The following is a 72,089-nucleotide window of genomic DNA, read 5'->3' as shown; positions in this document are numbered from 1 at the left end:
CGTTGCTGCGTAATGATTCCTGCACATGCACCGTCCTTCTTAGTTATAAAATAGAGAATTGAAGCAGTAGGAGGGGGAACGTGAGGCGTGAAGCAGCAGGAGGCGGCTGGACATGAGCACAGTTGGGCTTAAACGTGAAGACAGGGAGAAAAAGGGAATGCTTTTTTTTCTTATTTTCTTGGCTATTGTTTTTTTTCTTTTCTTTCTTTCTCTTATGACTTCTAAGGTTATTAGCCTAATCATGTCCGGCTAAACCTCTTAGCTAGGGCTAAGAGGTGAAGCTTGTAGTGTGATGGGGGACTTTTAGCTGGTGTTTTTTATTGAATTGAATTTGATAATAGTTTGATTTCATGGAATGCTTTCAATTTTTAATGGTTTGTTGTGACTGAAATTGCAATAGATCTGCGATTGCTTTGAGTATTTCTTTCTCCTTTTTATGTTTATGACGTCAGGAAGCCCTGTTGTTTGCCATCGTCTCATGGGCATGGTCGGATGACGGTACCCTTCCTAACCTTTATACATTATTGATTGGTTGGTAATTAGTTTAATTCCGTTGTTTGCTTTGTCTTCTAGGCATGGTTTGGTGATGGAATCCATTCTAATTCATATACCTTTCATCTCGTGAAAACTAGATCAAGTAAGTTCAGCTTAATTTCCATAATGTTTGATGCAGCCATAAGATCTCCCTGATCTCTACAAGTGGATCCTCTGAATCCTTAGTTTCCCTTCCCTAAATTGTTTAAGTTTTAGATAATTATTCCACAATTATTCATTAAATTCTATTTAATTTAGATTACATCTTAGTCTAGTTCTCGTTCTACTTAGTTTCAGATAACGTACAGGTATCAGTCCCTTGGGATTCGACCTCGGTCTTACCGAGATTATTACTACATCACAACCCTATACTTGGGGAGTGAACAGTTGGGTGGCAGGGGATTTGGCAGAGGTCTAGGTTGGAGTGGTGTGAGAAATTATTTTTGCACTAGCTTGCCATGATTTGGCTATACGTTTGTGCTAGTGGAGTAAACTTCCTGGCCAACATTACTTGTTTCTTTTGGTACAAGTATTATGCATTCCCCCTTAACTGTTGTTGCTGCTACTGGGGTGGCCGTGGATGATATCCTTGTTGGGGTTGTTGTGGATAGTATTGCTAGTTTTGTTGATGCTCTTGTTGGGGAGCATCTTAGTTGCCTTGGGTAAATGCTACGATATTTTTTACCCCTATTGTATGTTGTACGAGAGCATTACCATTCCCATTCCCATATCCAATGGGTTTCCCTTCAACTTTGTTTCATTTATTTGTGTGGCTTAATAAGGCCACGGGGAGATGGTCCCAGTCCTTGTCCCGGCTTTTACCTGTTCTCCAGCACGGAGAAGCCGGGAAAAATTCATGTATGGATATGAGATCAGGTATCTAGAGATATTTGGATTTGCCGAATGGACGATTAGGAAAATTTTCTCTTCATCATTAATGGGGTTTCTCATCCTAGCGGCCATGGCCCGCTAACGCCCACCATATGCAGACAATGATTCGTCATTTTTCTGCCTTAAGGCTGTCAAATCTGCTCTTCTCGGAGCCATATTCAGATTATAGGAAAATCAATCAATGAAGGCATGAGAAAGTCGTTCACAAGTTCAAATCTAACGGCCATCAAGTGATGTATACCAGTTCAAAGCATCACCCTTCAAGGATTTCTAAAAGAGTCTTATCAGTGCTCTATAATTCCCTACAATCGCATTAAGTTCCGCACAAAATGCTTTTAAATGTGTTGTGGGGCACCCACTATCATCGTATCTTTTCAATTTTGGTACCTCAAAGTTCTGAGATACCTTGGCATTTGGAAAGGGACATAAATCCCTAAATTTAGTGGATGGATGATCCACTCCTTGCTATCTTTATAGCTGATTTTGCATCAATTAGAGCTGTTCACATAGCTTCTCAATATCTGACCGGTTTGTTTGAGGGTATCTTACCCCTTACTGCATATCTTGGGCCGCTTCTTCATCATAAGGGCCCATCTCATCAACCCTATGGCTCCCATGAGGGAGAGGTTCTTGGAAAGAGGCTAGGCTCCCAGTTGTAGGAGGTAGCTGGAATTGAACGTCGCTCCCTTTCGAGGGAGGATGTGAGATTCGAAAATGGCTCCCACCTGGGGTATCTGTAAGGTCCTGATTGTGACTCCCGTTAAGGGGAGTATGTTGGACTCGAAATTGGCCCCCTTCATGGGCATCCACCAATTCTTGCCAGTGGCTTCTGTTAGGGGGAGCCTGTTTTGTGATTTGGTTATGGTTCTCGTTTCCAAGGAGATGTGTTGGAAGATGTGCTGAAAGGTTGTTCCCGTTTGTGGGAAGATGCTGGAGATCTTATGCAGATTTAGAAAGGAAAGGTAGAATTGGATTTATTGCTGAAGGAAGAGAAAAAGCTAGAGGAAGTTGTGGGATTAAGCTGTTCTGAGCACTAGGCTATGGTGTCTTCATGCTTGGTATGATTCCTGGCACAAGGCAAAGTAGTAACTCTTGCATTACCTTGAGATTTTGGGCCATCTCATTCATGATTACAGTAGTTAGAAAATCCATGGGATTTGCTAGAGGTGCCAGATTTGGTACTTTGGGAGTTGGTAGGGCTATCAGTTCTTCTTCTTGACTTGTCATTGCTGCACGAGATCGGGTAGTCATAGCGTAAGTAGATGCCTAAAAAAGTGTGAGCCAAAGATAGATGCTCTTTTTTTTGTGAGGAAGAATGCAAATGTTTTTGAAGAATGTCCCTTAAGATTGGATTACCACACTCTTTCGAGTTGGGCCTCAGCTAGTGTGATCTAGTAACTCCCCAGTGGAGTCGTCATTCTGTGAATGCTGGAAATCGGCACCCACACTGATTTATGGTTGTAGTGGGGATGATTGGGCTGATTTGGATTGTTGATGCAATATACTTTGAGTTGTCACTAGCCACTTAACTCAAAATCTTGTAGTTGGCTAGAACCTGTAGAATATATGAAACTAAAGAATCAGGAGACTCTCTTACTTTAAGTTGACTCCTGATCTGCGATTTGGGATTCTGAGTAAGGGACCTCAATTACAAAGAGGGAAGGTGTTAGGCACCCTCTCTGCCATACGGATGTACGGTCTCTACTTTGTGTGGTAAAATTGTCTTAAGGGATAGAATGATGAGATTGAAATGAGACTAGACAAACTCAGATTTATGATGAGACAAGGTCGGAAATTCTGGCAAGCCACAGAGTAGACGTCCAAAGAACATCTAGAGGAGTTTTGAACAAAGGTGATGATATTGAATATCATTTTAAAATGGACTAGGATACCATTATTTTCTGATGCGACAGGATCCAGAGTTCTGGTAAGTCATAGAGCATACATTCAATGACAAACTAGAGGAGAAGGGAGGTTGAGAAGAGAAGTAATGATGTGATATGAGTATTAATGTCGAATGTGTGATCTTTGGCTTTCACTTGGAAAGGCTTAGATGTTTTGATACACTATGGTTAGAAAGTTTAGTTCAAGTGGATATGAGAAAGCTAGGAGATGGCTGAGGAGGCTTAGAAGGATAGAGGCTTGAAAACTCGAACACTCCTCTCTCTCTCTCTCTCTCTCTTGGTGGGATGGAAGTTGTATGGTTTTTTGTTGGTTGTTGGTTGATTACAAATGAAGAGAAGTGAAGGGTATTTATATCCTTTTGGGATGGTCTTTTGGTAATTCTAAGGACTTTGGAGGGTGAATGATGATGTGGCAGCTTGTGATTGGTTAAGGGAAGGGTAATGTCACATGGTGTTCCCTTATAGGTTCTTGGACTTGGTAGGATGGTAAATAGGGTAAATTTTTTTGTCGAATGGGTGAGAGAGTTGACTTTGGGAGGGAGAAACATCTGTACCTCAGAGGGGAACATTTGTCGGCGGTAATCCCATTACCGCCCGCTCACTGTTGATTCTGAATTCTAACTGGTGGACTCTATTCGGGCCATGGGTGTGGCCCAAAGCCTGTTTCAATTTTTCAGCTTAAAAATGGCTCAAAAATGGCTTGGTTATGGGTAATGGGACGATTTAGATTTGACTAGGGTTTAGTTGCGGTTTTAGGTAGGGTGTAAGGTTTAGGTTCAATTCCTAAGGATCATCCATCTCTTATCAAATTGCTAGCCTGGGTGGGGTGTCTACAATGGGGAATATCACTAATCTTATATTCTCGTAAGGGATAATTCTATGTGGCCTATTATGCTTTCACTGCGTACTCTGATTATCTGGTACTTTACTCGAAATTACTTCTATCATGCTCACTGATTCATTATGCGTAAGTTTTCAATGTATTACTTGTAAAGTGTATATATATATAGGTGCATGTATAATTGGCTACATGAATCAAGACGCTACAGCCTACCCCCCTTAAACAAAAATCTCGACCCCAACATTTAGTAATTTGATTAACCCGTTTATGCTTTACCAGATTATGGTTCCAGAAGCCTATGGTCCGGATCATTCTAAATTTTTGGGGAATACCAAGAAATTTTTCGTTTCACTATAAGAGCATCATAGCCGGACTAGACGACAATGGAGATGAAATTTTAGAGGAAAGTTGATGGAGACCTAAGTGATCTATTGGAAAAAATTTCAAAATTTCCTTACATATCTTCTTTCTACAACTAGTGGAGGTTTCACGACATGTCAGAATTTCGTTGAAATAGTCGAAGATTCTGGAAAAATTAGGAAATCTCTATTCCCATAAAGGGAACTTATTTCTTCTTGATTGTGAACTTATTTAAGGATGACTTTAGTTCAAAACAAGTTTATTTGGAATTTTGGAGATTTATTCCCAGGTACTTAGATTTGTAGTTTCTAGATTCCACGTCCAACTTTAATATTTTCAATGGGGAACCTAAATATGGGTTTGTAATTCCTCCGCTCCCTAGTTCCTTTGGAGATTCAATTGAGTGTACGTCTCTACTTCATCATATGTCCTAATCGCGTAAAGTTTATGGTGGTCCATTCCATCAGGCTCAGGTAATCTCATTCTCATGCTCTCATACCAACTGTAACATCTCAAAATTTCATAGCTAGAGTTTATACTCGTGCCCGAAAAAATCAGGTGTTAATATTGTATGAATTGGATGCTTTAAAAATTACACCTTATTTTTTTCCTTATTTTTTTCATTTGGATCACATCCAAATACATTCATGAAGGTAACATTCATAAGAATAAAATCGAATGTATTGATTATTTCATCAGAGTAAAAAAATTCAGTAAATAATTCAATGCTCTCTTAATGGGAGCTTATTACATTTATCGAGTTCGTAGCGAAAGTATAAAACTAAATCATAAAACTATTTTCTTGTTCTTTCAGCATAATCTTCCATAGGGAGATGATCATCTAGGTCTTCATTGTATACGCCACCTACATCATCCATACGGTTGGAGAAGGTTAACATTGTACTCATAGTGATGGTTATCCTTTAAGATTAACAATAATTCAAGATATTCATAAAAGTAATTTATGGGTTCTGATACATCCCATACTCCACTAATATGAGGGTATCAGCATGTGCAAACAACCTAGATGAGATGCATGCTTAGCAAAGCGTGTGCGGCTCATCATACATAGTAATCATTACAATGTGGAATATGATTCATAGAAAACCTGAATCGCCCTGCATTTTCACACTACGGAGATTCACCGGCATGTCCGACGTTACCGTGGATTTACATGAATACCTCAAGGCACACAACACATGAGTCGAATAAATTACATGATGCGATTTGTTCATATAGTGACTATTTACAACATCCAATCCCGGAAGTGATGTAACATGCATTGCGAATTACTTACATCAATTTGTGCACTACTATCCAAAAACCCATGGAATTACGTGACGACCAAGAGGGTCTCTGCCCAAAGCGCATTACGTCCATGATATAATAATTGAATCACTAGTTGTGATACCTCTTAACACATCACTTGCACTTATAGAGAACATAAGTCGAATCATGAGAGTTCTAAAATATCAAGACACATGCTCAAGCCTTAAAGATAAATAACACAATGCTAGTAAAGTAAGGAAGAGAGTAGCAATGGCTAACTCATAAAGAGGAGAGTGACAATGGTCAACTCAATAAAAGGAGAGTAGCAATAGCTAACTCAACAAATGGAAGAGTGGCAATGGCCAACTCAATAAAAAGAAGAGTAGCAAGGGCTAACTCAACAAATTGATAAAAGCAAGGGCAAGGCCTATATCCATCGCTCCACATAAATTCATAAGGATCACTTGTAATTAACATCATATCATAATTCCCAAAAAGGTAGATAATTGTTGATGATAAATTAAATAATTACATGAAAGAAATCATAGCAATATGAAAACATAGTATGTAACAAGTAAGATAAAGCATATCAACTTAAAGTACCATAAGCTTAAAGGATAAAACCCTCACCTTTAATGTCTTTTCTCCCTCAATTGTGAGCATACGCTGTAGGGTTTGAATTCTAATCTAGTTTTTAAAACAATTCAAGTGGTTAGATCACTTCATTAACTGTTTCACACGGTTAGGATTGAAGACTAGAATTCGGCTTAAGATCTATGTTTAGGATCTGCCTTACAAAGGTAACCTATTAGATGTGAATAGATGAGGAGATTACCATGGTTAGTAATCCAACTTACCTGACCCACCTAAACCCTTAGCAGGATTTTCTAACCGAGTTGACTTAGTTCGACTCAATCCTAAACAATCCATATATAGTTGTTGGAAACCTAAAGATTTACAAGAAAACTGATCTTGAGGGTTACCTATGATTATCAAGGGAATCTACTCCAGATTTGGACTCAACTCGGAAGCTTAGTGAGTTGCCACTGAGCACTCTCTCTCTCTCTCTCTCTCTCTCTCTCTCTCTCTCTCTCTCTCTCTCTCTCTCTCTCTCTTCTTTTCTTTCTCTTTCTTTTTCTTTTCTTTCTCTTTTCTTTCTCTCTTTCTCCTTCTCTTTCTTTTTGCTGGTGCGTTTCTTGCTACCGCTGGCTAGAGCTCTCTTTCTCTCTCACGTTTCTTTCCCTTTCTTTTCTTTTCTTTTCTTTCCTTTCTTTCTTATTATATGTGTCCATCAGTAGTTGTGTGTGTGTGTGTGGGAGGGGGGGTGTTTATACATGGCTAGATATCTGAAATCTTCCTATGCAAGTCCGACCACATAGTTCGTACGTAATTCCTACGCAGATGGAGTGCAGATGAGTGGTGTAACTCATGTAGTGCAAAGTGGCGATGACCTATTATCAATCATGTTTTTCGTTTCTTCTTTCATGGTTTTCTTTCTTTTTCTTTTGTAGTTTATGTGGCCCATCTGTGGTGGTTTCTAATCATCAAGATCAACGTCTATCGATAAATATCCAACCTGCAGATAGGTCCTATTTTAATGGCAATTTTCGCTGGGACTAATCTTTTTTTAATCAGCTCATGTAGATGGCCTAGATTGCATTGTATAGTGATCCCTGCCCCCCCCCCCCCCCCAAATCGATGATAAGGATAGCTTCATCGAAACATTTTTGGTAGACGTTGTTTCATGCGAATTCATTTTTCGGAGCATTATTTGTAAGACCCGTATCCTAGCCTGTACTATTCCGTAGGCTTCTGCGGTCCTCTCGGTCGAATTCCAATGACCCGCAATCTATTATCGGTAGTTGCGCGCAACCTTGAGTCGTGTCCCGTATTTCAGAGTTGGCTTAACACGAGACTTGTACCCTAGCGACCGCGCCATCGCCGTGGTTCTGATGCAGCGCATTACGCGCCGAGGCGATACCCAGGCCAAGAGATGTGGGCCCGCGTTCAGTTTGAGGAAAACACCGCGCGTCGCAATCTCCAAGAGAATCTCTACCCTAAACATCACATCAATCCATCAATGAAAGTCAAGTATACAACCTTACCTATTCATCCCTTTTTCACCAACAAGGAATGGCACGCATTCCTCTTTCCACCCAAAAGTCAACAAAAACCATCACCCATCACACTCATTCCTCTCCTTTACAATCTCTCTCTATCTCTCTCTTCTCTACCCACCTTTTCAAAGCACTAAAGAGCCTTTGGACGTCCAAGCTTGAAGACCTAACACCCCATCAAAATAGCCCCTTCATTGCAAGATCCCACTCAATTCGACCGTTGAATCACCATCTCCACCATTGAAGGAGCCTCATTGGAGCTTTGGAGTGCTAGGGAAGAAGGAAAGTGGGTGCTTCTCTCTCTCTCTTTCTCATTTTTGTGTGATGTGTGGCCCACTCGGATGGACCCCACCTTGGTGAGATGTGGGCCATGTCCATATGGTACCTACCTTGATGAGATGTGGGCCACGTCCATGTGGGACCCACCATGATGCCTGTGTCATTCCACACCGTCCAGCATCCAAAGACGCTGGACGTGGCTCTACAGAGAAGTTCGACGTTGGGGTGTACTAAGCTTGGGGTGGGCCACTCATGCAGGCCCTACCTTGATGTATGTATATAATCCACACCGTCTATCTCGTTCCCCAACTCATTTTATGCATTGAGCCAAAAAATGAGGCCAATCCAATAATCAAGCGGGCCATACCATAGAAAATTAAAATTTCTACCATACAAGGCTGTTAGGACCCACATTGACGTTTCGATTCACCAAAACACGATTGAATATTGGACTCATTTAGACTGTCTCAAGCCATAGAATCCAATGGCTGGCTTTGATTTTCTGGATGTGGACCCCACCTATGAAAAACCTCAAAAAAACAACAAAAATAAAAAATAAAATAAACTAAGCAAGAGAGGGAGCCACGTGCTGTCAGTGTCCAGAGGACGCTACAGTAAGCAGTGTCCCGCTGCTTATAAAAATGGGCAGGGACCATGGCCCCACTACAGGTGCCACCTTGATGTATTTCGAACATCTTCACCATGTATTTGGTGAGACCCCTTTAAAAGGATGGGTCGTCCCAAAAATAAATCGTGCACGGGGCTCAGGTGATCCACACTACAGAAAATAGTGGTGAGTTGGACGCCACCATTAAAACCCTTTTTGGGTCACAGGAGTTTTGGATCTACATGAAATTTGTTTTTCATCTTAATCTAGGTCTTTGTGACCTTATCAACAGATGGGATGGAAAGTAAACATTATGGTGGGCCCCACGTGGGACCCACCTACTGTAAATGGATTGGCAAGTGTACCGCACATAGCCATATAGCTGCTAGGGGACGTCAACAACGTCCGTAGGCCTGATCTGAGGTATGGTTATACCATAAACGCCCATCCATCGGGCAGAGGGGCCCACCATAGTATGTGTTTCATATCCACCCGTGTGGACCCACTGTCATGTGGGGGCCCTCTGTGATGTATGTGCAACCTGCACCGTCCATCTGGACGGTGCTGTACAGACCCATGTGATGTGTGTGTTGTCTGTACCATCCATCTAACAGTGCTATGCGGATCACTATGATGTATGTGTTTCATTCATACCATCCACCGTCCAGACCCCTGGACGGTGGAGCCCACCTTAATGTATATAAATCTATACCGTCCAGTCCATGGACGGTGGTACCACTTGACACATGTGTTGTATCCTAACTGTCCATTCATCTGGACGTGGTTGGCTGGTGCAAACCAGCTATTTAGCTGTTGGGACATCACCAGTTTTGTGGTCCCCATGGAGTATGTATTATACCACACCGTCCATTCATCTGGGGACATGGCCCACCCCTGCACGTGTGGGTGGGACCCACCATGATGCATTTATTCTATATCCACTTCGTCCTTACATCCAGGACGGCGGACCCCATGGTGATGTATGTGTTTCACACATGCCATCTATCTATCTTTAGCTTGTGTGGGGCCATTCCACACGTGGTGCACAAGTGGAATGGGACCACCTTGGTGTATGGATTGTATATCCACTCCGCCATCTATCTAGATGGTGTGGCCCACACCATAATGTATATGTTATGTCTAGACCATCCATCAGACGGACAAGCAGCAATGTGCTGTTGTGCATGGGTGTCGTCAGGCCCGTGGGACCACTATGATATATGTTTTGATCCACACCATTCAGTCCAATGTGGACAGTGGACCCTATTATAATGCATGCGTCGTATATTCATGTCGTTTGTCCAGCTGGGCCTTGATGTATGTATTCTAGCCACGCCCTCCATCTATATGTGGGACTGGCCATGATGTAAGTGTTCCATCCACGTCGTCCCGTCCATGTGTTGGGCGTGGACCCTATACACTAGCCCACCTTGATGTATGATTTAATCCACACCGTCCATGAGGTTGGGACGGTGGGGATTCCACCATGATATGTGTTATATCCTAACCATCTAGATCATATAGGGCCTGCCTCAATGTATGTTTTATCCACACTGTTCGTGGGACGTGCGACCCACCTGATGTATGCATTCTATATCCACCCCGACCATCTGGTGGGGGCCCATTCGCTGTGTATGCAGAGCCCACCTGTTATATATATATATATATATATATATATATATATATATTAGGCCCATGTGATGGGGCCCACCTTGATGTACGTATTCTATATTCGCACCGTCCAAGGGCCTACCATTGATGCATGTATTGTATATCTATGTCGTCTATTGGTGCGACCCATATGATGTGGCCCATTTGATGCATGTTGGCCCACTAGTGCGGCCCATTTATGTGGCCCACTTGTTGTATATGAGGCCCATTGGTGCGGCCCAATGATACAACCCATTGTGATACGTATGTTTTCCAGGCCGTTCTTTGGCTAGACCACTGGTAGGCCCAGCTGTGATGTGTAGGCCCACTTGCTGCATATGTAAGGCCCACCTCTGATGAATATTCGAGGTTCACCTGTTGGCTATTTAAGGCCCACCTGTTAGATATTTGAGGCCCACCTGCTACGTATTTCTGACCCATATGGCATGGTCATTGTGATATTTTGTAACCCATTTAACAAGGCCCATTATGATGTGCATTAGGCCCATGGGTTGTGGCCATGCGATGTAGCTGAGGCCCATGTACAGGGCCCACTTGTTGTGTATATATATCCCTTGTATGAGGCACAATGCGATGTACATTAGGCCTTTGTGCGAGGCTATGGGCCCACCTTATGTTTGACTCTATATGGGCCACTGCTTGTGAGCGATGTTGGTAGAATGTCCACATGGATGGGCAATGATGGTTAGATGTCCTCATTGTGACCTTCCCTTGGGCCTTGTTAGGCCCATTCTCTTCATGGATTAACCCAAATAAGTGGGTCCCATTCGTCATAGACGGATGGCTCCGTGCTATCAGATTTGATATAACCACGGTCGTGAGTCGATTTTTACGTTATGGTTTATTGGTTGTCTATCTATGGACCCCGCCTTGTTTATATATGCTGATTGTCAGTGCCGATTATCGATGCTGATCTCGATGCTGATTATAGATGTTGATTATCGGTACCGATTATCGAGGCCGATTTCGATTGCCGATGCCGATTGTCGAGACCTATATGATGCATATGCGACCCGTAGTTAAGGCCCATTATGATGTATTTGAGCCCTATGGGAAAGGCCCATTGTGATGTATTTGAGGCCTATGGGCAAGGACCATTGTGATTTATTTGAGGCCCATCAGCAAGGCCCATTATGATGTATTCATGGCTTATGGGCAAGACCCATTGTGATATGTATTAGGCCCATGATGCATGACCCATTTAATGTATTCGAGACCCATGTGTAGGGCCCACATGTCATGTATTTGAGGCCCATGAACAAGGCCCACCTGTTGTGTATATGTGGCCCTTGAGTAAGGCCCATTATGTTGTATATTAGGCCTTTAAGTGGGGTCGTGGGCCCATTAAATGTTTGGCTCTATGTGAGTCATTCCTTGGGGGCAATGTTGGTTAAATGTCCACATTGTCGAGGCCGATCGTTAATACCGATTATGAGTATGTGACAGTATGGCATCATGATTCATGCCCATACGCATCATCTGCATGTTTGTTATGAAATGTAGTTGATCATTGCACATGTCATTAAGCATGTTATTATGAGACTCCCTGATAGGCGGATCTTATCTCATATGAGTGCACGGTATACGTAGGATTGATGCATGACTGGATTGAATGACTCATGCATCTTGCATTATGATTACTGTACGCCCTAGCAACATCAGGGCTGTAGCCTCCACAAGCATATCGTGGATGGCCAGACGAAACACCGAAAATTTGTTCTAGCATCGGGCTGTCATAGATGGCCCTAGGTGAAAATTCCTAAACCCTCTTGGTACCAGAGGACGCCCCAATGTCGAGACCGAGTGGATACATGAGCGCCCGAGTGCTGAATACCAGGAGGCCGCGTCTCCCACTGTGTCATGATCGGTTGGGAGGGGGTGTGGCCTTACCCGTCTGAGCATAGGGGGCAATACTAGGCTGAGTTTGACCAGCTCATGAATGAGTCTACTATCGACGTGTCGGATAGGTATTAGCAGACTATTGACCAGGTGGATAGTGAGGTTTCTTACGCTCACTTGGACTGTACGGCTAGGAGAGCGGCAGTGCCATTTAGAGTGTACTAAACCCCGGTGATGATCCCAGAGATGAACAGTACTGATATGTGGACTTATTGAACAGGAGTTACATATTCATTCATTCATTCACTATCCACTCGGGCTGATGGTGCGCAACTATTTGTTATGTGTACCTTCGCAATGGCTAGGATTTCGGTTGGGGCGCACGACTAACCTGAGATCAGGAGTTTACCACAATGAGTCTAACTATCCAAATTAGGTATGGGACTAGTTTGGATAGAAGTCTATTATGATGGACCCCATAGCCTGCGATACTACGTACTACCATCCCGACTTCACACTCCAGCATGGTCATTCCATTTGCACCACATGTTGCATTACATCCACGGCATATGGCAATTTGGGTTATTGTATTTCTGCATTTATATGGTCTAGGTACGGCTGACGATATTTGTGTTACTCATTAGGAATGTATATTGCATTGCATCCTCTGCATCTGATATTTGGCTCTCTATGACTCCTCATTTGCATAGTTGATTCGTATTGTGTATTCTAATATGTATGACTTATGGACTTGTCAGTATTTCCGCTTACTCTGTTATCATATAATTTATAACCTTGTCAGTATATCTGTTTACTCTGATAATTCTTGATCTTGTCAGTATTTCTGCTTACTCTGATAATTCATGATCTTGTCAGTATTTCTTCTTATTTCTGACATTGTATGATTTATGGATTACTAGTATTTTTGGTATTGCACGACTATGGCATTGTATTGAATACTTGGCACTTACCTTGTACACACACTTACCCCACCCTTTAAGCTTTCTGAAAGCCTATGCACGATAGATGCGTGCAGGTGATATTAGGTTGCAGCAGTGTTGAACCTGGAGCGTGCAGCGGTCTTCTGGAGCTTGATTTTTTATTTATGTATTTCCCTTTTAGTATTATACTCAATGACAATATTAGTGGATATGTGATGATGATGTTGCCTTTGTGAATTGGGTAATTTTGTGGTTATGCTTATTACTAGTTAAATGTACATTTTAATAAAAAAAATCCTCCTTGTAGGATCCTAGGATCGGAATCTGGCGTATGGACACTAGGAGCCAAGAATGGGGTACTACGGAGGTTGTCGACGCCGGATTCAGCGATCGGAATTTCTGTGAATCCGATTTTCAGGTTTGGGGCGTGACATTTAGGTTGCGATGGAATACCACGTACCCTGTTTACTTGCTTGGTCTTCGAAAATCTTGGGCAGGATTGGAATCTCAATCCTCAGGGTTTGGACAGCCCAGATCAGCAGGATGGCTGATGTCGGGAGGATGGATGGTCTCTCATTTTCTTTGTTGTTAATCTTGTGCAAATCTTCGCTCGGATGGCATAGCCATTGCGATCGGGAATCCTAAGTTTTCTGGTCATGGAACTGGGCTATGTCCGATGGATGGTTTGGATCATCCATTTGGATGATGATGATGACCCACTGTTCATCACAGCGGTTGATTAGCTGACCATGGCGAAAACAAGAGAAGGATTTGCAAACAGAAGCCTCCTTGGCCATTTGATCAAATGTGGTATGGAAGGCCAGGGTTTAGTCGAATTCATCTCCCAAACAAGAAGGACAATTCAGATCTTCCAACAAGATTGTGATGAAGGCCACGATGACCACGGATGGACGGTGCCCATGTGAACTGCGCTCGGGTGAGAAATCACGTAAAAAGAGGGGATTTCCTCTTTCGGGCCGCTCAAACCTAGTTTGACCCAATTTTCAGTTCAATGCATCGCCGGTGCATGTGTACTGTGCACACTCGGGCGTGATTGTGGGGCCTGTAGTGATTTTTTGAGAAATCTACTCCATCCATTCATTTTTTAGCCCATATTAAGGTCTAAATGGGGCCCCTAGTCAGAGATAAGGCAAGTCTAAAGTTCAAGTGGGTCGCCCTCAGGTGAATATCTGTTTTAACCATTGATCTTGCTAATCCTATGGTTGAAATTTGGCATGTACAGTTAATTGATGATATATAGGCATGGTGTAAAGTTTCTCATTGAACAAATCGTGAGAACCTTGTGATTTAGAATTCAGGGATATAGGTTAATGACATTTTTGTAATTATTGTTGATCTAAGAGTTTTATGAAATCTAATATTTTACATGGTTGTAGGCATATTTTTAAGTAATTCGTATAAAAGAATGTATATCTAAATCATTATGGATAAGAAGTTATTCACCAAATTAATCAAGGGAATGTACATGTATTAAACCACATGATGGAAGGTTAGATGACATGTTCAAAATAGGAATGCTTGATGGTTAGTAATCTAGTCATGTACGTTGGTGGGAGTAAGGTCGGTTTTGTAAGCAGGTGATCGTAGTAGGTTTATTTGGACATATGATGATCTTATCCCAAAATCAACGGTCGGATGGCTTGATTTATGGATGAAGATTATTCTCAAGGGTTAGATTCGTGTCAGGAAAATATATGTAAGTTTTGGATAGATAGATTTGTATCGTACACCCATACATATTATGTTACTTTCCATGGTAACACTTAAGAACTTTCAATACTCGGGTATTGAAATGTTCGGGGTGTTATATTACGTTCACATATCCTAATCTACTATGCTATAATGAAAAAGATTCAACAATATAAGAATAAATGGATGACATTATTATTATCATAAGAAACATTTACAACGAATAATCCATCTTCATAGTAACCATTTCTAAGGAAGGTTTGATTCTTGGTCATTAGAAGCCTATCAAAATCAAATACTAGTTTAACTCCAGCCTTATTAAGGAGTGAACCAGATGCTAAGTTGCGACGAACGTTAGGCACATGTAGTATATTTTTTAGCATTAAAGTCTTTCCCGATGTGAGCTTTAGAACAACATTTCATTTTTCAACAACTGGAGAGGATCGAATATTTCCCATGAACAATTGTTCCTCATTTCCTGTCACTTAAGAGGATGTAAACATGTTATAATCCTTACATACATATCAACTTGTCCCGATGTCTAATATCCATTCCATGTTGTTTACTAGGAATACTTTGAACACTACAATGACAAACATGTCCGGATTTTCTTCAGCTTCAATGAGATTGATTTGAAATTTTGTATTTTTTTTTAAGCCTATATCCATTCTCATAATGTTCAGGCTTCTTATAGTAATTACAGGGCCTCTTTTTCTTGAATTTGCCGTTTGTTTTATTTTTTAACCTACACTCCTTAGAGTGATTTTTAGGATTTTCATAGTTATAACAATTCTCTTTCTTTTTACCATTTTGTGCCTAACTTGTTTCTACTAGGTTAGCTTTTTAAACTCACCCATTTACATTTTAAATTTGATCTTTATTTCTATTAACCTCCTCTATTCTTATATGTATGATTATATTTTCTAAAATAAATGTCATTTTTCTTATGTTTCATTCTAATTTTGTATTCTTTTCAAGAATGAGGTAGCTTTTCAATCAATGCTCTTGATAAGAATAGTTCATCCATTTTTCATTCCCCCAATCATCAACTCATGTACCAAATTCTGATAATTATGAATTGAGTTCGTGACAGGTTTATCATTTGTCATTTCATAATGAAGGAAGTTTGTGATAGCATGTTTCTTAGATCCTGCATCTTCAAGGACATATTTCTTTTCTGGTGTTGTCCAAATGTCCTTAGTAGATTCATAAGAAACATAGATGTCGTATAATTCACTGGACAATGTGTTCGGGATGTAATGTTTACAGTTATTAACATCTCTAAATTCATTTTTATTGGTTGGATCAACTATAAATGAATCGGAAAGAATGTAAAATAATAATAATAATATATAAATAAATAAATAAATTTTTAAAAAAAAAACCTTTAATATTTCCAGTGCAAAACTGATTTATTTGTTTCAATCTTTTAAAATTCTATCCAAAGAACGATTTGATTTTAGATAGTTTAGTTGTAGGTTTGACCATGATGATGGCCACGGAATACAATAGAGTTCTAGTTGTAACTCAGTTTTCAACCAATTAGAGAAATTGTCAAATACTGGTTACTAAAAATAAAGAAGAAGAAAACTTTTCTCTTTCTAAATATCGAATAAGATATCTACTGTTTCCAACAATTGAATATTTAGTTTTAAGATGATTGGATATAATGTGTTGAAAATAGTAGATAATATGTAGAAAAAGAAAATTAAAAATATATATATAAAGTAATTTTTTTTTAAAAAGATGACTTATTTGTTTCAGTCGAGGCATGGTTGGGTCACTCGGCTTGAAACGAAATCTGCCCTCCTTGGACTACATCCCAAGTGCAATAAGAATCTTGAATAGTTGACTTCCAAGCCACAACGACTATGACCCGGTCCCAATAGTGCACTCGTTATATATGGGCTTGAACGAGCGTGCAAAACTTCAACCCGAAGTAAGTTGACATGGCGGCGATTTCAGTTAGAAAAATATCGAACTATAGACTTCTTTGAAAGAGCCAGAGAGAAATTGTTGGTTTTTAATGAACTTTTCAAAAAAAAAAAAAGTAGGTCTATATATTAACCACGATTAGGTGCTTAAAGCGCCATTTCAAATGGGCTAGGTCTGTTGGGTTCGAACCTAACTGGTGCGATCACCCGAGCATAGGTGTCCTTGGTTTGAAATTCACGCAAAACCGACAAGTGCGATTATACTTGAGGAGTGTGGAACAAAAACCGTTGGCGCAAGTGTACTCTCAGTCCACACATAGACCAAGATACAGACACGGGCACGGCCCGGTGCATGCGCATGCACACGTCACACGGAAATGGCCACGGCTCGGCTTGGCACGCTCTTTGTAGAGAGATGGTCCAACCCAAATGACTATTCCTCCCTAGTGGGTCAAGCCTTATGCAAACCACATCTCTTTTATACATGAGATTTCCTTGGTTCTTTCCCATGTGGGACAAGAGAGCTACACTAAAAACAAAAACACTTTCAAAAAAGAAACACGGAGGGAAAACTTCAAATTTTAAAATAAAATTATTTTTAAAATACAACAGAGATCACCACATAGGAGAATCTACCATTAGAGCAGTTGTCTTCCTCGCCATGAAAAGAGTAGCCATATGATTTTAAGAACCTCTTAAAATCCATATCCGAATCAATAATCTAATGGACCATTTGATCACATCTTATCAGTATTGTTTAATCCAAAACCCCTCTAGCAAACGAAAGTAGCAAACTGAATCAACAAGCATAAAAAACATGTTGTTAGAACCGACACTAGGTTTCGTGTACAACCTTAGACCAGAATGCTCTTAGAGAGTTCTTTAAACCCCTTAACTAAGAGGAAGGCATCGCAAATCCCAACAATAAAAGACCTGAACTAGAGAGAAATCGAAATTGAAGAGAGAGAGAGAGAGAGAGAGAGAGAGAGAGAGAGAGTTGTCGAGTCAGCTCAGTGACTTGAACTGAGTTAACTTGATTCCAGGCCTTGCTAATGTTTTGAAAGATTAACAACTGAAGAAAAGAAAAAAGAAAAGAAAGAGAAGCATGAGGAAAGAAGAAAAGAAGAAGGAAGAATAAAGAGAAAAGAGACTCGTCCAAGTTGACTAACCAAATCAACCTACTAATATGACCATCTGAGTTGATTCCAGGCTTAAGTCAAATTCTGAAAACCCTAGAGTGATAGATGTATAATTAGGACATGCATTTCCATGTAGAGGACCCCACTATTTTGATTGAAAACTAACCAAGTGACACTGAGTTGCATTGTGTTGACCTGAGTTGAACTATCTGTTAGAGGAATCAACCCGAATCTAGTGCACATGCTTTCAATGTTATACTCAAACCCTTGCAATCATACCAGGTGGGTGATATTCCCGCCTTCCGAATAATTATGATATTTAATGTTTTATAGTTTCAATTATCTTTACAAGCTTAGATTTGTTTTACGTTATGATTTATATGTTACATTATGGATTATTTGAATATGATGTAGCATAGCTTATTTGGTCATATCTTGAGAAACTGCATTCATTATATGTGCATACAAGCATTTGATTTGATTTTGACATTGAGATTGGGCACACAACCTTGGTTTTCCTAAAATGGTCTTGGTCAGTGCACTGTCATGGAATCCCTGGAAGATGTGCTACCCTGGGGGCTATAAAAATATTTTGGTCAGTGCACTGCCTTGGGTTTCCATTGATGTGATTGTTGTGTGGAGTCCCTAATATTGTCTTAGTTCGGTGCACTACCATGAGATCTCTTTGTTGTGTTGTTCGGATTCCTTAAAACTGTCTTGATCGGTGCGCCATGGGATATCCTTGTTGAATGTATTGCAGCTACTAAAACTGTCTTGGTCAATGCATTGTCATGGATGCTTTGGAATCGTCCTAAAATGTCTTGGTCAGTGCACTGCCTTGGACGTTTCTCCAATAGTATGTATGGACATGAGATTTATAAGTGATTTCAAAAGTAGTGATTTGGAAAAACACTACATGCATTGCATCTCTTTCATTAAAATTAATGATATTTTCTCATTTGCTTCACTTCCTACTTTATTAACTGTATGCAGTTAACATTTTCAGAAGTTGGTTGGATATGATCCCATGAGCTATTGTGCCCACCCCACCCCCACTTGGATAGTTTTGCAGGTGCAGAATTGAGGGATTTTGAGCCAACTGGATGTTACTGTTGGTTTTTATTTCTATTATTATTAGGTTTATTTCAAATTTCAATTTTATTTTTAGTTAGTTTGAATTTGAATTTAAATGTAATAGGGAGAATTAGTGAAAATTTGATAATAGAATAATGGACATTGTATTATTGAGAATAATTTTAATATTGTTTTTCCTTATAGTTGTCTCCGAACATCTTTTAGAATGGATGAAATTTATGAATTGTAATGTATATTAAATTAAATAAATCTCATGGGCTTAGGATTCGGGTCTTGAGTAACCGTACTCGAGTATCCGAATTTTGAAGAGTGATGCTTGCAAGCCTAATGCACTATAACGTGGGAGATTCATAAAGTTGCAAAAAGTGCATGCGATATTCATCACAACAATTAATCTTACAAGTGATCCTAAGGAATCGTTCAGTATCGATAACTACCTTTTCATATTCAAGTGTGTTATCCTTATAAGGTCGTAAATTGCACAAGGATTCTAACCATTCAAAATCTGGACTTGCAAATACTCTCGATGCACACATGCCAATCACAATGCGAAATGGTTATGATTTGATTTCGTGTAAGGCCTAAAAAAAACATAGGAACATATCGCAACATTTTCTCCAACCCTCATGAGGCGTCTAAGTTATTTTTTTAACCAGGTGAACCTTTTGATAATGACACTTCGGTTGGAATAGACCAAACCACATCAAAATCTAACTAGGAAGGTGGGGTGTCCACTTGTTTTGGCATTCGGTTGCCTGAAACTTCTATTAAAGAGGGGCATCTATAGATAGCCCACCCAAAATGAGACTAAACTACTCTTCAAACTTCGACTAGGTTTTGATAAAGTTATCCACAGGTGATTTTAGGACTTTTAATAATCTACTTGATCAAAGGCGCCAAATGTTCTGCATTTTACGAGAGCAATCAACGAACTTGATCAACACATCCAAAACCTAACCAATCAAATCTTGATCAATCGTCCAGACAATCCCAAGAAACCATGTTTACTTCTTATTTCAATAAAAGTTATCTCTATCCGACTCGTAAAGTTTTGCAAATCCAAACGAGTCATATATTAAGGGTTCCTAGCATCTCTCAGAAGCAAACAACAGACTCGATTGATGAAATGAAATGGTAGGATCGCAGCGAGCTGAGGTGGCACCATCAACCCTACTTTCATTCTTCAATCCAATAGGTGTCAAGGAACCCACTTTGCTAAACAAAATGGTGGCAAGTGGACCATCGGCTTGCCGCAAGCCAATGATCACCTATCATGTTTTTCACTTAACCGATATTTCTATTCGGACCCTCCAGATGCTATGCTGAAATCTCAAAATAGGACAGATGTCACATCATCAGTCCATCATGAGTTAATGGTCTCATTCTATAAATCTAGTGCCACTGTTGCCATTTCGGGGGATATATATATATATATATATATATATATATATATATATATAGAGAGAGAGAGAGAGAGAGAGAGAGAGAGAGAGAGAGAGAGAGAGAGACGCGGGGTGGGTCCTCTTCTCTGAAGACCTCAGAAACCCCTAATCAACATCGAGGCCCTAACCAAATTAAGAGGCGAGCTCTAATGAAAACAGTCTACTAAAGAAGGCAGTAAAGTCAAGAGTAGAGTTGGATTTGGGAATGTCCAATCATCCCTTTTGAGCAAAAAGAGTGTTTCATCTCCTCTTTTCTTTCTCACATCTCAATTAAGCTTATATTGCATTTTACTCCATATATTTCTAATATATATGTATTTTCAACTAGTATTTCAATTTATTTTATTTCTTTTTATGTTATCAACTCACACTTTTATTTTCTTTCTTTTCCATTTCTTTTTCTTTATTATATTTTCTACCCAAAGTCATTTGGCTCTACGAAGTAAGGTTAGGATATTTTTATTTTTGCTTGCTCGATCCCTTGTGGGTTATCGGAAGCATGGCTAGATACATAATGCTGAAATTTTAATAAATCCCTCTAAAAATTATAAAACCCCATGGAGTAGAAATTACAAGTTGTGCAAGTAGAAAATGCTGCATAACCTCTTCCTCTTCTGTCACCGAGACCCTAACTTAAAATCTATGGTCGCAAATCGGCCATAGGAGTTACTTGAGTAGATGAATTTGGCAATTCCCCAACCCATAAGTGATTTTACTGTTTCTTGCTAGCTGTAGATCTGGAGCTTTATTTGGCTAATGGCAACACTAATAAAAAAAAAAATTGCATTTTTTTACATTTGAGTCAATCCTACTCCCCATCTCAACAATTGAAAGCAGAAGTGAAAGAAACGGGTTGTAATTAGAGCATTCACATATGACAAATAAATATCACCATAATCTTCAATGGTGACATCATTATCACCACAGCTTCTAGTGATGTGGCTCACGTGAGCCTTGGATCGGCCTCCTTTCGGGGCTCATGTCTTAAATGATACATTAAAATGGATGGACGCTGATGAGCCCTACAAAGCCCCTGTTAGGACACATCTACTTCCATTGTGATAATGATCACTTAGTGGCCGTGAATGTCATCTTTAGGTCATAGAAAACAATTTTTATCCATATGTATTGACACGTTTCTTCTGGCGACAGCCTGAAGCTTCACGATATTCTCTTGCCAATATCGCATAGATTGGATCTTGTCTTGATCTTCCATACGGTGGTGCTGCCACGAGTCGGCTTACTAGCAGTTGGATCTGACACAGGCAAATAGGTGTAAATACAATGATCTCTAGAACTAAATTCAAATTACTAGGAATGTTCTCTGGAGATTATCCTCAGGGCATGGTCCATTTATGGTGTGACCACGATACCAATTGTCTGGATCACTGAAATATAGGCCATGCTTTTCCAACTAAAAATACCTGAACGTGAACGGACATCTTTGCACCCAGGGTAAAGAACTCTTCTTCAACAAAAGGATATAGATAGTCACAGGACAAAAGAGAAAGACAAGCTACACAAACCTCCACATGAATTTCAAATCAAAGAAAATCAAAACACATCTACTTATCTACTTTTTACTGCATATAAGGATGAACAGCTCGTGGACATTTTCTCCCTGCAATTGACTACGCAGAGAGAACTTTCCATATTTTACGGGCATGGGATGGCATTTCAAACGAAATCAAGGTAATTGGGAATTATAAATTATTGCTATGATGTACCTTTGACAATTCACTCCACCGGCAAAAACAAGGGCTGTCAATGGGCTGCGTTGGCCACGGGCTTCGAGGCCTAGCCCATCTTGGGCTGGGCTTGGGCTGGAGTACAGGCCTTAGGGTCAGGCTTGAATTAGATTTTAAAAAGCCCACCAACCTGGCCATCAGGGTTTGCAAACTCCTCTCTCTGCCAACCCAGCCGTTAGGGTTTACAAACTTCTCAAGCGGCTATGCAATCTCTCCCTCTTCAAGCCCTTAACCCTAGAAAAACATTTCTTCTCCTCATTTCTTGATCTCAACTTTATAAATTGCTTATCTTTCCATCCTCTCTACACCCCCTGCAAAATCTCTACGAACCCCGAGCCCCGCATGGACCTAATCAGATCTCTCCCCTCAGACCACCGACCTAAAGGAGATCCTTCATTCATCAGACACCCCTTGGGCTTGAGATGGACCCCTGCATAAAGATCCCAGGATAGGCTTGGGCTGGACTTTTTTGGCAGATGCCCAGGCTGGCTTTGGGCGTAGGTTAAACAATGTGGGCCACCTTGGACAGCTTGGCCTGGCCCCAACCCGTTGACACCCCTAGAAAAAACCGAGTGGTAAATGACAATTTTACATCCAGCAGTTATTTTTAGCTGTTAAAATTACAGGATGTGGGAGGGATTTTTACCAAAAGAAAAGGCATTTATGTAATTTAACATGAAATCCTTGTAGGTAACCCCCACTCTTCTCCTCCATGTTGCCTATTTGTAACTCATGCATCCAAGGCTCATATGGGACCATGATGCGTGTGTAACATCCAATCTGCACATCTGTTGCATCAGCTCACGTTCCAACACGAGACCAAAAAACTTCGGAAATCCAAATCTAGAATGGGCCACAAAATAGGAAAAAGTAACGGTGGGTCATCCACTGCCAAACCCTTCATCCTCTACATGCATGCATACACTGTGCGTGTCGCCTCACCCTTTCCTCTCCGTTTCGCTCTCCTTTTTTGAAATCGGATTGCGTACTGAGTTACTCTGTTGGGCCCACCGTGAATTTATGTGGTTTATCAACGCCGTCCATCCGTTTCCCAGCTCATTTAAAGGGTTGAGACCAAAATCGAAGCATATCCAAAGCTAAAGTTGACCTGACTACACGAAAAAGTGGGAACAATGATTTCCACCGTTGAAACCTTGCTAGGCTCCACAGTGATGTTTATTTGTCATCCAACCTGTTCATAAGATTTAAAATTTATATATATATATATATATATATATATATATATATATATATATATATATTAAAATTAATAATAATAATAATAATAATAATAATAATAATAATAATAATAAACAGAGGATGAAAGAGAAAGCACAAATATAACCTTGATCCAAAACTTCAGTGGCCCTCAAGAATTTTTCAACAGTAGACGTTCAATTCGCACTGTTTCACGTGGTGTGGTCCATTTGAGCTTTGGATATGCTTTAATTTTGGGCTCAGGCCCTAAAATTATCTATTGAAATGGAGAGGAGTGAATAATATATATAAATCATGGTGGACCCCACAGAGGTTTGCTCAGTACGCTGAGCTAAGCGTACTGAGTTACTCACTACCCAATCGGCGGCCTTTTTCCTCTTACCTACCGTCTCTCTCCATTTTCCTATCTCTACGTGCCACACCTCTCTCTATAAAACTCCATGAAGCCCAAGAATCCGAATGCTTCCATTGCCCTGACCCATCTGAAAATGATATTCAAAACAGAAGGTACAAAATCTCAAAGATAAGAATCGTAGATAAATGATTGAAAGAGAAGTAGATGACCATTTAGACAATTTGCTAAGAGTTACTTAGCCACTTCCTTTCCATTTTCTTTCTTTTGTTTCTTGCATACATTTGCATGGTTGGATTGCATTGCATGGAACATTTGGACGCAAACCCCCCTACTTGCACTTTTACAGACAAATTGAGTACGTATAGTTATACAAATGAAAATAAGACAGCAGTAAATGTGGACTAATGGGATTTTGATCAAAGGTGATTGATTGTGAGCCCCGGAAGGTCATCAGGGATCGCTGTGTCCCGCAATGTCATCATCACTTGACGCTATGCTTTGGCTGTCGCTAATGTCTTCATCACTACTGTCTTCTGCAGGAGCATTGCCGATGTTCGCCCTCTTCGCATAACGCTCACAGTACTCTGTTGTTTCCATTAGGACAATTACATAAAATGCATTAAAATTTATCAAATTCCCAAGCATTTGCGCCCTGCATGCAAGTAAAAGGTCCCAACATGCACTCAGCTTGGTTCAGATAGATACAATACGTGGACCACACTTGGATGTCTGTCCTACCATTTATGTGAACCAATCAAAGGGATTGCTAGCATATTTTCATCAAAGGCACATGTAAGATTAGCAATAGATTCCAATAGATCAACATATGAAAAAAAAGGCAAGCCCTTCTTCGTTTGTAGACCATTTGATGTGACCCAAGTAATAGGCCTCCCAAAGAAAACAATAGTGACTGATGCCAGAATATTGGAGGGTCTAAAGGTAAAAAATCAAGAGCAAAAATGGAAATTCCAACAAACTGGTATGAGGCATAGAGATCCAAAATCTTCAAATCATTAAGACACCCAAGAAAAATACCTTCCAAGAGGCATAATGTTGGCCTCATGTCTGCTTCGAATGACCTTTAGCTTTGAGATATATATGATAACCATTTCTACAAGTTTTGCGGAAATGTGGAAATCACGAGAAATCAATTCCATTTCTACAGATATGGTGTTTTTCACTATTTGTCATTGTTGTCAAATGCGATTGCATATGCGCATACTGTGGATCGAATCGCATATGCCATGATGGCATATGCAATCCTGGCAAGTATGCTGTGGCATACTTTTATATGTGACCAATATGCGATCGTATATTGCATACGTGATTGCATATTTCCCAATGGCCAGAGTGGAAGCAATTTTTTTATTTTTTATTTTTTTCAATTTGGAAAACTTTTGCCCATAAATAGGCACTCATATCCCCTCCATTTTCACTATTCTCTACTCCAAAGCTCTAAATCTCTTACTCTCTCTCTCTTACATCTTTCTCTCTTACTCTAATCTCTCTACAATTATTTCAAGTATGTTTATTTTTTGTATTTTATAAGTTGTGCTTACTTTTTGTAAATTAAATTGTAAGTTATAACTTGTAAGTTGTTTCAAGTTATCAATTTATTAGTAAAATTTCTTTGTTCAAAGTTTTTTAATAATTAATTCTCTTTTAATGTAGCTTGTTGATTGTTTTGTTAAATTTTATATAATATAATATAAGTAATTAAATATATAACTTAATGAAACACTAAAACTATAATAAAATAAGTTAAATAACCCAATCCAATCATGTGTACTAATTAGGCAAGTTTTTCCCTTTTTTTTAGAATTTTTTCAATTTTTTTTATTTTTTTCCTTTTTTCAATTTTTTATTATTACAAAAAATATATATGCCATGGCATATGCGATTGTGCGATCGCATATGCAAACAGCATATGCTGATCACATGCGATTACATATGTGATTTGACAACATTGCTATTTGTATTGTAAAAAGTTGTAGAAATTGACTGTCATTATTACACTTTTCCATGGAAATGAGTAAATCAATTTCGCACTGTTGAATATTGACCTTTCAGCATTTCCATGATAATGTGAGATGCCTCTCACTGTTGAATATTGACCTTTCAGTATTTCCATAGGGAAAAAAAAAACACCTACACAATTTCTCGACCACTGACCTTTCAGCATTTCCACCATCCTTGACCATCTCGGAAAATATCGAACGAACGGATAAATCATAAACCCTTTTTTTTTAATGTATTCATACATAGTGGGGCTTAATCCAACAAATCATTCTTGATTTGTGTTCGATTAGGATTCTATTGGTTGACTTTCAGTAGGTCAAGTTGGCAAACAACATTCTCATCAAAGTATGGTCTGATAAACCACTGAACGCATGTTACACACACACACACAAAAGCAAACAAAAGATTATGATGCTATACAATTTCTCTTATTGTGGCAGTAGGAATATTAACATGTATAAGTATGGGCTTAGTGGATACAATGAAATGAAGGAGAGTTAACATAGCTTGCCTACAAGAGATTAAGTTGAAAGGGGCAAAAAAACTAGAGAAATTAATGGATATAAACTTTAGTATGTAGAAACAAACAAGAATATAAATGGGTCAGGATAGTGGTAGGCAAGGAATAAAGCTTGTGCCCTGAGAGGATATAATCAATATCATCAGTGCATATGTGCACAAGTGGTGCTAGAGGATAGAATCGAAAGGTAAATTGGGAGGAAATGGATGGACCATGCAAGAATATTCCAAAAGGAGAAGATTTTTATATGAGGAGACTTAAATGGTCATGTAGGAAAAGAGACTAAAGGATATGAGAGGGGTGCATAAGAGAATGGGTTTGTTAGAAGGAATAAGATGGGGGATGCTAACCTTGATTTTGCTATGAAATGTAATAGTTCTAGCTAGTTTTTGCATTATCGATAGTATTCACCAATATATCGATTGATACTATCAGTATCGGCTAATGTATCCGTTGATACTATCGGTATTGACCATGGCTGATACGAAACTTCCCGGAAGCCTATGGACTTAGGTATCAGTTGAAATTTCGTGACATATCACATTGTATCGGCAATATGTCGTTACAATGCAATATTTTCAAAATCTCTTCTTTATAATATTTGGTATCGATGAAACTTTCAATGACATCATCAACAACCCCTTTTTTTTTTCTTCTTCTAAAAAGAAATCCCCCAAAACCTATAAAAATATCATGTTTTTCAAACTTTTCGTTTATTACTTATTCTTGAGGTAATTTCGATCAACCCACTTCCATCATTTGGAGAAACAACTGGATTTTCATGCAAAATTCGAGATCGGACAAAAGGTGGCCCAATTTTCCTTTTTTTTTTTTTTTTGCCTTCAAATCATTTGAATCAGTAGAACTAACACGGAAACCCATGATTTTGCACGCTCAATCAATTGATTTAAACCTACAACTGCGGATTTGGGGAAATTAGGAAGCTCTAAAATTTCCCCCATTTCACCCTTTTAAATTGCAATTAGAGTTTGAAAAAAATGATATTGGACATGTTGGAGGCTGCTCTATGGATTGATGGAGTTTTTTAGATTTTTCAAACAATTTTTAAAAAATTAACAAAATAATTATTTTTTTTTCAAAAAAATCCATGTTGCTTGGTGGTTATTTAGCCTTAATTCGCAATTGTTTACGAGTGTTGGCCGATCTTAATATCAGTTACACTCTAATTTACAAATTTGGAAAAATGGGAGAAATTGGAGCAAAACCAAAATTTCCCCAGGTTTTATTGCAATTAGAGTATGGAAAAATCATATTAGACATGTTGGAGGTTGATCTACAGGGTAAGGGAAGTTTGTTGCAGTTTTTTTTTAATGGCTATGTGCCAACTAATGCAGTAGCAAACCCACACTTTAAGAATATGATAACCAAAGTGTAGTGTAAGGGCGAGGGTATTGTGTCACCTAGGCCACGTGAGATTATAGGATAGCATGTAGATGACGAGGTTACTGACATGCGTCGCTATATTGACGAGTTGAGATCGTCGTGGGAGACATGGGGTCACCTTGTTGTGTGATAGATGGACAAGACCAACGAAGATGTCCATTATAAATTTTATGGTCTACCATAAAGGGAGGATTGCATTCCTAAAGTCCATCAATCTGGCAAATGAGATATTAAAAAAAAAAAAAAACTCAAGTTATATCCATGGGTTGATAGAGGCTGGGAGAAAGAATGTTGTACAATTTGTCGCAGACAATGGGAGCACATTTGTGAAGACAGGGAATGAGTTGATGAAAGAGTACGACCAATATTGAACCCCGTGTGCAGCATATTACATTGATTTGATGATTGACGCATAGGTTAGAGGCATGCAGTCAAGAGTGATTGTCGATAGCCGAACATTACAAATTTCATCTACAATCACCTTGATTATTTGTGAAGACGTGAAAGAGTTGCAGTGGTGATTTAGTGTGGCGTGGGACGACATAATTCACCACAAATTTCATCGCCTCAAAAAGCCTCCTAAAATACAAGCACAGGCTGAGAGAGCACTTTAGCTCTAGGGAGTATTCACAATGGATTCAAAGCGACAAAAGAGTGGAGTAGATGATTGAGGAGATTATTTTAAGCACCTCCTTCTAGTACCATGTGTGTGGCGTGGTGGATATCCCAGTGCCCATATATTGTTAATAACGAGACATCCGTTGATGGGTTCCATGTACAAGCCCATGCGGTATATGAAAGAGGCCATCAAGGCCCCAAATTCATAACAATGGGTGCACAAAATAATTGATGACGGATTGGAAAAGGACTTTCAAGCACCCACTTCACAAGGCTAATAAGTAATTAGATTTAATTTTTATATATTTCAATACTTTGCTAGTTGCTTGCATAAAATGGACTTGTATAGTTCTTTTTGTGACACTAATATGTGAATACGTACACTATTTTGGGTATCGACATACGTCATGAACCCCAAGTACCACTATACCCGCAGACTCGACAATAATAACAACTCAAAGAGGGCGTTGCACCAAGTCTACAAGGAGTCATTACCCAATTCTTGAGAGAAAAAACCATTTTGTGAATGAGGTAACGAGTTTTGCATTTAATTCTTATCTAAGTTCCCACAACACTTTATATTGACAATTACTATTAAATGCCATCAACAAATTGTCAACTTCTAGGATGAAGAGGGCATATTTGGGTGCAAGGCTATGAGAAAGTCGAGGAAGACGACGAGGGAAAAAAAAGAAACAACACTTCATGACATAAGTACGACTAGTTTTTGAAGCACTCCTGGGGATAAGTATGGCAAAGCTACAACAATCATTTCAAAGCTTCAGAAGACATTTCATCATCCATCCAAATCACTGTTTCAATCATGAGGAAAGGCAAAAACAGTTTTGAAAAAGTTCATGTTCTTAGGATGTGTTTGGATGCTCAAATGAACGGAATTGGAACAATATGGTTCAATATAGAAGAAATGACCCCTAGTTGGATTGCCACCCCGACCCCCTCATTTCAATTCCCTGCATTTTGAGACAATGATATCCCAATTTGGGGCCTATGTATGGAGTGTCCCACTTCCGCCATTTACACTTTAAACTGAATTACTGTTGAAGTTGAAATGAACTCGTACAGATGCTTTTACCTTTAACTTTTTGTTCATATTGTTGTTTGTCCTTCATCAACAGTGATGCCGCATCACCATTCAATGGGTCTGTAGGATTTGGGTAAAGTAATAGCTGTGGAAGGAAAACTTCAAAGACATTCAAGAGATCTGCAACCCACAGCAACCGTGGTAAAATATATCAGAACTCCAAAGATGAGGAATGGACCAATGCACAAAGTCACATATAGATATAATATAAACACATACATTATTTCACTGGTGTGTGCAGATGCAAGAGCTAACGAATAGGAACTCACACTACACAATGGGCAATAAATTAAGACAATGATATACAAAAATATGCCTAACTAATTCATCCGCTAACCCATGCTTGCACATGCATTAGGTAATGCATGAGTGTGCATGCTTTTCCCTCCTCCCCTGAGGTTGCATGTTTGCTTGTGTGTGCATGAGCGTGCAGGTGTGTGGGTATGTATTTTGAGAATATTTATTTCGGTTTTACCGAACATTGGACTCCAGGATTGATTGATAACATCCAAGCAAACAGAACCAGACCTGCATTTCACAATAGAATTAGAGATTGACAGCAAGGAGAGAACTTTTTTTTTTTTTTTTTTTTGCGCTGAATTAGCTTCCCAAGACAAATCAATAGTTAGAGCTTGGGGAAAGCACCAAATTAAAAATATGACAAGAGACTAGAGAAAGCAATGAAGGCTCACAGTTCATCAACATTTGGGTGGAATATTTTGTTCATAAAACCAATGGAAGGGGACTTGTATGGATAGGCATCTGGCAGCTCGACACGGATTTTCCACACTCCACCTTCATAAAGGCCTGCAGATAAGCATCCAGAGCACTCACATCAAGCACGTAAATCCTCAATTTAATCTTCAGAAACTTCTTTTGCTTTTTGTAAGCCATCTGATACTGTTCAAAATTATCTGATGGTTTACTGGTGGTCTAAAGTTCGCAAAGATACAAATTAAAGTGTCAACATTGCACATACAGTCCATGTATCTCAACTGCACTAATAGTTGTCACATTCTATTTTTCCATCATTACCAGAAACAGCAACTTCCATAGCTTAAGGAAAGAGCAAATGTCCAGATAGAGGTTGAATATTAAGGAGAAATGCACATTTGAAATTTACACCAATAGAAATGTTGAACCATCCTCGTTCACTGCACAAGCTTTCAGACGTGATTGGGTCATCTTCATGTGGTTTACCATGTTGGGGATTCGTAGTGTTGGTTGGAACTGGGAGGAATAGATCCCAAAGATGGAGCAAGATTTCAGAACAGGATAGATGCTTATTTTTCAATACTCCACTATAAATGATAAATATGCTGCCTTCTTGTTGAGTTGATCTGGTTCTAAATCAAGTTAATTTAAATTTGTTTCCACCTAAAATTTGAAATAATGAATATAATGAAGCAACTCAAAAATTCGCAATTCATTAACTTGTGTGCACAAATGCAGCTTAAAGTGAAGAAATCTAATATCAGGCAAAAAGCTATGTAGATGGGAAATTTAGCTCAATGCTACAAAGGTGACTGATGGTGAACCCTCTTGATAGGGTGCGAGAATCAACAGGGATTTGACTTGAATAGCCACATTTTCTGAAGATTCTTACACATTATAATGAATTGTGCGAAGGATATATGAATGCTTTGGGCTTGTTAAATACATGGTGTAGGGATATTGCATGTTGGTGGCAGTCCTATTCTGCAATTTTGCAGGCATCACATCAGCAAGAGTTGTTCCTAATAACTACAGCACAGAATATATGTTTACAGATTATATTGATCTGATCATTTTAACTGAATTTTTCTTCAGATTGATCTGAGATGCCTCCAAATAGGTTTCTCCCAAGTCAGGATGGTACAAGAAAATCCGAGGCTTGCTGTTTTGCAGAATGATTTCGTGAGACATGAAACCCTGACATTTACACCAATAAAATATTGAAGCATTCTTGTTAACTGTACATGCGTTTATTTTGCCGGTTACATTGTGCAGATCTTAGGGGCTAATGACGAGCAATAGAAAGAAACAAAATGAGAAACTTGAAGAAGAGAGGGGGGAGAGAGAGAGAGAGAGAGAGAGAGAGAGAGAGATGCTAGAGAACGTGAGATGCTAGGGTGAATGAAACCACCTCTTTATTTATAATTCCCATAACGTGTCTACACCGTGTGGGGGCTATTGGGCCATTTCATATGGTTTGGGCCCAAGCCCATTTACACTTATTCAAATCTATTCTAAATGTACTCTTCAACACTCCCCCTCAAGCTGGAGCATCCCAATGATACCCGACTTGCGACAAGGGCTAACATAAACCTAATAAATCAAGACATTCTCTAACACATAATAAATCAAGACATTCTCTAGCATCCCACCTCAAACTCAAGATGCTCTGAAAAGGGGAACGTAAGTTTGGACGGGCACATAAAACACATGTGAAAAGTATAAAATAAATAAAAGTAGCAATGCTATGGAGATGAATAACATTGGACAACGCTCTAATTGTCAATGCATTGATTCTCACCAGGGGTGTTGTGTGCAAGCTTGACTTAGAGAAGGCATATGATGACGTGGACTGCGAGTTTTTGGACTACATGCTAGGGAGGATTGGGTGTAGTGAGAAATCGAGGGAATGGATTCAAGCATGAGTAAGATCGTCAAAGTTCTCGATTCTAATTAATGGGGGTCGTCAAAAGGGTTCTTCAAATCATCGGGAGGGCTTAGGCGAGGGGATCCTCTACCATCGTTTTTCTTTGTGATGATGGTAGAAGCATAAAAAAATTGTTGGTGAAAGAGGTCTTAGAGGGCCTTATTTGTGGCTTTAAGGTGGATAAGTGTAACTTCAGGTATCCCACCTCAAATTTGCAGATGATATGATCATCTTCTGTGATGCGAAGGCATCAACGGTTGACAATCTAAGGAAGATCATTTGTTAATTTGAGGTGGTGTTCGATTTAACAGTTAATTCTCAAGAATGTGAGATGGTGGGCATATGCAATTTCGAAGGAGGTTTTGGAGCTCGCCAAGGTCTTTGGATGTAGGGTCAAGTCTTTCCCCTCTACATATTTGGGACTTCTGCATGTATCGAGAAGCTAGCAAAGCACTTATGGGACAAGGTGATATAGAAGGGTGAAACGTTGTTATCCTCATGGAAATGCGAGATGTTGGGTATATGCATTTTAAGGGAGGAGGTTTTGGAGCTTGCTAAGGTCTTTAGATGCAGAGTCAGGTCTTTCCCCTCTACATATTTGGGACTTCCGCGATGTATCAAAAAGCTAGCTAAGCACTTATGGGACAGGGTGATAGAGGTGGTGGAAAGGAAGCTATCCTCATGGAAATGCCAACAACTATCCTTAGGGTGAAGGCTAACTCTAATTAAAGGGGCACTATCGAATCTACCTACATATTTCTTATCTCTATTTAAGTGCCTAAAAGGGGTGTTGAATAAGTTGAAGAGGCTTCAATGCAACTTCTTATGCTAGGGTGTAGTGGAGAAAAAACAATTCCACATTATGAAGTGGGATGAGGTGTGCAGACCGATTAGAGAAGGGGGAGCAAAGTTACAAAAGTTGAAAGCCATGGATCTCATTCATATGGACAAACGCCACTAGAGGTTCGATAGGGAGGATGGTAGCCTTTGGAAGGAGGTGGTGGTAAAGAAGTATAGAACAAACGATGGGGAATGGTGGACGGAGGAGTCTTCTGCATATGGGCTACAAGGATATAAAAAGAGATATACATCGTAAGGAGGTGGTTAAAGGAGGTTGGTTTTTCTTTGGGTGATGGGAAAAGGGTTAGATTTTGGAAGGATGTTGGGGTGAAAGATAGACAACTCTATGAAATCTATCCGAGGGTGTCTAATATATCCCTAAATGAGGATGTGATTGTTACCAAATTCTTTACCGGATTTGGATATGGGATAGATTGGACCCCACTATGTAGGAGTCTGGAGGAAGAAGAGATCGAGGAGTTCATCAGTTTGCTCGTGTGGATCTTTCCATCTTCGTTAGACGTGGAATCATTGGCCTGGCTTAAAGACAAATCGAGAAAATTCTCAATCCGATCCTTTTATAGCATGATCATTGGGTCCTCCCAACCGAAGGATTAGGTGCACACTTCACTCAGTGGGACTTATGGGGACCCTCCCAAGGTTGTGGCGCTAGCATGGGTGGTAGGGTGGGGCAAGGTTCTCACGATTGACAACCTTCATAAAAGGGGAATGGTGTTAACCAATATATGCTTATTGTGCATGACAGGAGAGGAGTCCATTGATCACATATTCATCCATTGCACTTTTGCAAGGGAGGTGTGGGGTAGAACCTTGGGTGTTTTCGGCATGGCGTGGGTAATGTTGAAGTCTAATGAGTTCATTCAAGCTTGGCACGGAGGAGGGGTTGGGATGAATAGTAGGACGTTGTGGGGGTTAGCCGTCTTTAGGGCTGTACATCGAGCCGAGTCGAGTCGAGTTGGGCCAAGCTCGGCTTGACTCGTCTGTGCTATACTCGAGTTCGAGCTCGCCCTCGAGCTCGAGCTTGCCCTTGAGCTCAACATTGAAGCTTCGCTTGTTTGCCAAAGCTTTCGAGTCAATCTCGAGTCGAGCTAATGGTTCAAGTTGAGTCGGAGCTTGTTCATATGCCAACTCAGCACCCAACCTGACCCAAACCTGCACCCAACTCAACCTGGTGCCCAACCCGACCCAACCCAGCCCCCACCCCGACCCAAACCCCAACCCGACTCAATCCAGCGCGGTCGAGTAAGGTTTTTTAGTAAAAACTTTTAAGTTTTTAACTCTTTTTTTTTTTTAAAGTTAAACATATTATATATATTTAATATTAATATAACATATAATATTAAAATATATTACTCGAGCCGAGTCGAGCTCAAGCTTGAGCTTTGAGTCGAGTCGAGTTGAAATGCACCGTGGTCGAACTCGGCTCGAACTCAACTCAAGCTTTAGAAAACAAGCTTGACTCACCCCGAGTCGGCCTTTCAAGCCGAGTCAATCCGAGCTGAGTTGAGCCGAGTCGAGCGAGCTTTTTGAGCTAGCTCAACTCGTGTACAGCCCTAGCCGTCTTAGATGGAATCTGAGCATTATTGGGAGAGAGGTACAACTGGTGTTTCCGCAATCGGTGTAGGGTTGCATCGAAGGTCACTAGCCTTCGATTTCAATCACTTCTAGAGATTGCAATCTTTCTTGTATATCCTAGGCTTTGTTGTATTCTTTTGGACTTTGGGCCATATCTAATAAAATCGTTACTTCTCAGAAATAAAAAATAAAAAAATCATCTATCAACCATTTCCCATACTATGCCCTAAGAAAGGTAATACATATCATGATAATGTTAAAGGATTCTTGTCTTTCCTTTATTTTTTGTCTTTCAATAAATTTACCTTAAAAACCCTGGAAGAATCCTTAATAATTTATGTCCTTTTCACCTTTCTTGAGTGTAGAAGCCTGTTGGATAAAGCAACATCCTCTCTCTCTCTCTCTCTCTCTCTCTCTCTCTCTCTCTAGGGGAGGGCAACATTATAGAAAGTGAAAAAAAAAATGATTTTTTATGTAATTTTGGGACCCATTTTTGTAGTCCACAATTATCATACAATTTGATACCATAAAATGGAAGGAAAATAAAATTTGAAAAAGAAGAGAACAAGTACAATTTGAATCGTAGGATTCATCTAAAAAGGGATACAAAATGGAATTCAAATCGTCTTGCCTATGACCCAAATTAAATTGTAAATCGTAGGATTTTGATAACTATGATAGAATTAGTAATGAATTCACTCAAGGGAACTTAGGAGTAGCACCAATATGTAAATGTAATAAGATGACGGAAAGTAGACTGAGATGATTTAGCCATGTGCAACAGAGACCAAGAACTACACTAGTTAGGAGTGAGTTGGTTCAAGTCGAGGGCTCTAAAAGGACAAGGGAAAGGCCTAAAAGGGCATGGTTGGAGGTACTAAGAAAAGATTCAATGGCAAGTGGTTTACATGAGAATATGGTTATGGTATTAAAAAATGGTTATGCGATGGTAATGTTGGGAGCCATTATGCGATATGGGGCTATAAGCCTATAATGCCCATTTTTGAAAAACAATGATCCATAATGGCTTTGTAACAATCGTAATGGTCCTTGACGAGCACGATATAGTTTCTTTCTTTAAAAAAAAAAATGAACATTCTAGAGCTGTTACGGCCCATGTCATAACAGCCATAAGCATGGCCATTACAGCCATCGTTATTGTTATTGAATACCATGGATATGGTCCTTAATAGAGTGCAATGGTAGAACAAGATTCATGTAGCCAACCCTAATTAGTTGGGAATGGGATAGGGCTTAGATAACAACCGTGATTCATCTAAAATTCGAAATAATGAATGTCATGAAACAACTCAAAAGTTCACAATTCATTAACTTGTTTGCCCATAAGCATGCCCAAACAACTCAAAAATTCGAAATAATGAATGTCATGAAACGACTCAAAAGTGAAGAAATCTAATATGATGCAAAAAGCTTTGGACATGGGGTATTTAACTCGATGCTACAAAGGTGATTCATGGAGAACCCTCTTAATGGGAGCGAGAATCAATCGAGGTTCATTTTGATACCCACATTTTCTGAAGATCTAACACATGGTTGGAAACCCATCTTACACAATATCTGAACTCCTTGAAGGATATATGAATATTTTGAGCTTTGTCAAATGCATGGTTTACACGCTAAGTAAAACAAGCATTGTAGAAATTCCAGCCTGGGTAAGACTCCTTGAACTATTTCTGCATGTTTTTGTGTTGTGGATAGAGAGAGAGAGAGAGAGAGAGAGAGAGAGAGAGAGAGAGAGAGAGAGCAATTAGGGATTAACTGATACTCTACTTGCATAATGCTTCATTTGCAAGCATTAAGAAATTGTAAAGGACGCATACAATAACTCGAATTAAACCAACTAAAGTGTAGTACTTAGTAAACAAAATTGTAGTACTTACTGTTGCTAAGTCAGTCCAAATATTGGGTTTGTTGAACAATCATAACCTCTGTTTCGAGAACATTAGCTTCTTGAAATAGGACCATCTGATACTTTCATTTCTTACCATCCAATAGATGTCCACCAATTGGATAGTCACGTAATCAGATAAGCCTAATTGCAGTTCATGATACATACAAAATGGGACCCACAATTTTTATTTTTATTCCATGTGCAAATTTTAAGTAATTAATAAGTGCCTGCACATCATTCATCATACCCTTCCAAAGTATCATAGCTTTTCTGTTACATTAAGGGACCAGAATCCTCTGTACAAGACTTGTTGTATTCAGCTAGTAAAACACATAAGTTTTGTGGGGCTCACCATGTTCTTTATGTGACATCCACTCTGTCCATCAGGTGAGCCCATTGTTCAAGCAGCAGCAATATTATTGTTAATATCGCTGGTATTATCGTCAATACCCCCTATATTATTGGTATTTATCGCCAGCTCGACGATACTAATAACACTGTTACTATCAGAAATTCCAGGTACCGGTGATATATCACTGATATTTCTCAAAGTATCGCCAATTTATCGCAACAATTTCAACTGTATAAATTTCAGATGTCGCTTGTGTCGCCAATGTATTGGCAATATTATCAATAATATCGCCGATGTATGATATCACCAACTATTTATTTTAAAAAATAAATAAATAAATAAAGAAAACATTTCTATTTTTCTATGGGCACATGGTTGTATGATGAAATGCGTGTATGTGTGTGTGTGTGAATGCATGCATGCATGGATGGATGGATGGATCATGGATGCATGTATGCATGGATGGATGGTTGGATGGATGGATGAATGGATGGATGGATGTATGTATGCATGTAAGTGTGTATGCATGCATGCATGGATGGATGGATGGATGCACGCATGTATGTGTGTGCGTATGCATGAATGGATGGATGGATGGATCATGCATGTGTATATATGTGTCATTGTATGCATGCATGGATGGTTGGATGGATGGATGTGTTTGTATGTATGTATGTGCATGCATTGCATGGATGGATGGTTGGTTGGATCCACCATTTTGTTTTCCTAATACAGCAATACATGCTTTTAGGCCCTCATTAAAGGGAAACTTATTACGTATGCATCTTTTTTGCTATCATTTAATACCCGAATACACAAATATATGTATTTTAGCATTTGCTTAAGTATCATTGAAAATTCCAACATTTTTTCTCTGTTTCCCTATGTCAGTGTTACATGCTTTTAGGCAACCATTAAAGGAAAACTTACGTGTATGTGTGTGTTTTGCAATTATTTGAGTCTTAAATATGCAAATGTGTTTTAGCATCTCCTAAAGCTCCATTGAGAAATTCCACCATGTTTCCCCAATATTTTCCTCAATCAATGATGCATTTCAGGGTATCAGCAATAGCATTGATGATACTGATATATATTTCCAGAACCAGCAATACATGTAATGATTGTAACGATACCGATACTACGAACACTGGGTGAGACATCTCAATTTTGTCGTGAAGCCCAAAAATCAACTCGATACAAAACTTAGGTGGGCCAATGGATCAAGGGAGTTTTGGATTGTCTATTCATGCTAGTGAGGTATGCCTAATGAACATATTGGATGGAATATACACACGGTTGCATGCCCCACACACAATCTATGGTTGTCCCCCCTCCATTGTTTCCCTTTGTCATGGCCCACCTCAATTGTGGATCAGATTGGATTTTGGCATCGAGACCTAAAATCTAGGTGCGCACTTGATGTCCCAAGAGTGAATGTCACGTATACAACATAGTGGGCTACGGAGCTTGATTATTAAACGCACGCGCACATACACACAAACATATGAATAATAATCCTATAGTGTCCACATTACCTCGAGTTATAGTAGTGTTGACCTATGTGGGGCCCGCCATGATGTGTGCATCAAAAGCCAACTCATCCACCAGATGTACCCTTCAATGCGAGGGCAAATTAGCCCACACCACATGATTTTAGAGCTCTTGGGCATGATTTTACACCATTTCCCTTTAGTGTAGCCCACCTGAGTTTTGGATTGACCTGATTTTAGGCTCGATTGGGAACATGATGGGTCAAACGATGGATGGAATGGATATCAAGCAGACATTATGGTGGAGCACATAGAGGTTGACACCAAGGGAAGCTTGCCATAGTGTCAACACTATGGGTTCATCTCTCCCACACAAAGAGGCACTCACATGTGTCTATGTCTATGGTGTAGGTACCAAGGGGACATATTTAAGATTAAATAACAGAGGGCATAAATAAAAATTGGCAAAAGGTAATAGACTGGTGAGCAAAGATTTAACACAACCCCATATCCATCAATATAAATTAGGAGGATAGCTAATTCTGCAGCTGCAGATCCCAGCATATTGACATAACCGCGGAATATGTTCATGCAACGTAAGCCATCCATCAGGAAGGCTTCACCACATACATGTGTTGTCCCAAAGAAGTCATCAGGGGGACCACAATGTAAACTCTCCAAAATGCTCACACGAATCTTGATTCAGAACTTACCAAATAGGGAGAATGCATCGACAAGAAAAATTAGAACTCACAGAACAATGTTATGTGCTGGTCCACTTTATTTTCTCTCGTCTGGGTTTGTTTCTTTTTAGTTGTGGTCTTTCCTTATGTTTCCTCCTATTTGTATCTTCTTATTTTACTTTTAATAAATTTATGCGCGGTATGCTCTCACCTTTCTGGGGGGGGGGGGTGGGAACAGAAAAGAAAAAGAAAAATTAGAACTCACAGAACAATGTTGCACACTTGCACTATATTCTAGTTAAAAGGAAGATAAGGGAAGGAAGGACATACTTTCTTTTGGACCATGAAATTCCACGTTGAATTCGTTAATTCCATCATTGATAGTCTCCACTGCATAGTCACTCATCATCCTGAAAAGGAAATGAGCAAAGTTAAAGGCATCATAATGAAAGAAACTAATCCCATATCGGTGCAACTAGAGTACATAAAAATGCAAGAGAAGATATTAGGAAACCTCAGGCAAACATTCATTCAAAAGGCCAACATAATAAGTAATAATGGACTAGGATTGAAAGGATGTAATGTGATAAAACAAGAGTTGCAGAAATCAGATTACACTGTTCAATTTGGACACTATCCTGAACTGATTTGTTGAAATTTTGAATTCAGTCCCTAATAATCAGGATCAGGGAACATAGCAGAATCGACAACCTCGACAACCTGCAATTTGGGTTAACCAATTTCCAATTCTGTTAAAATCAACAATTAACCCAAGGATTCTCAGTTTTCAGTTTCTGTTGCTTCCCCTCTGGATTGGTATTGCTCCAAAGTTCAAAGTAATGGGCACAAGTTTCCCGCTCAAAGTGTTAGTTAGGGTACATTTGGAAGTACCTTGGAAATGAGGCCAACGGAAAGCTTGTCAGCGAACTTGAATGAGAGAATTATTATTTCAGGTCTGGAAAAGAAGAAAACAAACCACCAGGCCCTTTGGGGATTCACTTTCCCAACTTTTTTTTTGAAAGGTCCCTTCGGGTTTCACTTTCATGACACCTCAAATGCACAGTCAATTCAAGTACAAGTCACCACATTCGCAGATTCAACCAAAAGTCGATTTGAGGGCTACTTCCCAACACTACATGAATAATTGAAGTAATGAGATGCGAAAAAAAAAAAAAGTAATGTACTTTTTTGTCAATAATTCAAGTAATGAACCTTTCTTAACTAGCCATCTAATTCAATCTCCTAAGCTGTGTATCAACAGTCCCACCATATGGATGTTCTTCAATGAAAAAGACAAGTCAAAAGTGTCCGATCGAAAGAAAGTGCAATCTACTTATATAGTGTTAGTGTGTGTGTGTGTGTGTGTATGGTGTTAGTGTGTGGGTGTGTACAATGTACACCCACACACTAATACTATCTAAGTACATTGCATTTTCTCTCTCTGTCACACTAGAAGTGCATCAGTAACTTAACCAAACTCTAGTGATAAGCGTCCCAGACTCATCTAGTCATTGTCTGTGATAGTCCCTCAACCAACAAATACATCACAATAGCCTGTTTTTCTAGTCATTGCTTGCTATCGTCCAGTACTCATCCAACTCTTTGTTGATCCTCATGAATTTTCGTGATTATGTCCCACCCTTCATCTTACCATAACCTGTGACTAGCAAACAGGGATAGAACTCTCCCTCCAGATGCTTTTTTAGAGGCAGGTCATGCTATCCTCAGTGATAGTGGTTTTAGAGCTATACTTGACATTTCTTTGCAAATACATCCGCGACTAGCAAACGAGGATAGAACTCTCCCTCTGGATGCTTTTTTAGATGCAGGTTGTGCTAGCCTCAGTGATAGTGGTTTTAGAGCTATACTTGACATTTTCTTTGCAAATTACATTCCTTTGAGATGTCCCTAAGTCAATCTGTTGCATCATTATTCTACTGAGCACCCATATGAAGTGATTCCAATATGGAGATCAGTGGATCATGAAAATTGTATGACATATGTCCTTTCATATAGGTCGTGGGCTTTCTGATCTTCAAGTCTGGTAGAGAATGCATACTCAAATGGGATTTTCTAGATCTAAACTTTTCTTCTCTTCCAAGCCATTTCTCTGAAAGTTCCCCAACTGAATCCCTTTCACCCGATGATTTCATCAAGAATCTGCATCATCTCAGGCTCCACTTAAGAAGATTCAACGATGGAGACCAAAGATTAGGAATGACATATGATATAAGCTCCTCATAAGAATATCTTTTGTGCATTCCAGATTTTCTTAGTCATTAGAGTTAGCCTTCTATGTACTAAAAACAATGTCCCAATGACACAGGATGGGCCTTGTTTGAAAGCCCACCGAGTTAGCCTTCCAATGAGCCCAAGATCGTGTGACTGGCATGAGAAGAGTACGTATTGACTAATTTACGTAAGAGCTATATGGTTATGACAGGATTTTGGGATAGTATTGTCCTTTTTATTAGAATAGATTGTCAAGGTTAGATTTAACGGATGCCTAAGATTAGACCAAGGTCTTCAATCTTTAACGTATACACAAGTTGTAGATGCACTATATCTGAATGGTGAAAAAGAAAAAAGAAAAAAAAAAAGGTTTTCTTTGTTAATCTTCTATTTTAATTAGTCCATGGAGTGTGCTGGTCCGACCAGTACAGTAACTAAACCAGGACTGCAAGGTTTAATGGAACTTAACGCAAAACTTTGAATCAGGCATCAGCGTGTCTATTGTTTTGATTCACTTGCTCACACCATTATCTATACTATCATGAACAAGGTGTTCCACATCCGTTACGATACGGACGTAAAAGCTGATATGTGTAGGTAACAATCGTGTCCATTACACAATATAGGGGTGAAACAGGTCAATTGATTTTTTAGGACTGTATCAGTCATTACGGAGCATAACGACCCTTACCCCCCCATAATAATTGAAAAACGACCACTTTTTTATAGTTAAATTCATTTTTCTTCTCATTTTTTCACTTTTCTTATTCCAAAAGCTTTTCTAGATTAGTCTAGAACAAATTTCGACAACTCTCACTATCGTTTTTAGCGAATAGAAGCTCTAAGGTCCTTTTTTTCCAAAAAATTGAAAAAAAATGATATTTGTATCTTTTTTTATTTCAAATTATAATGCTTGATTGTGATGTGTAAATATTTGAGACACATAACCATGTTCATAAATTCACCAGACAACCAGATACAACACTCTCACCAAAGAGTGGACTATAACGCTACTATAAACATGTTAAAAAATCGAATACATATTTGGAATATTTATATTATTCTGGATTTTCTAAATATTTTTCTTAAATTTTTTGGGCAAAAAAAAAAAATTTAACCATTACGGGGTCGTAACAGTCATTACGCCCCCGCATCAGCCATTATGGCTGATACCTATATCGGTAATAGTGGTGACCGTTAAAGCCACCGTTACCGATATGGAATATTTGGATCATGAAAAATTGTAGAAACTCATGATCATACTGTGACCATGGTCTATAAATTGAAGTATCAACCATTGTATTTTGGTTTTTTTTAAATATCATGAAAAATATTTCGATTTCTAAAATATAAACAATATTTGTTACAATGAGACCAAGATCAGTTCTAAAAACCACATAACAAGAAGATAAAGAAAAATGTCAAGAAAAAACTTACAACTTCATTACATCCATATCTCTTCGCTTGCTTGGAGAAGACATCTTCCTCAATAGGATTAAAGCCCAATTCCAAAACTATCACATGCCCAACCAAATTTTAGTTTTCAATGTCAAATTTTCATCACAACTTGGTACAATAAATTAGAACAAGACCAATAAAATAAATAAGTTGCCAAAGAACATACCGTATTAGCAAAGATCCGCAGAAAGAGATGTTATGATTACAACGAAAGAAATCAAGCTCAATTCCAAAAAATCATTCAATCCCCAAAGATAAGAAAGGAAAAGCACTTCTACAAGAAAAAAGACAAAAATCAAATGTCTGAGATAATTCACAAGGAGGTCAAAGAAGTTGTATCATGATATAAGTAAAAAATTCAACGAATACTACCCTCTATTGTAATTGTTTTTTCCTTACATTGGCTTATACATTTATAAATGCATTTATTTTTTACTAAGAAAAACAATACAAGGCACAAAAGTCGACGAAAGCACTCCTAGAATGCTAAGCTGCATTGCTACAACCTCAATAACAAGACAAGCACACCCAACCATGCCAACAAGCTCAAGGACAGCCATTACTTTTACTATAAACCATTTAGTCTTTTAATTAGAAAGAGTGGATGAAAAAAAGAAGAAAAGATGAACAGCTCACAAAGATGGGGAAAAAAACACGTAGAGCCTGCTTAAGTCCTTATTATTCAACAAACATGAATTACGAAAGCCTTGAGGTTGTTCCATATAGACATTTTTTTCAGGAAGAATGCCATAAAGAAAGCATTCTTGATATCAAGTTATAAAATGGATTAGCCTCAAAACACAACAAAAGTGAGAACTTAGAAGGTTTTACCAATAGGCTGAAGGTTTTATCGAAAAGGAAGCAATGCCATTAGTTATAGCCCTTGGCTACAAGAGAAGCCTTATAAGGCTCAACCAAGCCATCAGCACAACACTTATTTAATAGACTACGCAATTGCTAACAACGTTCACAGATATTGGGAGACGAGCCCAAGTCCCTTTGGCACAGAGGGCAGACATCTCACCACCGTAACTTGCCAATGAGGAGGCCTAGAGGCAGCAGTAGTGTAGGTAAAAGGTTTAGACTCAGCATAAAAGCGAAGTAAGAAAAGGACAATGAATGAGCCTTGGAGTGAGCAAGTAGAGGAATAGGATGAACAAGTGGAATAGAGGACTGTGCATGATGAGCATGAACAAGTAGTCTTGGGCCAATGATGATATAACTTACGACAATGAGCTACAAAAGATGAGGGCATGAAGAAGAATCTCTACCAATCAGGAAGCAAGCAGAAGGAGAATATCCCCCTTAAAGTAGAGGAAGAAGAAGCAATCAAGTAAAAGATGGGAGAAAAACAAGGCATGTAAACATGTAGCTCCTGAGATGGAAGAGTAACCACCAACAAATGGGAAGCAGGTCTCATCAAACACAAAATGATATGAGATCAGTGTTGAAGTGATATAGTCCCTGGACATACATTGATGCACCACACTCTGACAGGTCAGAGTGTGGTGCATCAATGTATGTCAAGGGACTTTATCACTTCAACAATCAGAACTTGACCACCCTGTGGATAAAGACAATGATAACCTTGTAATAATCAGTAAATCCAAGAAAAACCCAAGGACGAGAAGCATAGCTAAACTTGGTCCTCAGGAAAGATGTGGGATTATGTAATCAGGGGTACCTAAACACCCTAATACAGTAATAATCAGAAACCAAAATTAAGTATAGGGACAATTATTACTAGAATAAAAATTGGAAGATTGTTAAGTTGTCACAGAGTGCTTCAATACAAAGAAAAGATGGGCCTCTACAATGAAAAATAAGGGTCTATTCCATCTTGATCATATATCGATGTTTGCACTTAATAATTCCATTTTGCTGAATACAAGGACAAGGGACCTGATGAAGAATCCCATGAGCGCATAGATAGGACAGGCTATTTCAACAGCACCGGGCCTGGTTCGAAAAACTTGGCAATTCAATTTCCAACATTAGATTTAAAAGAGATGCCTTTGATCATTCTATATTTGTAAAATATATGAATGACAACACAACAATTCTTGTCATATATCTTAATGACATCATTCTAACTAGCACAAGCACAACTGAAATAGACAATGTTAAGAAATTCTTGGCCTTATCATTTGAAATGAGGGACTTAGGGCTATTGAAGTACTTCCTTGGTATTAAAGTGGCTCGCTCAAAACAAGGAATCTTTTTATCCCAATGTAAGTACATGCTAGATCTACTCGGTGCTCCTCTTGTTAACATACCTATTGAAGTAAATCATAAGTTACATAACTTACATGAGAGGCAATTAGACGAAATTCATAATCCTAGCATGTATTGCCAACTAGTGGTTTGACTAATTTATCTCAGCTTTACTTGTCATAACATCTCTTATGCGGTTGGAATTGTAAGTCGGTTTATGCAATGACCTTGTGTCATCGTCATCTCAAAGCAATCCATTCAATTCTTCGATATTTAAAAGCTGCACCTGGTCATGGTCTTTCCTATTCAAATCATGGTCATTTGAATATAAGTGATTTTTACGATGCTAATTGGGATAACTCCTCTGATCGACGCTCTACCATAGCATAAAAGGAAATCTAGTTACTTGGAAAAGCAAGAAGTAATTTATTGTTGCTTACTCCTCTACTAAAGCTGAATATCGGGTAACTACCCATGCAACATGTGAATTATTGTGTGAAAGTCATTATTTTGGATATGGGATTCACAATGACTCTTTAATTCCACTACACTTCAATAATCAAGCGGCCATACATATTGTGTCTAATCCAGTCTTCCATGAACGCACAAAGCACATTGAAGTCAATTGTCATTTCATTCAGGAGAAATTAGCTGTCAAACTTCTACATACACCATTTGTTCGTTCAAAAGATCAATTACCAGATATCTTTACCAAAGCCACGTCAATAGTGTGCCTCAAGACCATTAGCATCAAGCTCAGCATTAATAATATCCATGTTCCAACTTGAGGAGTGTTGGTGTACGCAGTTTAAAATACTCATGTAGAGTACTATATGTGATTAGGATTAGGAGTTGGACCTAGATTAGGATTAGTTCTCTAAAGTCGTTTTTAACTTTGCAATGGTCTATTGTAAATACAACTCTCTGTAAACTCCACTATTAATACATCATTAAGGAAAGGGGCAAAAATAACCCCCTCAACTCTCATTCATCTCTTCTTATTTTTCAATTACCAAATGTGGCCCTCTATAAAGAATAACATATCAAAGCCGATGGTTGTATTTTTTAAATATACTTATCAACATTATTGTCCAAGTGTGACTAACAAACCATTGATAGTGCCACTAAGTTGGACAAACCTATAAAAGACAAAACTTGGTCATTTACCAAACTGGCCCTATGATAATGCTTGACATCCAAAGGCATGGCAAAGGCTTGGTGCCTCCGCCAATTTCAATAAGAAGATCAAGAATGTATTCTTTTCTGGAACATTAAAAACCATCTCATTGAGTGAAGCACTTCTATTCCCAGAAAGTATTTCAAGTCCCCAAGGCCTTCTAACATTGAACACTTTACTAAGAAGTGCTTAAAATAAGTAATTAACTTTCCTCACCGCTCAAGCAAATTATCTCACCTTCATATTTAAGGAGTATACTTCTTCCAAATGCTTAACAATTTGAAAAAGAAAAAAATATATCCCATACCCACGCTTAAAACATTAAAAAAATAGACATAAAATCAAACTGATTACCAAAGAAATTGAAATCCCATAACAAATAAAAGAGCTACAACAAACATAACATTTGAATCATCCTAAGATAATTGTGTCTGTCAAATCAATTAAAATTAAAAATACAACTTATAAAGTCAAATTCCCATAACCCACATTTAAATAATTAGAAAAGACCAACATATTGAATCAAATTGAACACAACAAAAAAAAAAAAAAAAAACACATCAAAGATCAAATCAACATCCAATAACATTTAGGTTAATCACAAACCTACATCAAAATAATGATAGAAAAGACACGTCATAGCAAACTAAATACAATTACATAAAAGCCCATTCATAAAATCAAACTCTTATAAACCACATTTCAATCGTTGGATGGAATCAAATAACCAATTAAGATACCAGGATCCCACAACATTTAACTGAATGAGATGCCACATTTGAATCATCACAAAAAAAGACGCAAGGAATATAGTTAATTACCAAGAAAAGCCACATACAACATCAAAATTCATAGCATTTGAATAACCTATAACACCAAACCCAATGCATAGATCAACCCGACAAGACCCACAAAAATTCAACCAAAGAAAAGGGGTGTGTGTGTGTGTGTGCGTGCGCGCAGGGGGTGGGGGGAACGACTTTAGGAGCTGTTAGTGGTGCTTCTCTCCTTTCCCTTGCTTCGCCAGAATGAAAGAGGAAGAAAGGGCCTGAAGCCCAAACAAGCAACTAGAGAGAAGGGGGCACAATGAGGCAAGAATGAAGCAGGTAGAGGTGAAGCACGCTAGAAAATATTAGCCCAAAATTCCTTGAAGACTGCTAGGGTGAAGGCAGAGAAGCGAGGAGGAACCCAAGGAAATGATTCTAAGCTTGTCAACTTGCCTCTTTTGCAGCTATAATATCACCCCAATCTTGGTCTCTTTGAACTTCAAAAGAAAGGATCTAGCCATTCTTGCATATAATCTGTTCTTCGAGATAGCTGTGGTAGGGTGGTTGATTTCAAAATAGTTTGAATGTCAGGCAATTCAAAGTGGATGGACTGATACCTCTATTATGAGATATCAAAAGGCCCATTTAAGCAGCTTTGAGAGTGGAATCAAAAGGATGATCCATAGAAATTAACCTCCAAGCTACCGAACCATCAGGCTTCCATCAAAGAACACCAGAATACCTACTATCCAACTTAGCTGCTGAAATAATTCGAGAGTGCGAACTGAATTAGTCATGTGTAGCGGAGGCCTGCGGAGTAGTGCAAAACAACACCTTCTGAATGGTGGAATGATCAGTAAGGAGATTTCATGCTGCTGAGATATAGAACAAAGATTAGGAAAGAGCAGCTGAAGTTAAGCAAAAAGTGGTCATCTCTGATATTGATGCAGGACATGGAAATTAAACATGACGTGCAAGATTTTCAGGCTTAAGATCACACTAATTCAGAAACAATTACACAAAATTCCACATCCCAAATAAGTCAAGCACTCAATCAAGGGGAATCTTATGCGGATCCAGGCCTACACATGCTAGGGCCGGATCAATAAAAACTATAGACCAAACAACAATCAAAGGAAGATAAATTCATCCACACATGCACAAAAATAATTCCCCAATCCAAGGGGTTTACAGATTTCAATTCGGGGAACCCTAAGGTTGAAGAAAGGGCATAAAATTGGAGATTTGAGTAATTTAGGGTTAGGTTTAGGGATTTTAGGTGAAAGAGGAATGAAAGAGAGGAGAGAGACAAACCAGATAAGTACTGCACGTGTGGACAGTAGCAATGGCCCAGACACACGTGCGTGTGATCCCGGCCGCACGTATGTGGGGCCTACTATTCAGAAAAAGGCCACCTTGGCCCTGGTCAACCAGGGATGGACTCCAAAACCCCCAAATCTCAACTCGATCTGACGCACGGTTCGTGCGTGGTGCTCCGCCGTAGTTTCAGCTCTCCTGCAGGGCCAGATTCTGAAAATATACTGTAGAGAGAAAAACGCCTGCAAAAATTGATGTATTTACAGATGGAATGCTTGTAGGAGACGAGAAATATGGATGAAAGAATGTGCGGGTGAATCGAGATAGGTGTGGCTTCGCACCACGGTAGTCAGCCCTTCGAAGAAGAGAGGGTTTCACACCCAATTGAACCTCCACAACTAGAAATTTAGAGGAGCAAAAAAACGCAGCAATTTTATTAATCTTCATTCAATGGAATCAAAGGAGCTACAAGGGGTGCCTATTTATAATAAAACCATATACCCCAAAAGTCGCGCCATGTGCACACCCTATTACTTGGAGACGAAGTAATAAAAAATAATAACTAATAAAAGCAATCTAAACCGTCCATGATATTCCTAATAACAATAATAAGCAAAACCCAAAGTACTAGATCAATTAGAATAGTGGGCCACGATCATGAGAACCCATGGTGGGATTCACATGACTATCGGGTTCACTCCAACAAACCAAAACACAGTCCCCTAATTAGGAGGCCCTCCCTGGACGTCGTCATCAATCCAGATCGATGGTGGGGCCATCCTCCTCCTTGCGTACGTGCATAGGGGGGCGTGCATGTGCCGTAATGTCCCCATCAACTCTCCCCGGTGGCGAAAATTTCGTCACTGGCGAAACAAAACTCCTGAACCGCTCCAAGATGTTAGGATCAAGTCTCTAAAGCTCCTCCTCAGTGAGCCACGTACTGTCTGAAACTGGGTGTGACTGCCACTTAACCAGGTACTTTTGAAATCCGTTGTCCGACGTAGATATTATCTTATGGTCCAGAATATCCTATCTCCTCTCTGGGTGTGGGAAGGGTAGGTATAGGAGGTAAAGGCTGGGAAAATGCGTCGGTACGGGTAGGTATGGGAGGTAGAGGCTGAAACGATGGGTCGAAAAGAGTAGGTATGGGAGGTAGAGGCTGGTAAGATGGGTCGGAAAAGGGCCATGGATCAAGGGAAAAGTCTGAGGAATCAGGATGGTTGGGCAAAAGGCTGGACAATGCATCAGTGACCCCCTGAAATGCAACTAGATCCTCCACATTAAATGTGGAACTAATTCCCATAGAGGGTGGAAGATCTACCACATACGCATTAAGACCGTTTCGTTTTATAGTTTTGAATCATCCAACGCTACGCGCGTGTAATTTATGAGCGGCTCCCTGAGGATACCGCTCTGGCATGATGCAGACCATCACAGAGTCCCTTACATTGAATTCCTTGAAATGTTTATGTTGGTCTGCAGAAAGTGTGTAATGTTCATTACCAGTCATGATCTTTTGCCTGATTTCTTGATGCCATAAATAAATGTAATGCGCAAAAGACTTTGCAGACTTTGACAGCCTATGGGACAAGATCAATAAGTTTCCAAGGTTTATAACCAGTAACGACTTCAAAAGAACTTAAGACCTGTGGACCTATCAACAGAACTATTAAACACAAACTTGGCTATAGGTAGTATGATGTCCCACGTCCTAGTGTGTTATATATCCCTCATAGGGAGAAACTCATCTGGTAGATCATCAGGAAAGATATCACGAAACTCATTCACTACTAGAATGGCCTCAGTGGGTAACTCTACACTAGACTCTGGTACACTCTCTCTAGCCACAAGCCGTACATGTCGTACCACTTAAAAAGGTACTCCACGTCTGCCAACCAATCTTGAAAAGCTTTAGGGTCCAAGTGGCCATCAAACTTTGGGGCATCTACTCTAACTCCTTTAAGAAGTTGCGCATCGGGGTCATAGTAGTCTTGATGTCCCTCACAAGGTGGGTGCACGAGTGCGCGCCCATAACCAATTCATTGGCCACATTCATTCCTTGGTCTATCCTCCTAACCACCTACCTAAGATCAGTGTTTCCATTGTCGACGAAAAATCGATAATATCACCGATATTATCGGTGTCGCTGGACCGGCGACACCAAAACACCAAAAATTCGTTTCTCTTCCTAATGTCAACGAAATATCGGCGATATTTTCGATTTTATCGGGAAAAAAATAATTATCAGCGACAACTCTCCCTATTATTTTTTAAAAAAAAAAAAAACAAATATAGAAAAAAAAATCTCTTACCATTTTTTTCTCAAAATCTGCTCGCGGGAGTGGCTTTCGGATGGATTTGGTGGGCCAATCACGGTTGATAGCGCCGGATTTTCAGAGGTAAGAAATTTCTTCTTTTTTTTTTCTTTGAAAAGAATAGGTTGGGAAGAAACCCAATTTCGGCGAGGTTGGAGGGGATTTGGGTGGGGATTTGAAAAGGAGAGAAATTTGGGGAAAGATATTCGGAATTTTTTTTTAGGCGGAAGAAACGATGGAAGCTTTTCGTGGAAGAGGAGAAGAAAGGGGCGCGGATTAGCTACTGACAGGTTGAGTAGCGAGACTAGCTACTGAAGTGACGTCACCAAGTTCCGTGGACCCCATCATGATGTATGTTTTGTATCCACGCCTTCCATCCATTTGGAGAGATCATTTTAGGGCAATATCCAAAGAATGAGTTAAATCCAAAGATCCAGTGGGCCCCAGCACAGAAAACTGTGGGAACAGTGACTTCCACCATTAAAAACTTTTAAAGGCCAAAAAAGGTTTAGATCAAGCTGATATTTATGTTTTCCCTTATTTCAGGTATTTTTTAACTTTTGAACGGGTTGGATTTCAAATAAACATTATGGTAGGCCGTAGGATAGTTTCAACGGTGGGAATCACTCTCCCCACTGCTTTCTGTGGTGGGGTCCATTACAGATTTTTATCTCCCTCATTCCTTGGCTCATGCCCTAAAATGATATCTCAAAATGGATGGACGGTGTGGATACAACACATACATCATAGTGGGGCCCACATAACTTGCTGACGTCACTTCAGTAGCGGACTCGCTGTTCAACCGGTCAGTATGTAATCCGCGTCCAGACGAAAGGAGTGGACTACCAGCGTGGGTACGTGTCATCCGACGACGAGAGCTGGAGCTCCTCGAGCTCCGAGTTGTACGAACGGTTCAAAGGTTATCAAAGTTAATGGGCCCCAAAATGATGTATTTATTACATCCATACCGTTCATTCATTTTTCAAAACCATTTTAGAGCATGAATCAAAAAATAAATCATAGCCAAATCTCAAATGAACCACACCAGAAATAGCAGTGGGTAATGATTTTCACCGTTAAAACATTTGTAGGGCCACCATAAAGTTTATTTTCAATTCAATCTTTTCATAAGGTCAAAAATACCTGGAATAAGAGGAAAAACACATATAATATTGATCCAAAACTTATGTGACCCCAAAAAAGGTTTCAATGGTATACGTTCAATCCCCCACTGCTTTTTGCGGTGTGGTCCACTTGATCTTTATATCTATCTTATTTTTCAGCTCAAGCCTTAATACGAGCTCATAAAATGAATGGATGGTTTGGATATAACACATACCTCATGATGGGACCCACAAAACTTGCTAACGTCAATACACCCCGATGCTTGGTACACCAGCCAAGACGAAAGCTCCCTTCGGTGCAATTAGGGGGCTTTACGAACAGTGGTGTGTCTCTCACGGCGGGGCCCACATTGATGTATTTATTTTTTATACACGCTGTCCATAGGTTTTTTCAGATTATTATAAGACACTAGCCCAAAAAAAGAAGCAGATCGATATCTAAGCTGGGCCATATTTTAAGAAAGAGTGGTGGTTGAACCTCCACCATTAAAAACTTCTCTAAGCCTACATTAATATTTTTATGTTTTTGTAATGTTTATTTGTCATCCAACCCTTTGATAAGGTCTTGTAAACCTTTATATAGAAAAGAACAAATATTAGGTTGCTCCAAAACTTTTGTAATCCATGAGAAGGTTTTAATGGTCTATCACCACTGTTTCTTATGTAAAGGTCGTCCACCAAAGATTTGAATCTGCTTCATTTTTTAGATTATACTCTAAATTGATTTTTAAAAATAGATGAACAAGATGGATATACAATAAATATATCAAGGTGGGCCCTACCATAAGTGTTGTACTGTCTTATTGAAGGCTAAGGTTGCACATAATCCACTTTACTCCCTTGCACCACTAAGTGGGTGAGAGGGGCCTATTACTTATTTATTAATTATTATTATTATTATTATTAGTTTCAATTCATCCCAGTAGGAATGGGACCATGAACTGTTTGAATGTATATAAACATCATGATGGACCAAGGAGGTTTATTTGTCATCCAAGTTGAAACCTTCCTAAGAGCTATGGCCCACAGTGGTATTTATTTGTCATCCAAGTTGTTCATAAGATCACACAAAGACTGATGAAGTTAAAATACAAAAATGACATGGATCCAAAACTTTTGTGGCCCCTAATGATTTTTCAATGGTAGGCATGTTCAATTCACATTATTTCCTATGGTGTGGTCCATTTGAGCATTGGATATGCTTCATCTTTGGGATCAAGCCTTAAAATTATCTTGTAAAATGGATGGATGGGGTGGATAAAATACATAAATCACAATGGGCCCCACGTAGTTGATTCAGTATGATAAGCATACTGATTTATATGGTGCACATGTGTCACTTGTTTGTATCTTTGGATTGATGGGTCGATGCTCTGTGGGGCCATCATAATGATAAATATTTTATCAATGTCGTCCATTTATTTTGATAGATAATTTTAAGGCATGAGTCCAAAATGAGAAAGATTTGCATCTCAGGTGGACCACACTAAGGGAAACAGTGGTGATTAAATGCCCACCATTAAAAACAGTGGTATGGCCCACCACCAGATTTTTGGATTTGGCAAACTTTTAGAACATTATCCTATTGTGGCCTTTCAAAACAGATGGTAGGAGTGGATTTGTGACGTACATCTCTATCATGCAAAAAACCACACTGATTGGATAATCCAATCCATCCTTGATTTGGCATCTTTGAGTTCATTCACTTTTACATGTCTTAATTACTGTATGCCAACTTCATTGGTAATATATAAACTCATTTTAGTTGTTATTAAAGTGATTTTTTATGGCATTGTATGCTTTTTTTGTCCCATTAAATGAAAACTTATTATGTAATGTATTTTTTTTGCAAATTTTTTATTCCTGAATTTGTAAATATGTGTATTCATGAATGTCCTAAAGTTTCACTGAAAAATTCCATCATTTTCTCCATGTTTCCCCATTTTTTCTTGCATTTCCGGTTATCGGCGATATTATCAGCGATAACGATATTATATCTTTATTTCTGGCCAGCGAAACTTGTAGCGATACCGACAACTCGAACACTGCCTGAGATTAGGCATCTTCCTCAATGGTGGGGTTTGCCCTGGCAGAGGTCTTTAGTTGGATAATGCGCACATCAAGCTGTTCAAAGCGTTGGTCCATACGTTGTTCCAAGCACCTACCCAAAGATTCAAACTGTTGGGTCAGCTTATTCATTGACTCTTGCAATTGCTCCATGTTTAGTATACGATACAAGCTAAAACCACGACCCGTACGTGTGGGCATACAACTACTAACTCAATCTAAAGACCTTCTACTATGACTATATGCGCCTAGATAGGACTAAATGCTCCTATAGGACTCTATATGGAGAAAATGACACAATACTACTCAATTTCCAACAACCTATTTGCCCAAAAAAATCTGTCAACAGAAAATCCAGCAAAGAGATATGCGGATTTTCTGATAGCAAAAAATTCAGCAGCCTATATCAGAAATTATGGACCTCTAAACAGCTCTATATGATGATACTTGATGCATAATGGACACAAATAAACTAAACCCTAAACATGCAATGCATTCCCCTACAAGAACCCTAAGCTCTAATACCAAATTTAATGCAAGACATGGAAATTAAACATGATGTGCAAGATTTTTAGGCTTAAGATCACACTAGTTCAGAAACAATTACACAAAATTCCACATCCCATATAAAGTCAAGCACTCAATCAATAGGAATCTTATGCGGATCCAAGCCTGCACATGCTAAGGCCAGATCAATCAAAATTATAAAACAAACAACAATCAAAGAGGGTAAATTCATCCACACATGCACAGAAATAATTCCTCAATCCAAGGGGTTCACAGATTTGTGCATGGTGCTCCGCCGAAGTTTCAGCCTATATCAGATTCTGAAAATCTACTGTAGAGAGAAAAACGCCTGCAAATATTGATGGATTTGCAGATGGAATGCTTGTAGGAGAAGAGAAATATGGATGGAAGAAGGTGGGGGCGAATCAGGATAGGTGTGGCTTCGCACCACAGTAATCATCCCTTCGAGGAAGGGAGAGTTTCGTACCCAATTGAATCTCCACAACTCAGAAATTTAGAGCAGAAAAACGCAGCAATTTTATTAATCTTCATTCAGAAAAAAAAAAAAAAAAAAAAGACTACAAGGGGTGCCTATTTATAATAAAACCATATACCAAAAAACTCGCGACATGTGCGCAATCTATTACTTGGAGATGAAGTAATAAAAATAAAAAAAATAAAAAAACAACTAATCAAAGCAGTCTAAACCGTCTATGATATTCCTAATAATAATAATAAGCAAAACCCAAAGTACTAGATCAATTAGAATAGTGGGCCACGATCATGAGAACCCATGGTGGGATTTACATGACTATCGGGTCCACTCCAACGAACTAAAACGCAGTCCTCTAACTAGGAGGCCCTCTCTAGACGTCGTCATCAATCCAGATCGATGGTGGGGCCTTCCTCCTCCTTGCGTACGTGTGTAGGGGGGCATGCATGTGCGCGTGATGTCCCCATCAGATATTTTCAACAATGCCCAAAGAACCTAAAATTTAGATCTGGATGTGCCCTTGAATATGTGATTGTTAGACTCTTGTCAAACATGACAAGCAACAATAGGGAATGGGAGCTTGCCCAGCAGTTCGCCCATAGGAGATGAGGAGTTAACGGCAATGAATTTTGTCAAATCAGACACAAGATCACCAGCATAAGCAAGAGATGGCCCAAACTTTTTATGGATTTCTCTCCAAATCCACGAAGAAAATTTGCATTAGATAAATAGGTGATTGCAAGTCTCCACATTAGAATTACAAAAGGTACACTTATCATCCTGGATGATACCCATTCTCTTGAGGAGAGGGTTTTCAACCTGAGTTTGTCCTACATAATGAACCAATCAGTGATGGAGTGCTTCGGAATCCTTCCCTCAAACCATATCAACTCAGTGTTTGGGACCAACACATGATGATGCCTACATATTTCAATCGCTGAAGAGAGAGTGAAGTTTCCTTGATAATTTGCAGTCCAAATGGTTTCTTCTGGGATATCCAACAGATGGACAGTTTGAATTTCATTCCATATCCACATTTGAGTGACTGAGATAATGGAGGAAGGTTCCAAGAGCAATTCTGTATAAGGTCTAATACTTTTAAGTTCAGCTCTTTAACAAAGTCATAAGCAGCCCCCAAACTAAGACCATCACTGAGTCTCCCTCTAGGCAACCAAGGGTCAAACAAAAAGAAGCTTGCTTGCCATATCCTTCAAGGTGATGGATGTGAGGTTTGGCAATGTCTCCGGCTACAAGAATACTTCATCCAGGCCCAAGAGGAGTTTGAGGTGACTTTGATATCCCACATATTCTTGTTTCTGATGATTTGCAATAATCCAATTTTGCACATAGGCTTTTTTTACTTTTTGTGAAAGGTGACTACTTTTATTAAAAAGCCCCCCAAGCAAAAGCTTAGGGTGGAAAAGCACATAGGCTTTGATCACCCGTCATTAACATATACAAGGTAATGGTTGTATTCTTTTGATATGCCTATCATCATTTTATGGGAATCCACGTCCAGGTGTAATTGATAAACCATTGATAGTGCCACTATGCTGGGCGAGCCTATCAATGAGACAACTTGGCCAGTTACCAAATAGGCCCTAAGCTAATGGTTAGTGTCCATAGGTATGTCAAGAGCTTGGTCCCTACCTTGCCAATCTCAAGAAGAAGATCAAGGATGTATTCCTTTTGGAATATAAAAAATCCATTTCAATTGAGTGAACCACTTCAATTCCCAACAAGTATTTCAAGTCCCCAAGGCCTTCTAATTCCAAACACTTTACCAAGAAGTACTTAAAATTCGTAATTGACTTCCCTCATAAGTCATAACCCAACCAAACTATCTCACCTACATCTTTAAGGCGTATACTTCCTTATTCCCAGTGCCTAACAATTAGAAAGAGAGTAAGAGGGAGGACAGTGGTACAAACAGCGACCCTTTAGCGAATCCTGTCAAGTCAGAAAAAATAAAATAAAATAAAATAAGGGGCAGCGTCTGCTGCCACTAACATGCCACTTACCAATGTATCTCAGAAAAAAATAAAATAAAATAAATACTAAGGCCAGTTACCACAAAATCCCCAACAAAGAAATTAAAATCCCATAACACTTGAATAAGCCACAAGCAACATAACATTCAAACATCCTACAAAAACTGAATCAGTCAAATCAATCACAATAATAATAAAAATGCAACTTACAAAATCAAATTTCATTAACCCACATTTGAATCATTAGAAAAGACCAGCAAATGGAATCGAATTAAGCACCACCAAAAGAAAAGAAAAGACGGGAAAAAATATATATATACTTCAAATATCAACATCCAATAACATATCCACATTTGAATCATCACAAAAAAGAAAAATGAAATCAAACTAAATACAATTAAATAAACACCCACTTATAAAATTGAAATCTTACAACCCACACTTCCATCATCATATGGGATCAAATTCAATACCATGAAAGAATACTCAATTGAGAAAATCAAGATCCCACAACATTAAAGTGGCTCACATACCACATTTGAATCATCACAAGAAAGACACATGGAATATGGTTAAATAAGAAGAAAACCCACATACCAAATCAAAAACCCATAGCATTTGAATGACCAATACCATCTAAAATCCCATGCATACATCAAACCGACAAGACCCACAAAAACTCAATCAAAATAAAATAAGATTGGGGAAAGAAGAAAGACAAACCGAATTGCCGGTTGTGTACAAGAATCCCAAGCATATCGAGAAAGTGAAATGCTAAACAACAACAACAACAAGAACAACGAATAAGAATTCCCTTTGTGACGATGAAAAAATTAAAAAAAAGGAAAATCGATCGGTCTAAAAGCGCCTGATGTGGTTAGACGAAAGGGCGGAGTTACAACGCACTCAATTCTACCATTTTTTTTAAACAAAAGAAAACGCAAAGACAGTAATTATAGGGACGCGGTTTGGCTGGTGACCCAACACCAGGAAGCTAGCTGATGTCAAAGTTCTGTGGGCCCCACCATAATGTATGTGTTTTATCCACGCTAATTCATACATTTTTCATCATATCTTATAGCATAACCCCAAAAATGGGGTAGATCCAAATCACGGGTGGACCACACCAAGGGAAGAAAGTATTAAAAACCTCCTAAGGCTCACTGTAATATTTATTTACCATCCAACTTGTTGATAAGGTCACACGGACCGGGATGAAGGGAAAACAAAAATATAATCTAGATCCAAAACTTATGTAGCTCTCAAAAAATTCAACGGTAAGCATTCAATCACCACTTTTCCTGTGGTGTGGTCCACCTAAGATTTGGATCTGCCTCAGTTTTTTCTTATATGTCCTAAAATGAGCTGTAAAAATGGATGGACGAAGTGGATAAAACTCATACATCATGGCAGGGCCCACAGAGCTTTGACATCAGCTAGCTGGGTCACTAGCCAAACCGCGTCGGGTGTTAGAAGAAGTGTATAGTTTTTAAGCCGCGGGATTTGGTGCGTGGGCTTGGGTGATCCTGGATTTACCAGGTGGATGGGAGCCTTGACTGTGTGGATCAAAGTGATATATTTTCCTTAAATCCACACCGTCCAACTATTTTGAAAGATCATTTTAGGATATGATTCCAAAATAAGCTGACCCAAATGTTAGGTAGAACACACCACCGGAAATAGTCTTGATTGAATCGCCACCATTGAAAACTTTATGGATTTCACCGCATTGTTTATTTGTCATCCAACTTGTTGATAAGGTCAAAAGACATTGACGAAGAAACCAAACAAATTTCATCTTAATCCAAATCTTTTGTAGCCCACAAAAGTTTTTAATGGTCAATTACCATTGTTTCCCATACCATTGTCCATCTGGGATTTGAATCTGCTTCACTTTTTGGATCATACACTAAAATGATCTTTCAGTACGGATGGATGGAGTGGATTTAGTCAGATACGTCAAGGTGGGCCCCTAGTCAGGGGTCCCACCCACCTCGGTGGAACTGGGGATGCACCGAAGCCACGCCCCGATTTGGTGCAAAACGGGTGCATGGTTCGGTGATCCAGACCGTTCATCTGATGGGACCCAGTGCCCACGGGGGATGCTTGCAAATCCCCGGATTAAGAGAAATTAACAATTCAATCAGCAAGTATGTAGACGGTTAAGTAAAAGGTAGGGCAACAGTCTATACAATTCTCGGAAAATGCATGATAGAACATACTGAGGGCAGTGAGTGGACTCGGATTGCGTAGTTGACGACTCACTAGTGTGTTGGCGTGGCCAAGTTACGTGAGCTGCACAATGATGTATGTATTATATTCATACCGTTCATCCATTTTCTAAGATCATCTTAGGGTATGAACCCAAAAATGAGGTACATCGAAAGTTCAAGTGGACCACAATATAGAAAATAATATGAATTTATCACCTACCATTGAAAATTTGCCGCGGGCTACAAAAGTTTGGGATCCTGCCAATATTTATGTTTTCCTCCTTTATATAATCATGTGTGAAGTTACGGACAAGTTAGGTGGCAAATAAACATCACGATGGGCTTTCGGAATGGTTCAATGGTGGCTGTCATAGTCCGATTACTTTTACTTTTGTGGTGTGATCCACTTGAACTTTTGATAGTAGTCACTCTTAGCTCACATAGTGCTCATTTTTAGGCTCACATGGTACGGTCCATTTACGTTTTGGATATGCCATGCTATAAAATGAGCATCATAAATGGATGAACGAAGTGGACTTATATATATATATATATATATATATATATATATATATATGGAAAAGGTTTTACGTAGTAAGCTCGTGGGAACTTCTCATGAAGTTGAGCTGTGTGGGCCCCACTGTGATGCGTGTCGACCATCAACACCATGCATTTGATAAGTCCCCTTTAAATTATGGGATATCCCAAAAATCAGCCGTATACGGAACTCAGGTGGGTCATATTATCTAAAATCATGTGAAGACATGCCTAAAACATATAAAAGCACTTGGTGGGGCCCACATGAAATTTGGATGCATCTGAAACTTGGTCTGACCCCTCATCCAAGTGTGACACACATAATGGATGGGCTGGATTTGTGAACCATATCTCGGTGGTTGGTGGTCCCAACAAATGATTATGAATGTTTTAATGGATATATATAGGGAAAAGGTTCTATGTGGTCGAGCCCATGGGAACTTCCCATGAGGTCGAGTTGTGTGAGCCCCATTATGATGTGTGTCGAATATCTACCCCATTAGTTGGATGCACCTGTAATGACCCGAAAAATTTTATGCCAAGACCCAAGTACTACCTCTATTTTTTCCTTAGAAGCTATTTGTGGGTAATTAACGCAAATGATTTTAAATTTCATATCACTTTAATTGATCTACAATTAATCATCGAAATGTTACTATTTACTCAAAATTCAGAATTACCTAAACCAATTATCTTGGAAATTTTTAAACTTTCAGATCTGACTGGATCGACTCAATGCCGATAATAATGGAAATATCGGTCACCTTTAAGGGCTACATCACATTAAATCAAGTAGAAGATCATGGAATATTTAATAAGTCAAGGAAATAGAACGTAAAATTAAATGGATTCCATACATCAAAATCCCATCTATACATCAAATTTAAGACCCCAAAACGTGCAATAACGAATTTGGCAGATAAGGAAAGATGGCCTTGGCATGTCAAATGCATTGTCCCGACGATTGAAATGTAACAACAAAATGGGAGCAAGAATTCACCTTGATCCGATGATATAAAATGAAAATCACTCGATCCATGGCGTGATTAAGTCCAAGGCCGGGTAAAAGCCCAATCCCTTTTTAACAAAGAGGCGTATGGAATAACTAAGAACCTTTGCCTGGGTTAATTTCATCAATTAGCCTATAATTCTTGAAACCTTCACCTTTTGCCATGATTTCCACATTACTTTTATAGATCTAAGATAGAGCAAAAATGGAAAAGTGGAAATACTGTGGATTCTTCAGGAAAATTCTAAACCTTCAGTTTGAAAATTTTTTGACGATTCTAAGTTCATCCTTGGGTAAGTTAACCTAACCCTAACTTTTGTTAGAGCTTAGACTAGACGTGGTGTTGTTGAATTTACTTTCCAAAACTTATGTAGCTCTCAAAAAATTCAACGGTAAGCATTCAATCACCACTTTTCCTATAGTGTGGTCCACCTAAGATTTGGATCTGCCTCGGTTTTTTCTTATATACCCTAAAATGTGCTGTAAAAATGGATGGACGAAGTGGATAAAACTCATACATCATGGCAGGGCCCACAGAGCTTTGACATCAGCTAGCTGGGTCACTAGCCAAACCGCGTCGGGTGTTGGAAGAAGTGTATGGTTTCTAAGCCGAGGGATTTTGTGCGTGGCCTTGGGTGATCCTGGAGTTACCAGGTGGATGGGAGCCTTGATTGTGTGGATCAAAGTGATATATTTTCCTTAAATCCACACCGTCCAACTATTTTGAAAGATCATTTTAGGATATGATTCTAAAAATTAAGCTGACCTAAATCTTAGGTAGAACACACCACCGGAAATAGTCTTGATTGAATCGCCACCATTAAAAAATTCATGGATTTCACCGCATTGTTTATTTGTCATCCAACCTGTTGATAAGGTCACAAAGACATTGATGAAGAAACCAAACAAATTTCATCTTGATCCAAATCTTTTGTAACCCACAAAAGTTTTTAATGGTCAATTACCATTGTTTCCCATATCATTGTTCATCTGGCATTTGAATCTGCTTCATTTTTTGGATCATACACTAAAATGATCTTTCAGTACGGATGGATGGAGTGGATTTAGTCGGATCCGTCAAGGTGGCCCCCAGTCAGGGGTCCCACCCACCTCGGTGGAACTCGGGATGCACCGAAGCCACGCCTGGATTTGGTGCAAAACGGGCGCATGGTTCGGTGATCCAGACCGTTCATCTGATGGGACCCAGTGCCCACGTGGGATGCCTGCAAATCCCCGGATTAAGAGAAATTACCACTTCGATCAGCAAGTATGTAGACGGTTAAGTAAAAGGCAGAGCAACAGTCTATACAATTCACGGAAAATGCATGATAGAACATACTGAGGGCAGTGAGTGGACTCGGATTGCGTAGTTGAGGACTCACCAGTGTGTTGACGTGGCAAAGTGACGTGAGCTGCACAATGATGTATGTAGTATGTTCATACCGTTCATCCATTTTTTAAGATCTTCTTAGGATATGAACCCAGAAAGGATGTAGTTCGAAAGTTCAAGTGGACCACAATATAGAAAATAATAAGAATTTATAACCTACCATTGAAAATTTACCGCGGGCTACAAAAGTTTGGGATCCTGCCAATATTTATGTTTTCCTCCTTTATATAATCATGTGTGAAGTTGGGAACAAGTTAGATGGCAAATAAACATCACCATGGGCTTTAGGAATGGTTCAACGGTGGCTCTCATAGTCCTATTACCTTTACTTTTGTGGTGTCATCCACTTGAACTTTTGATCTTAGTCACTTTTTGAGCTCACGTAGTGCTCATTTTTAGGCTCACATGGTATGGTGCATTTAAGTTTTGGATAGGCTCACATGGTGTGGTCCATTTAAGTTTTGGATATGCCATGCTCTAAAATGAGCCGGATAAATGGATGAACGATGTGGATATATATATATATATATATATATATATATATATATATATGTGTGTGTGTGTGTGTGTGTGTGTGTGTGTGTGTGGAAAAGGTTTTATGCGGTCTAGCTCATGGGAACTTCTCATAAAGTCAAGCTGTGTAGGCCCCACCATGATGCGTGTCGACCATCAACACCATGCATGTGATAGGTCCCCTTTAAATTATGGGATATCCAAAAAATCAGCCATATACAGAACTCAGGTGGGTCATATTATAAAAAATCATATGAAGACATGCCTAAAACATATAAAAGCACTTGGTGGGGCCCACATGAAATTTGGATGCATCTGAAACTTGGTCTGACCCCTCATCCAAGTGGGACACACATAATGGATGGGCTGGATTTGTGAACCATATCTTAGTGGTCCAAACAAATGATTATGAATGTTTTAATGAATATATATGGGGAAAAGGTTATATGTAGCCCATGAGAACTTCCCATGAGGTTGAGTTGTGTGAGCCCCACTGTGATGTGTGTCGAACATCTACCCCATTAGTTGGATGCAATATTTCATGGTGGGCCTAGGGCTTAAAAATCAAGTCAATCCGTGACTTGTGTGGGCCACACCACATACAAAAGTTGAGAGGGGTTACTATCCATTAAAACATTCATAATCATTTGTTGGGCCCACCAAGATGTGGTTCACATATCCAGCTCATCCATTATGTGTGTCCCACTTGGATGAAGGGTCAGACCAAGTTTAAGATGCATCCAAATCTCAAGTGGGCCCCACCAAGTGCTTTTATATGCTTTAGGAATATCTTCACATGATTTTAGATGGTATGGCCCACCTGAGTTCCGTATACGGTTGATTTTTGGGATATCCGATAATTTAAAGGGGACCCATCAAATGCATGGTGTTGATGTTCGACATACATCATGGTGGGGCCCCACACAGCTTAACCTCATGGGAAGTTCTCATGAGCTGACCGCATAGAACCTTTTTCCAATATATGTGTGTGTGTGTGTGTGTGACCCATCAAATGCACACGCTCACCATGGCACCTTCTTATGTGGCACCTGTGCACATCTTTGCACATGTGCCATGGGCATGGAATTTGAACGGTCCATGTGGTATGGCACACCTTGAAACTTCATAAGCCCAACTTCCATCCCAATACAAAACTCTGGTGTCCATGGAAAAAGGAAATAATTTCCTTTATTAATTTGCATTTTTCTTTATTATGGCCCACTAGAGTTTTGGATCAGGCTAAAATTTGGGCCAGCATCACTTGGTCCGTTCAGATTCTGTGTCCATGACATATATGCAAAGGTGAGCATGGGGTGCTCGTACTATGAGGTTGACCTCATGGGAACTTCCCATAATGTGGAGTTGTGTGGGCCCCACCATGATGTGTGTCTAACATCAACCCTATAAGTCAATTGCACCATTCCATGGCGGGGCACATGCTTAAAAATCAAGTCTATTTGTTACTTAGGTGTGCCACACCACATACAATAGCTGAGAGGGGTTATCCTCTCATTAAAATATTAATAATCATTTATTGAGCCTACCAAGATGAGGTTCAAAAATCTAGCTCATCCATTATGTGCGTCACACTTGGATGATGGCCCAAATCAAGTTTCAGCTACATCCGAAACTCATGTGAACCTTACAAAGTGCTTTTATACGTTTTAGGCATGTCTTCACATGGTTTTAGATGGATGGCCTATCTGAGTTTCATATACAGCTAAATTTTGGGACACCCTGTAAGCTAAAAGGGACCCGTTAAGTGCATGGTGTTGATGTTTTACACATTATGGTAGGGCCCACACAACTCAACCTCATGGGTAGTTCGTTCCCATTCGGTCAACCTTACATCACCATTTATCCATGTGTGTGTGTGTGTATATATATATATAGAGAGAGAGAGAGAGAGGAATGCTCACATGCGCACCTTCTTACTCAGTCCCCATATACACCTTTGCACGCATGTCGTGACACTGATTTGCATTTTTCTTTGCTATGGCATATTAGGGTTTTGAATTAGGCAAAAATTTGGGCCCATAAATTTTCAAGGGGCACCGTATCATATGAACCATTCAAATTTTGTACCCATGACACATGACACGTGTGCAAAGGTGTGCATGACTGCTCATGTAAGAAGCTGTACGGGTGAGCATTTTATATACACGTGTGTGATGCACGGGGCTCATGAAACTTTGCCCTACTTTGCCGGGTCAAGACACCGCTGGCTCGGTGATGTGCATGAATACGCAATCCGAGTTTGAGGCGGTGACTCTTCATCTATCTCGAGGAGTCAGAGGGTGGATATGCGTACACGCACAGGTAACTGGAAAAAGCTCTCCTCTGGTATCTTTTGACCGCATGACTCGAGTTTGCATAAGGCAACTGTCATATATAAAAAGGAAGCACGCATGGGATGGAGCGGATTAGATTACCCAAGTAACACTTTAGTGGGTGTTACCCTTAACTTGGCCCACCTTAACGATGTTATGTATATCCACACCGTCCATCCCTTTTTCCAAATCAGTTTGGAAGGTATTCCAAAAATTAAGAAGATCCAAATATCAAGTGGACTAAGCCAAAGGAAATAGGAATATCTTGTTAAAAACTTCCTAAGACCCAGAGTAACAACAGTAGTATTGTTTGTTTGTTTTTTTTCCATCCAACGGTTGATAAGGTCAACAAGGCCTAATTAAAGGGAAAATATATGGGAATCATTCAATTAAAAGCATATCTTACGGGTGTTTATGAATAGTTTAATAGAATTATCTTCCGATTGGATGAGATGTGACTTTGCTTCCAATTAAGTTATATATTAGATCAATGTATGAGATATTGTGATAATTATGAGTGGATTACCGGATTCTTAATAATTTATTTTTATTTGTTTGTTTTAAAATCATTTCCTTAAACAGTATATTAAAAAATCAGACAACCTTTTACCTTTAGATTAGTTCTAAGTTATTATAACACCACAGATTTTTTTTGCTAACTTAGAATTCGACGTCCTTATGCATTACTTTTAATTTTTCGATTTGAGTGTATGTCCACGCATGTATTTACGCGTGTTTGGAACCAAAAGGAGTGATGTGGGGTCCAACAAGACCGTCTAAAAGAATGAAAGTTTAAAATTTTCAGAACGTGGGCCAACCCTAATGCCTCACCAATCCGGTCGTACCACCACTAAAAAACTGATTTTCTGGACAGTCTCCCGCAGTGCCACTACCAAAAATGGACAATAGGCAGCAGCGGCGCCACTGCCACCCCTTATTCAACAATTTTCTCCATATTCAGATTTTGATAGTTTTGGTGCACTGATTTCAAAATTTCATATCTATTTTTTTACAATTCCAATTGAGGTAATTCAAAAGCTAAATTGGAGCTTGATGAGTCTAGTTTTATATAAAAATAAAAAAATAAAAAAATAAAAACAAAACAAAAAGAATTTTAAATTTAGGACTTTTTAGAAACTATATTAAAATAATTAGTTTCAGGCAGCTGGTACTCCTAGAATTTTTAGAATTTTTTAAAAAAGGAAAATGGAATAAAATTTGGTGGAAATAAATTAGACTTTATAATGAACTATCATAAAAAAAAATTTTAATAATATAGTAACTAAAAGTACCAAAAACATTACCAGTAATATACCTATTGAAACTGAAAATTTCTGCAACTTCATGTTGCCGCACATATTTTTTCCATCTTAGATTTTTTGTATTCGATATCTTCTTAGGAATTTTTATAATCATATAGGAATCATCATATATGATTAAATTAATATTTTCTATTTTTAGTATACTTTGCTAATTCGGATAGTGTCTAGTATAGTTGAATATAGTCCACACTATGAATTTAACTAATCCCAACCTCAATCATCGTGCATGAGAAATCTTGCTACCCAATTCATCCCAAAAATGTCCAGATTCACCGAATTAAATATAGATCACACGTTAGTGGTCTGCTAGACTCGAAACTATAGAATAACAACTGTCTTACCGAGCTTGACATCCAACCCAGATGTTGAGCCGGGATAATGTCTCGAATCTCTCAACTTGGACTCATCAGGTAAATGCATGTGATGTATGAATATTCCTAAAATCAATCTAAAACTTAAGTTAGTTGCCCATGTCCGGTCTTTATTGAAGTTGTGGTTTTCGGGCCATTAGATTATGACCAAATTTAGGGAAATAATCTAGAGTAATGTCTTACACAAATCTGTATAGTTGTGAGCCCGATCGATGGTCGATGATCGTCGAACTGACTTCTGATCATACCTGTTGATCGACACGTCCAAATCGTGGGCTGATTATGTTTATGCGTAGATCATCACTTATAACACCTCAGTTCCCGAAACCCAAGTACACTAATCATTTTCCAAAAACTCGAGTTTTAACCTTTAAAGATACCCAAATTCCACGTACATTTTTTTTTCTTTTATCAGAGTTAGTAATCTAGCGGAATAGAAGCAAATCAAGTATAAGAGTGTAACGTCTCGAAAAAATCCGTACAAAGACTCGAGTATCACCTTAGACAAAAATCACTAAGGATCGAATCCTTTAGAAATTAGACGAAAATTAATTAAGTACTAAATTGAATTAATTATAGATTAGCTTGAATTGCTTTCTATATGAACTACAAGACCCAAAACCAGTAGAATCGCTAACTCTACATTACCTAAAAACCTAGGATCACACTCAAAACCCAGTTGTTCATAAGAGTACATTGAAACTCCATATCGGACTTGGACCGCCCGTCATAAGTCCGATGACCGCGAAACTATATGGTTATGACCGCCTTACTGGGCTTGACAATCATCACGGGAATCGAGTCCAAATAGTATCTAGAAATGCACAACTTGAGGCCGTAGCGAAGTGTGTGAGAAACGCAAATATCTTTAGAAAACGAACTCAAGTAATTTGAACCATTCGCTTACTGGCCAAATTTAAGGTTTCAGACCGTCAGATTCTGACCCAACTACACCCTTGGAATAAGAAAATTTTTCTACACATGTCAGTGTACTTGTGGCCCTGATCGAGTGACGATGACCATTGAACTGAATTTGGTCCTCCACGGTCGATGCATAATTCCGATCAAATCGAAATCTTAACCTAACATAGATCCATTGTCAGGGAACTTTCTCCAGACCGTATGCAGGTAATGGACCTCCAAATGAGCTCCGTTAGCCCGAAACAGCCACCTCTTTGCTATAACCTAAGTATACCATGGCCCTAGGGCCATTGACATCACTTCTGGGCCTATTTAAAGCCCTAAACCCACCCGTCTCTCATTCCATACGAATTTCTTAAACCCTAGGAGAGAGAAGAGATAAAAGAGGAGGAAAGAGTAAAGAGAAGAGAGAGAGAGTGAGAGATAGTTGCTGGGATTCATTCCCACCACTCCATGTGCCGAATCATCTATCCCGTGTTGCTGCACTATCAAATCCGAATCCATTTTTAGATAAGAAATCCTAACCCTAATCTGTTTTAGGAATCCGAATAGAGGAAACGGTGAAATAGCTAACCTATTTCATAATTTAGGTAGCTGTTGTGCCATAAACAAAGGCGTAGTGTACGAACCGAGTTCATAATCGGTGTATCGGCGAAAGGTGCGGACTATAAATGTTTAGGTTATGGTTTTCAAGGCTTTAAATATCAGTTAATGATTTATGATTGACTTGATTGCAGTCACATGTAATTAGATGCGATGTTTTTTGTGTATTACACATATATATGAACTATGTTGAATATAATGCATTCTATGCATTTGTTGAAATGTTTGAATGGATATGGAATTATGATTTTTGCTTGTCATGATTATTGATTGAGAATACGTGATTTGTGTATGTGTGACAGCTCCTTTGCGAAAGGATTTGCTATGATATATGTTATAACTAATTTATTACATGTATGTTGATATGTGTAGTCTAAGTATTTGATAAAATGTCTGAATGAGAAGTTGCTTGTTGAAATGTATTTAATAAGGGCATTAAGATAGGTTCTCAATTACCGTATCTATAGTTACAGTTTCCTTCATGTAATCTATCTCGCTACTACGTGATTTATGGATGAAATGCATATGTATGATAACATGCGCACTATGTGTTTGTTAAAATGCTCAAATGAGATTTATATTTAAATTGGTTGTCACATGTTGTTTTGACTATCACATATGAATGCCTATTGTATTTAAGTATGATTAGGACTAATACGTAGTCCAGGTACTCAGTAATGGTTCACGATCAGTGGCCGAACTAGTTTCGCCACAATGGATACGTTCGATGAATCCGAGTCGTACGGTGATTAGAGACAGTGGTTAGGCCACGAGGAGTGCGTATGTGCTCCATGTCGATTAATTTAACGTGCGTTCGTACCAGTCGAGCTTCTTAAGTAACCCGATTAGCCTAATGTATGTTCACCATGTATAGACGCTACTGTTTGAATCTAAGGTACCACTTACTAGTGAAAAGCCCATTTAACCTTGGTACCGCGATCTGCCAAGACTCATGAGTCGGGCATGGTGGTATGAGACATCATGGTCGAGCTGTCGGCCTATATTAGCGTAACAAGCCTCCCCATAGTGTCTAGTGAGCAACACAAACTCGTGAGCCGAATACCGTGGTATATGACACTGTATTCGAGCTGTCGGCCTACGCTAAGGTGACGAGCCTTTCTATAGTGACCTCGAGTATAAACTAGGCCTACGCTGAGGTGATGAGCCTCTCCATAAGAACCTCAACTTGCCTATCCACTACTTTTCAATCAGGGGTGATGTTGCCCTATAACTTGCCTATCGTATGTGATTAACTAGGATTGATGACCCTAGATGGATTATTGTTTGGGTAAATGATATAAAGGGAGGTACCTTAGCTTCCCAAATCTGCTGTATGAATAAACTTAATTAAATATTGGCTAACACAACCATGCATCGCATTGCATGTGATTTGGCGAAGAAGCGTATGTGTCCGGAGTAGTGTATGTGCGATCGTGAGATGATGTTGCTGAGGGAGTGCAGGTGAGGGCATGTATCATTATTGCATACCATTCTTGCATTAATAAGATCACTTAGAATATGATTGTTATATTGCCTTAACATTACTGCTTGACTGAATTGATAACATGTTAACCTTTACCTTATAGCTCCACTGAGTTGATCACTCACTCCCACTCTGGGACGGTATTTTAAAACACCAACCAGACTCTGTTGTAGCTGCAGGTGATGGCAAGGCTTACGAGATGAAGCCTGACTTTTATGACGATGAGGAGGAGTTCTCTTACATGCAACTCTCTGGTGGGTTTATGTAGATCTGGAGTTACGTCAACGGGGTTACAGGGATACAGATTAGATGTCATTACATTGTATCATTTTGTAAATTTTGGAACTATACATGTAATTATTTAACCTGGTGACATGTTCATGCTTTGGGGACTTACAACCACTTATATGCTTTATATATTTATCACAGTCTTCCACTTGCATAATCTAATTGTCTTTGGAGTATGATATGCTGATTTAGTGTAATCTCATTCATGTTTAATGCACTAATACGGACAACATTTAATCATCATTATCTATGTTGCATAAGTGATGCAACGGATCTCAGGAGTTGAGCCTTTGCTCGACCCTCAAAATTTGGGGCATTACAAGTTGGTATCTGAGCATGATTTGGATTAAACTGGACCTGTGTTATGGTAACACGACGCACACTGACGTACTTTGACTTAGGAGGGGGCGATGAAATGTAGAAATAGTCGTAGGATTCTAAGTTTCGCCGATGGGCGAAACTGACCGTCGAAATCGGACCCTTATGCATCTATGATCATGCGAGATGATCCCAATTTCCTTCCAGACCCTCAATCAATAGGTTTATACGATAATTCAGCGTATTCCGCACTCAAATGACCCGGAAAGCGTGAATATGCGTGAGATGAAGCTCGAAAACGTCCCAAACGGGCGTAAGGGCCCAAACAACATGAAATAGTGAGACCCAAGGTGGGTCCCGTACATTTTCAGCACCCTAGGAGGGGGATGCCATCGCCCCTGGGGCGAGCCATCACCTAGAGGTCCAGCGGACCGCGATGGAATCCTGCTTACTGGGAGGCCTCCCGGTCCAGGTCCAGTGAGCCGTGGCGGGCTGACCATGTACACACATGTGGGGGCCACGAAATCATGTGGGGCCCCTTATTTCTTACCTTTTTGCTTCATTTCACCCCACATAACTTCTAAACCCTTCCAACCCCTCCAAAACTGTGATTTTTCACCTCAAATCCCCCCTCTATTCTCATATCTTCTTCACTATATACCCATCTCCACCATCTTCCTCAAAAACCCATCTTCTACAATCACCCATCTCCATCATTCTCCTTATTTGAGCACAAAGCCTATACCTTTGTGTCTCATAACTCACAAGCCTCACAATCCACCCTATTCCTAAGCTTTTTCGACTTCTATGGCTCTTTTTGAGCTCATGGCTGCAATCTTCTCCCTCTCCACACTTCTTTCCCTAATGGGAAAGAAGAGGACTTCCATAGATGAAGCTGGGCCTAGCCGCCCAACCCGTCCAAAGAAGAAATCGGGCGCCGAAGCAAGTGCAAACGCCGCACGAGAGCTGAGGACGAAGCAGGATCTCGATCCCTAAGTTCCGCTCAAAAAGGCCCTACCGCCGGGCATCGTACATGGTAGGTTCCAGGGTCGTAGAATTCTCTGTGAAGCACACGTAGATGAGAACCTATTTAGGTTATATTCGGTGATGGAACTCTTGTTAGATGCTGGATGGGGTCCCATATTTAAAGGTAAGTCACGTGCGTGTCAGAGCACTGTTCGAGCCTTCTACGCCCACATACCAGATCCGCTACTAAAGCCTCCACAGTTCACTATCATCGTGGGAAGGCGGGAAGCCACAATTGATGTTGGTGTGATAGCTTAGATTATGGGGATGGAGTGTGGTGAGGTTCATGCTAGCGAGAAGAATCTCAGGAGTGCGCGTGAAAGAGATCGCTGCACGTGATTTCTTTACGGTCGACTGATCCGCTGGAATCGAAGCAACTGCCTCCCATCGACCAAGATGACTCCTGACTTCCGCCTACTCCACCATATATTCACACACAATGTGTATCCTAGGTGGAGCAATTGCTCCAAATGCACGCGTTTGATGGTGGACTTCCTATATAAAGTTGGGCAGAGAGACAAGCTATGCTTGCCTACATACATCCTTCTACAAATAGTACCGACCACATGCTCTATTAGGGGAGATGTTACACTCCCATTTGACAGACTCATATGCAAGCTTGCTCGTGAGTTCGGCTACCGATTTGATTCGGAGCTTGTGCTGATCCACTTCATCAATGACACTACTCTCAACAACATGGGTATTGGGCCACGACAACGCCAAGCCCGTCTTGATGAGTATGGCAATGAGATAGAGGAAGAAAGTGAAGAGGATGAGGGGACTGAAGATGAAGAAGACAAGGAATACAAGGCCCATATCCTAGACCGTACCGTTCCGTATACTCATACGGTTCTCCCGGTCGAATTTCGGCAACCCGTGACCTGTAACCAACATTTGCGCACGATTCTAAGCTGAGTCCTGCATATCTGAATCGACTCAACCCGAAACTTGTACCAGTGCGACTGCACCGTCGTCGCGGTTCCGATGTCATGTCTCGCGTACTGAGGCGATACTCTGGCCAGGAGATGTGGG

General features: G+C 39.4%; 1 protein-coding gene across 1 annotated transcript; it reads right to left on the bottom strand.

The window, feature by feature from the left end:
• Window positions 1-24,105: 24,105 nt before the first annotated feature.
• LOC131255488 (ubiquitin-conjugating enzyme E2-23 kDa-like) lies at window positions 24,106-57,603 on the bottom strand. The gene is made up of 8 exons (XM_058256231.1): window positions 57,457-57,603; window positions 42,928-43,035; window positions 42,741-42,817; window positions 39,402-39,481; window positions 30,250-30,364; window positions 30,033-30,085; window positions 29,549-29,677; window positions 24,106-24,478 (listed from the first exon to the last, which is right to left on the bottom strand). The coding sequence occupies exons 3-8, from the start codon at window positions 42,782-42,784 to the stop codon at window positions 24,345-24,347; spliced, it is 555 nt and encodes a 184-aa protein (XP_058112214.1). The 5' UTR covers window positions 42,785-42,817; window positions 42,928-43,035; window positions 57,457-57,603; the 3' UTR covers window positions 24,106-24,344.
• Between the last annotated feature and the right edge of the window lie 14,486 nt (window positions 57,604-72,089).

The sequence above is a fragment of the Magnolia sinica genome, chromosome 9, assembly GCF_029962835.1.
Source record: "Magnolia sinica isolate HGM2019 chromosome 9, MsV1, whole genome shotgun sequence".
Classification (NCBI taxonomy): domain Eukaryota; kingdom Viridiplantae; phylum Streptophyta; class Magnoliopsida; order Magnoliales; family Magnoliaceae; genus Magnolia; species Magnolia sinica.
This window is presented reverse-complemented; position numbering and strand designations above follow the sequence as displayed.

Bases quoted from the DNA above. Each gene is read 5' to 3' on its own strand.
- LOC131255488 (XM_058256231.1), bottom strand. From the start codon at position 42,784: ATGTCTTCTCCAAGCAAGCGAAGAGATATGGATGTAATGAAGTT. The intron at 39,482-42,740 runs GTAAGTTTTTTC...TTTCCTTTTCAG, and splicing joins GATATGGATGTAATGAAGTT to GATGATGAGTGACTATGCAG. The intron at 30,086-30,249 runs GTGAGCCTTCAT...TGTGAAATGCAG, and splicing joins CACCCAAATGTTGATGAACT to GTCTGGTTCTGTTTGCTTGG.